A 57,409-nucleotide genomic window follows, 5' to 3' on the forward strand; every position below is an offset into this window, starting at 1 on the left:
CTGCCCGTGTCCAAGGCCAGGCTGGGGGTCCTGGAGCAGCCTGGGCCAGGGGAAGATGTCCCTGCCCATGGCAGGGCTGGCACCGGACGGGCTTTAAGGTGACTCCACCCTAAACCATTGCAGATCCCGGGGGTGGATTAAATATAAACAAGAAATATTGTCCCTCATTGATACCACCCAGCTGCCCAAAAAAGTGGCTGTACTGCAATCTAGGGCGTAGCAGTTTGGGGATTGCCAAATCTGTGTAGGAAATAGACTTGCAATAAAGATGCCCGAGAGGTTTCGCAATAAAGCATCCTGGTGTTAATTCCTGAAAAAGGAATTTCGCCACCAGAGATGAGGCCTGAATAGAGTTGGGCAGATTGAAAATCGGCTGCTTATCTAAAAGTCCACAATAATAAGAGTGAGTGGGTTAAGTGGTAACTGCCAATAACCAGGTCAGGCCCACCCCAACCGATGCTGCCATTTGTAAAGGAGAAAAGCCCCAGCAAACCTCCGGGGAATCGATGGGATGGGGACTGCTCTGCGGCCTCAGATACTCGGTGTCCGTAGGACAGAATTGTCAGGTCTGGCACAGAACAATGCCCCATGTGTTTGAAACAGAACCCTGTGAATTCAAACCCATCAGCTGCAGGGATCACTGAAAGAGGAAACACTGCCGGGGATTCCTGGCAAATGGATTTTCTGAGCCACCACGCCAACAAGGGTTCAGGTATCTCCTGGTGTTGGTGGATCCCTTTTTCTGGGGTCCAGAACTTCTCCTGCTGCACCAACAGGGCCGGGGAAGTCACCCAGGTACTCCCCAAGGAGATCATTGGCAGGTTCGGGGTGACATCTACAGGGATGTCATCTGATAGGGGACCACATTTGGTGTGTGAGGTGTGACAGCAACTGAGTGAGCAGATGGGGAGTGGGACTGGGGGGCACTGGGGGGAGATGGGACCATGGGATTGGGGACCTGGGGGTGAGAAATGTTATAAATGCATATTATGAAGTTGGCTTTTTGCAAATATTAAAGTGTATACTATGGGTATAATTGTACTGTATAATGTTGTATTAATAGAGTTTAGAAAGGTGATGCACGTATTTTTTGATTGTAACATAGTGTCAACAGTTAAAAGAGTAGGTTTTTTTTCTCTTTGTAATATCTAAACTGACCAAACCAGAAGATACAGAGAGAGAGAATCCTTCTGCATTCCTGAAACTGATAAGATCTGGACAGCGGTGAAACAAAAGCTACGAGAGAGAATTCATTGATCTTCTGGTATCAGAAAAACTACCAGGCACCAACAAGGACTTTATCTGATAAAATGCTACTTTGGTACAATGGGGCGAGTTTCAAAGGATGTTGGGGCCAAAAAAAATCCAAGGGAACATCTGGACTCAAAGGAATGTTTGAAAAAAATGCATATGTAAAAGGTTAATCCTTAAAAACAAGGATTATGAAGGAGTGAGTGTGCTTTTCTGGCACCCACGGCCGAGATACCTCTGCTTTTCTGTCTCATAAACTGTCTATTTTAATTATTTTTTATTAAACTTATAAATTTTTCTAAGAGAGTGAAACTCGTTTTTCACAGAAATAAGACACACAATGGAAAGTTTCACTTCTCCTGAGGATGCTGGTTAGGGCTTAAAGACTGACGAGCATAAAACATCAAAGGATTAAACAGTGTGGATACAGCAGGGCAAAGGTGGCTGGAACCTGTGGAGAAAGTGACAAAGGGAACTCCAGTGACGGTTTTTTCCTCAACTTTTGTAACACAGAAGGAGCAGCTCCTGCCAAAAGCAAAAGTTCAAGGTAAGATCATCTGGGATACTGGGGCACCCACTGAAAATGACCCCCAGAAATTACATTTTTATGACTCTCCAGAACAATAAACATTATATATTGAAAGAGGCAGTGCCATGCAAATTATTTACGGGAAAAGTGCTGGTTTTGTATTAGCTAAGAAGCCCCTTTTAATGAATATGTATAAATTGGATGGATAAATACCCTGCGGCAAAGTCCCCCTGAGCTGCAGGACCAGGAGAGATCTGCTGTGAGTCCCAGCGGACCAAGAATTCCGGCTTTGTGATCCCTCCAGTTCTGTCCGGGAGTTCACTTCGGTCCATTCCGGTATCAGGGTCTGGGGGGACACTGGGGACACTGAGGTGGGGACAGGGGACTGTGGGATTGGGATTGTGCTCGTGGGGGGACACTGTCACAGGACTGGGATTAGAGTCATGGGGTGCTCTAGGGGAGAGGTGGGACACGGGATGGTGGGAGTGGGATTGGGGTCCTGGGGGGTCTGGGAGGCCCTGGGAGGTAGGGTGTGGTTCTGGGATTTGGCTTGAGGTCCTGGGGCAACACTGAAGAAACTGGGGACTGGAAGTGGGGTTGGGGTCTGGAGATGGGCCGAGGGGGACACTGGGGGGCTCAGGGAGTGACTCCAGGATTTGGGTAAGGATTTTGGGGAAGCTGAGAGGATTTGTAATCATGGGAGTAGGATTGGGCTTCTGGGGGAGCCAGGAGGACATGGCACTGTGGGATTGACATTGGGGTCCATGGTGGAGTGAGAAAAGTTGGGAAGGCATAGTTGACCCCAGGATTTGGGATCAGGGAGCCCAGACATGTCCAGGGGTCTCCTGGCCAGGAGTGCCTCCCTTCCCCCTGGGCTGACCCCGCTCCATTCACCAATCCCTCATTGAGGAACCCTCCCTGTGTCCCCTCTGTGTCCTCCAGTTTCCCACTCTGCTCCTGCTGGCCTCTCTCCACCATGGCAGCCCTGGCTCACACCCTGGCACTGCTGGCAATGGTCATGGCCACCGTGGCCATTGAGGTGACACCCAGGCAATACCTCAGTGGCACGGGCTGCAGACGCGACATGACCCAGTTTTTGTCTGCCCTCAACCGCTCTGAGTTCCAGCAGAACCCTCTGTTCGCCCGGGTCTGGGTGAAGGCCACAGCTGAGTGGCAGGGCCGGGGGGCCCCTGAGTCCCCTCTGCCCCCAGAACAGGCCATTGCTGTCATCGCCTACACGATGAAGGACATGTACCAGGAGTTCAACGCCGCTGTGCACGTGGCCGGGCGCTCCCGCCAGGAATACCGGGAGAAGTTCCACTTCAAAACGCTGCATTTCCTGCTGAACCAGGCCGTGACCCTCCTGGGGGCCGATCAGAATGTGGAGTGTCAGTACTTTCTCCAGAAGGTGTGCGGGATCCAGTTTGAGGCAAAACGTGGTGACACCATCCGCTTCGGTGAACTCGCATCAATGTCGATAAACAAAACAACTGGGAACTGCTCCGGGAAGGAGACATTGTTCCGGGTGTACACATGCCAGGGCGTGAATATAAGCTTTTTCTCTGACAATTTGCTAAACTGGGGGGTGCTGATCCCACCCTTTGAGACCTTTGAGGTCACCCAAGTCACCGAGGCAGGGGACAAGGCAGTGATCCAGCTCCGCTCCACTACAACCTACAGCATCAACGACTGTGAGGACCTGGAAGGTGACACCACAGGTGACAGCCTGGGGGCAAGGGGAAACCCACTGTGGCCATGGGTACACCCATGACAGGGCACAGGGGACACAGGGACACTCACTGGGGATGGGAGGCAGGGGCACTCACTGAGAGTGTGGGGACAGAGACACCCAGTGCTGGGGACACCAAGGCTGGGGAGACCCATTGAGGGCATGGGCACTGGAGCATATGGAAGGGGACTCCCTCATCTGGAAGGGAACAGGGACAGGGACAGGGACAGGGACAGGAACCAGGGAGAGGGCTGCCCCTGTTCCAAATCTGTCCCTCCCCACCAAAGGCAGTGCTGTGGGGTTGGCCCTGTGTGCTGGACGTGGGTGGGCCAGGACCCCCCATGGAACTCCCTGAACCCCAGGGACCGCCTATCATCCCCTGTCACCCCCATGGCACCCCCATGGCAACCTCTGACTCCCCCTGACCCCCGTCACCTCTAAGCCAACCATGACCCCCCCCGACCTCCCTGGCCACTGTAACGCCCCATGCCCCCCCCAACACCCTGTCACCTGTCACCTCATGGCCCCCATCTATCCTGTCACCCCTAACGCCTCATTATGGCCATCTCCAACTCCCTCGCTCCCCTTGATGCCCCATCATGGTCCCCCTGACCCTCCTCTTTGTCCCCCAGGTGGAAGTATCTCCGTGGCCCCTTTTCACCTCGGAGGACTCCTGCTGGCCACCACAGCCCTGGCAGTTGCCACCGGGATCCTCTGAACCACAAGGCCATCAATGTCACTGCGGGTACTGTCATCACTGAGGCCACCACAGCCACTCTGGCTGCCATGGTCACTATAACCACCAAGGCCTCTGATACCACCATCATCACCAAGACTCCTTTAGCCACAAGGCTACCACAGCCACTGTGACCACTGTGCCCACCAAGGCCAGTGTACAAAGCCGTTCTATTAAAGATTGTTTAAAAACAATTCCATTAAAGAATTCTGTCACAGCCAGCAAAAAGAGTCAATCCTTAAGAAGGGCTCCAGGTCACTCCCCACACCTACACTCGTGGGAACGTCTCTTTCTCTCAGCCTGGCGCAGGATCCTTGGGGACCCTCCCCTTCCAAGGGAGGAACCTCACACACATTTCATTCCAAGCAGGAATATGGGAGAGGAATCATTTGGGGTTGGTGGTTTGGGCTGGTTTTAGCCCAATTCAGCACCAGTGCCATCCCCTGGCTGGGGGAGGTGCTGGAGCAGCTCTGGAGAAGGACCTGGGGGTGCTGGTGGGTGACCAGTGGAGCTGGCCGTGTGGCCTGGGGCCAGGAGGGCTCCAGGGGGCATCAGGAGGAGCTGGGCCAGGAGGTCAGGGAGTGATGGTGCCCCTCTGCCCTGCCCAGTGAGGCACATCAGGAGTGCCATGTCCAGCTCTGTCCAGTGTCCTGTCCAGCTCTGTCCTGTGCTGTGTCCAGCTCTGGCCAGTGCCATGTCCAGTTCTGGGCTGCTCTGGACCCAATCCGGTGCTCAGGGATGATGTTGCTTGAGCTGGGATCTTGGGTCAGGTGCCCACTCTGGGTCCTTCCAGCCTGTCCCACTCTGGGAAACGCAGATGTCGAAATTCAGACTAGGAATGTTTATTAATTCTTACCTATATTACAGTCTCATGTACCGTGAGCTGCAACTAGCATGCTAGGTAAACGAGCTAAAATGGAGGAGTTCTAACTCTGTCTAAGGCTATTTGAGAGATAATCACCCAATACCAAGGTAGCCCTTATTTATGTTTTTGACCCAGTGATGACTACTCGAGGTCAGTAATGTGGACCTTTTTGACCTAATTACTGAAAACTACCTAAACCCATGAAGAAGAAAGAAGAAGGTGAAGAAGAAGGATTCTGGCAATGCCCAAAGCCCTCCGTCTTGGCTCACACATATTACTATATACTAAAGTCTTAAATATAAGTTTTTTACCCTGTGAGATCACATAATGCCATTCAAACTACACACCCACAACCCCTGTGCTATCACTCAATATTAGGGGCTTGTCTCAAGGTCTCAAGTTAAGTGTGGTACTTTCTTGAGGATCAGCATCTTTTAACACAGAAAGCCCCAAATTTTCAGCCTCCAGGGTTCCAACAGGAGATAATAAGATCCCAGTTCAGTGGCTGCTCCCAGAAGCAGAGGGTCACCCCACACCAGAAGAAACAGGACCAAGCTGGACTTCTGTAGCAGGAGTGAGTTCCTTTCCCCAAGACGCAGCTACACCGCTCTCCTCCAAAGGTTCAGATCAAGTGAGTGTCAGTTTCCCCTGCCAGCCCCACCGTCTCCAGCACCAAGCCATCAGTGCTTCTTAGCAACACAATGGGAAAAAATTCTACCAGTAACAAGTAAAGAAAAGGAAACAAAAAAACCTCAGCCCCCAACACACTCCCACAGTCCTGTATACCTCCACAGGTTGTCTTCTCAGTGCCTCCGCAGGACCCTGACTCAAACCCTGACATCACTACCTGACCCTCTCCCCCCACCAACCACAGTGACCCCCAGCACCCCAATCCCACACTCACGGTTCTGTGACCTCCCCTCTGTGTTTCCCAGTGCCTCTATTATCCCAATCCCTCTCTCAGTACCTTGAACCCCTCTCAGTGACCCCCTGACCCCAGGACCCTCCAAGACCTGGGGTCCCCCAGTGTCCTCCTTGTCCCCCTCCCATAGCCCAGTCTCACTCCCAGTCCCATGAGATCCCCCGTGGACCCCAGGATCCCATTCCATGTGTCCCCTAGCGTCCCCCAGTACCCCGCTGCCACTCCCAGAGCCCTGTGACCCCCATCGCTGCCCCCGGACCATCCCAGGACCCCAATCCCAGTCTGGAGACACCCCCAGCGCCCTCCCAGACCCAAATCCCACAGTCCCCTGTCATCCCCCAAGTGTCCCCAGGGTCCCCCCAGCCCCTGATACTGAAATAGGCTGGAGTGAACTCCCGGAAAGAACTGGAGAGATCACAAAGCCAGAATTTTTTATCAGCTCGGACTCACCGCGGATCTCTCCTGGTCCTGTGAGTCAGGGGGGACTTTGCCCTAGGGAATTTATCCACCAGAATTATACATGTTAGTTTAAATGGGCTTAGCTAACACAAAACCATCACTTTTCCCGTAAATAATTTGCATTATTTACGGAAAAGTGTGTGTTTTGTATTAACTAAGAGGCCCACTTCAACGAATATTTATGATTCTGGTGGATAAATTCCCTGTGGCAAAGTCTCTCCTGACCTGCAGGACTGGTAGAGATCCATGGTGAATCTGAGCTGATTAGGAATTCCAGCTTTGTGATCTCTCCAGTTCTGTCACAGAGTTCACTCTGGCTCGTTCCAGTATCAGGGGCTGCGGGGACACTGGTGACACTTGGGGGGGACGACAGGGGACTGTGGGATTGGGGTCTGGGAGGGCACAGGGGCCACTGTTTAACGCTGCTCGCTGCTGCCCTCCAGTGGGCAATTCCCAAACCACAACTCCCAGAATCCCCAAATCCCAGAGTGGGACAGACTGGAAGGATCAAGAGTGGGCACCTGGCCCAAGATCACAGCTCAGGCAGCATCATCCCTGAGAACAGGATTGGGTCCAGAGCAGCCCAGAACTGGGCATGGCACTGGGCAGAACTGGACACGGCACTGGGCAGAACTGGAAATGGCACTGGACAGAGCTGGACACAGCACTCCTGATGTGCCTCACTGGGCAGGGCAGAGGGGCACCATCACTCCCTGATCTCCTGGCCCAGCTCCTCCTGATGCCCCCTGGATCCCTCCTGGCCCCAGGCCACACGGCCAGCTCCACTGGTCACCCACCAGCACCCCCAGGTCCTTCTCCAGAGCTGCTCCTGCAGGTCCCCCCAGCCAGGGATGGCACTGGGGACTGTCCCTCCCCAGGAGACAGGACCTGACCTTGCCCTCTGGAACTTCCCAATTTCCAGTCTTTAAGGTCCCCTTGAAGTGCAGGATGTGGCAGGATGCTCTGCCTGCAATGTGGCCAAGGGACAATTCTCCATTTGTGGCCACCGGGGCTGCATGGAGAGGGGTCTTGTGCTGATTTTGGTGCTGAATTGTCCTGAAACCAGCCCAAATCACCAAGCCCAAACTGACAACTGAGGGTGAAGCAGCAGAGCTGGGCCTGGCCATCTGTCACCTGAGCCTGGGAATGTCCAGTCCCCTGTCAGACAGAAATTCCTCTCTCATATTCCTGCTTGGAATGAAATGTGTGTGAGGTCTCTCCCTTGGGAAGGGGAGGCTCCCCAAGGATCCTGAGTGAGGTAAAGAGAAAGAGACGTTCCCATGAGTGTTGGTGTGGGGAGTGACCCCGAACTCTGCTTAAAAATTTTCACTTTTTGCTGGCTGTGACAGAGCTCTTTAATGGAATTGTTTTTAAACAATCTTTAATAGAATGGCTTTGCACAAAGGGTTTGGATTTCACAGTGGTCACAGAGGCTGTGGTGGCTCCAGTGACGTCATGGTGGTAGTAGCTGCCAACGTGGCCATAGTGGCTATGGTGGCATTGGTAGAATCGGTGGCCTCATTTCTCTGGGAGTCCTGGTGGTCTTGGTGATCATGGTGGCCACAGTGCCCTCAGTGACCTTGGTGGCCTCATGGCTCAGAGGATCCCGGTGGCCACTGCCATGACTGTGGTGGCCAGGAGGAATCCTCCAAGGTGGAAGGGGGCCATGGAGATGCTCCCACCTGGGGGACAAAGAGGGGCGTCAAGGGGACCATGGAGGACAAAGAGAGGGTTGGTGATGGCCATAATGGTGGGTTAGGGGTGGCAGGAGGGATGGGGACCATGAGGTGACAGGTGACAGGGTGTTGGGGGAGGCTTGGGTGGGTACAGGGGCCAGGGATGTCAGGGGGGTCATGGTGGACTTAGTGGTGATGGGTCAGGGAGTCCCGGCCCACTCACCTCCAGCACACAGAGCCCATCCCCACAGCACTGCCTTTGGTGGGGAGGGACAGGTTTGGGACAGGTTTGGAACAGGGGCGTCCCTGTCCCTGTCCCTGTCCCTGTCCCTGTCCCTGTCCCTGTCCCTGTCCCTGTCCCTGTCCCTGTCCCTGTCCTCCCATGGCAGGGGTGTCCCTGTCCCCTCCCAGATGTGAGGGACCCCATCCCTATGCCCTGTCATGGTTGCTCCAGTGCCCATGCCCTCAATGGGTCTCCCCAGCCTTGGTGTCCCCAGCACTGGGTGTCTCTGTCCCCACACTCTCAGTGAGTGCCCCTGTCCCTTATGCCCAGTGAGTGTCCCTGTGTCCCCTGTGCCCTGTCATGGGTGTACCCATGGCCACAGTGGGTTTCCCCTTGCCCCCAGGCTGTCCCCTGTGGTGTCACCTTGCAGCCATTCGCAATCGTTGATGCTGTGGGTCCCAGTGGAACGAAGGTAGATCACTGCCTTGTCCCGTGTCTTGGTGATTTGGGTAACCTCAAAGGTCTCGAAGGGTGGGATCAGTAACCCACAGTTTAGTGAATTGTCAGAGAAAAAGCCTATATCCACACCCTGACACGTGTACACATGGAGAAACGTCACCTTCCAGGAGCAGTTCCCAGATGTTTCGCTCAGCAACGTTGATAGAAATTCACCGAAATGGACGATGTCGCCATGTTTTGCCTCGAACTGGACCCCGCACACCTTCTGGTGTAACTCAGTACATTTCCATTTCTGAGCATCCCTCAACGTGGCCACAGCCTGAGTCAGCAGGAAATGCAGCGTTTTGAAGTGGAAGTTGTCCCGGTATTCCTGGGGGGAGTGCCTGGCCACGCGCATGGCAGCGTTGAACTCCTGGTACATGTCCTTCATCGTGTAGGCCATGATGGCGGTGGCCTGGGCTGGGGACAGAGGGGACTCAGGGGCCCCCCACCTCTGCCACTCAGCCATGGCCTTCACCCAGACCCGGGCAAACAGAGGGTTCTTCTGGAACTCGGAGTAGTTGAGGGCCGGCAACAACTCGGTCATGGCACGTTGACAGCCCATGTCCGAGGCAGTGGAGGAGTACCGGGGCATCACCTCGATGGCCATGGTGGCCATGACCATTGCCAGCAGTGCCAGGTTGCCAACCAGGGGGGCCATGGAGGAGAGAGGCCAGCAGGAGCAGTGTGAGACACTAAGGGACACTGAGCGGACATGGAGGAGACACTGAGGGGATGTAGGGAGGGTTCCTCAGTGACGGACAAGGGAGGGGAGTGCGGTCAGCCCAGGAGGAAGGGAGGCACTCCTGGCCAGAAGACCCCTGGACATGTCTGGGCTCCCTGATCCCAAATCCTGGGGTCAACTATGCCTTCCCAACTTTTCTCACTCCACCATGGACCCCAATGTCAATCCCACAGTGCCATGTCCTCCTGGCTCCCCCAGAAGCCCAATCCTACTCCCATGATTACAAATCCTCTCAGCTTCCCCAAAATCCTTACCCAAATCCTGGAGTCACTCCCTGAGCCCCCCAGTGTCCCCCTCGGCCCATCTCCAGACCCCAACCCCACTTCCAGTCCCCAGTTTCTTCAGTGTTGCCCCAGGACCTCAAGCCAAATCCCAGAACCACACCCTACCTCCCAGGGCCTCCCAGACCCCCCAGGACCCCAATCCCACTCCCACCATCCCGTGTCCCACCTCTCCCCTAGAGCACCCCATGACTCTAATCCCAGTCCTGTGACAGTGTCCCCCCACGAGCACAATCCCAATCCCACAGTCCCCTGTCCCCACCTCAGTGTCCCCAGTGTCCCCCCAGACCCTGATACCGGAATGGACCGAAGTGAACTCCCGGACAGAACTGGAGGGATCACAAAGCCGGAATTCTTGGTCCGCTGGGACTCACAGCAGATCTCTCCTGGTCCTGCAGCTCAGGGGGACTTTGCCGCAGGGTATTTATCCATCCAATTTATACATATTCATTAAAAGGGGCTTCTTAGCTAATACAAAACCAGCACTTTTCCCGTAAATAATTTGCATGGCACTGCCTCTTTCAATATATAATGTTTATTGTTCTGGAGAGTCATAAAAATGTAATTTCTGGGGGTCATTTTCAGTGGGTGCCCCAGTATCCCAGATGATCTTACCTTGAACTTTTGCTTTTGGCAGGAGCTGCTCCTTCTGTGTTACAAAAGTTGAGGAAAAAACCGTCACTGGAGTTCCCTTTGTCACTTTCTCCACAGGTTCCAGCCACCTTTGCCCTGCTGTATCCACACTGTTTAATCCTTTGATGTTTTATGCTCGTCAGTCTTTAAGCCCTAACCAGCATCCTCAGGAGAAGTGAAACTTTCCATTGTGTGTCTTATTTCTGTGAAAAACGAGTTTCACTCTCTTAGAAAAATTTATAAGTTTAATAAAAAATAATTAAAATAGACAGTTTATGAGACAGAAAAGCAGAGGTATCTCGGCCGTGGGTGCCAGAAAAGCACACTCACTCCTTCAAAATCCTTGTTTTTAAGGATTAACCTTTTACATATGCATTTTTTTCAAACATTCCTTTGAGTCCAGATGTTCCCTTGGATTTTTTGGCCCCAACATCCTTTGAAACTCGCCCCATTGTACCAAAGTAGCATTTTATCAGATAAAGTCCTTGTTGGTGCCTGGTAGTTTTTCTGATACCAGAAGATCAATGAATTCTCTCTCGTAGCTTTTGTTTCACCGCTGTCCAGATCTTATCAGTTTCAGGAATGCAGAAGGATTCTCTCTCTCTGTATCTTCTGGTTTGGTCAGTTTAGATATTACAAAGAGAAAAAAAACCTACTCTTTTAACTGTTGACACTATGTTACAATCAAAAAATACGTGCATCACCTTTCTAAACTCTATTAATACAACATTATACAGTACAATTATACCCATAGTATACACTTTAATATTTGCAAAAAGCCAACTTTATAATATGCATTTATAACATTTCTCACCCCCAGGTCCCCAATCCCATGGTCCCATCTCCCCCCAGTGCCCCCCAGTCCCACTCCCATCTGCTCACTCAGTTGCTGTCACACCTCACACACCAAATGTGGTCCCCTATCAGATGACATCCCTGTAGATGTCACCCCGAACCTGCCAATGATCTCCTTGGGGAGTGCCTGGGTGACTTCCCCGGCCCTGTTGGTGCAGCAGGAGAAGTTCTGGACCCTAAACAAGGGATCCACCAACACCAGGAGATACCTGAACCCTTGTTGGCGTGGTGGCTCAGAAAATCCATTTGCCAGGAATCCCCGGCAGTGTTTCCTCTTTCAGTGATCCCTGCAGCTGATGGGTTTGAATTCACAGGGTTCTGTTTCAAACACACTGGGCATTGTTCTGTGCCAGACCTGACAATTCTGTCCTACGGACACCGAGTATCTGAGGCCGCAGAGCAGTCCCCATCCCATCGATTCCCCAGAGGTTTGCTGGGGCTTTTCTCCTTTACAAATGGCAGCATCGGTTGGGGTGGGCCTGACCTGGTTATTGGCAGTTACAGCTCACCCACCCACTTACCCTCTCTACTGTGGACTTTTAGATAAGCTGCCAATTCTCAATCTGCCCAACTCCATCTATGCCTCCTCCCTGGCAGTGAAATTCCTTTTTCAGGAATTAACACCAGGTTGCTTTTTTGTGGAACCTCTTGTGCTGCTTTATTTCCCTTTTTTATTTTTTTATTTATTTCCCTCTTTTAATTTATTTTTATCTCATGCGGCAAGTCTATTTCCCACACAGATTTGGCAATCCCCAAGGTGGTGTGCCCTGGATTGTGGTATGGCCACTTCTTTGGGCTGCTGGGTGGCACCAAGGACGGGCAATATTTCTTTTTTATATTTAATCAGACATCTTTATGCTGTCAATAGACCTCTTTCCTTCCATATGGCTCCATGGGCATGAGCAATGCTCAAAGCAGATGGCGAGTCCCTCTGTTTTCTCTTTTTCCTGCTGCCAATTCCAGAGCTCTTTGTAACACTGCGAGCTCCTTCCTTTGATCTGCATCTTCTTGCAGTTATGGTGAGCAGAGCACATACCATAAGCTTTTGTCCCAAACTGGATTTCTTGGCCTCTTGGATAAGGAGAGCAGTCACTGCTCCGGCTCACAGGCACCCAGGCCAAGCCTGGCTGATGTTGAATTGTTTTGCACCCCACAGGTCTCCTGAAGTCTCCCCCATAAAGGAGGCCCCAGAATGAGCTTTGATTTGGACTCCTGAGGACGGACATGAGTTCTGTAACTGAAAGATGGCCCTAATGTCTGCATGTCCCATGGGATTTCCTGACTTTAACAAAGCCCTTGGGTCATTTTATGCACCAGTGATAGCACCGGGCTCTGGAAGTCTTTGGTCAATCTCTTCACCTCTAGCAGGTGCTTCCAAATAGGGAAAGAATCTCACTTCACCTTTTGACATGTTAAGAAGTTTAGCTAGAAGATTCTGTGGATTTCTCCTCATAATTGGCTTGGAGCGAGCCCAGAAGTGTGAATTGGACTCTGAGAATGTAACTTAAAGACTGTTGCTACACTCATTGGGCCAAGGACCAAGAAGCCCACCTGAGCTGTTAAGTACTAAAGAGAGAGAACAAAGGAACTCCATGCCTTTTCGAGGTGCTGTAGCAAGCAAGGAGTTTGTCTCTGTGCTGTGCTCGGCTTTGTTGTTTTGTTTTTTGTATTCTTTATTAAAACCTTTTTGATTTTTCAAGGCACTCTTGATCAAGCTGTCTCGCTCATTATTATAGCCACGTTTCTGCCAGGCTGGACCCTCAGAAGTGTGGGTCAGACCCATAGGAGTACTGGCTCAGAAGGTGGGGGAGACTGCCAAGCCTCCGCCCCATCCCTGCCCCAGGGCTCTGCAATGGTTTGGGATGGAGCCACCTTAAAGCCCGTCCGGTGCCAGCCCTGCCATGGGCAGGGACATCTTCCCCCGGCCCGGGCTGCTCCAGGACCCCCAGCCTGGCCTTGGACACGGGCAGGGAGCGGGCAGCCACAGCTCCTCTGGGCAACCCGTGCCAGGGCCTCACCACCCTCACAGGGAATAATTGGATTGGAAAGATGGGTGGTGATGTCTTTGAAAAACAACTCAGTGGGTTGGGGTCTTCAGGAGAAATGGTTGTCAATGTCTTCAAAATGGGTCTAGATTTCTCTACAGAAATGAAGCTTTTCACAGAACCCTCGTGGTTTGACCAGAAAGTTTGAACTCCTGAACTTTACGGTAATGGGAGAAATAGATCCCCACAAAGCCTATTGCATAACCCAGACAGCCTAAAATTCTGAACTTTGGGGGAATATGACCAGTTCGAGGGGGATATGGGATAGGTGGTTTGGGAAGGCTGCACCTTCCCAGCAGCCCCATTCAGCTGATGGGCAAAGGAAGTGGGAAAGGTGCGACTGAGAGTTTGGGATAAAAGGAGGCTGTGTCCTCCAAACCCTCGAGAGAGAAACCAGATGGGGGTCTGACTGTGGAAACTCTGTCCCTGTACTCAAATAAAGTTTCAAGGCTGTTTTGTGGACTCTTGGCTTTCCATAGCCTGGCTTTCCCCACATGCTGAAGGTGCTGGGTAGGGCTTACAGACTTATCAGCAAAAATGATAAAAGAATATAAAAATATTTACACAGGATGATTAACGTAACTTGAACCAGTGGAGAAACTCATAAAGGGAACTCCAGTGTGGTTTCTGACAAGTTCTGAAACACAGAATGAGCAGCCCCTGCCAAAAGCAGAAGTTTGAGTTGAGGCCATCTGAGATATGGGGGCACCCAGGGAAAATGACCCCCAGAAACTCTATTTTTATGACTCTCCAGGACAATAAAAATTATTTCCTGAATCAGGTAGACTCTCGCAAATTATTTATGGAAAAAGTGCTGGTTTTGTGTTAGCTACGAAGCCCAATTTAAAGAATATGTATAATTAGGTTGGATAGATTCCCCATGACCCTCCCTGACCACCAATCCCCCCCCTGCACCCCCGGCCACTGGTCACCCCTAGCCCTCCCCCCGCCCTTGGCCCCCATCTCTCCTGTCACGCCTAACCCCATGTTATGGCCCCCTGCGACCCCCTCGCTCCCCCCATGGCCCTGCTCACCCCCCGATCCCCACCCCCCATGGTCCTCCCTCCCACCTGAACCCTCCTTACGGCCCCCCTCTACCCCTGAAACCCCTGATCCCTTTCAACCCCCCCATCCCCATGGACCCCTCACCCCCCTCTTTTTCCCCCCACAGCCACTCGCAGTTGTATTTGCTGAAGGTCCCGGTGGAGCGGAGCCAGATCCATGTGCGCCACCGATCCCGGGTGACTTGGGTGACCTCCAAGGCCAGTGAGGCACAAAGCAGAAGTTCCCGGAAAGGTCATCAGGGATATTGGGGCACCCAGTGAAAACCACACCCAGAAACCCCTCTGGATGACCCTCCAGTACCAGAAAAGAACATCCAAAAAGAGACAGAGCCATGCAAATTATTTCCAGACAAACTGATGTATCTGTATTACCTAAGAAGCCCACTTCAATGAATATTTATAATTACAATGGATAAATTCCCTATGGCAAAATCCCCCCTGAGCTGCAGGACCAGGAGAGATATGCTGTGAGTCCAAGCTGATCAAGAATTCCAGCTTTGTGATCCCTCCAGTTGTGTCTGGGAGTTCATTCTGGCCCATTTCGGTATCTGGGGCTGGGGGGTCACTGGGGACACTTGGGGGGGTCCATGGGACTGGGATTGTGGAGTGTGGCCATAGGGGCCCCAATGTGACATTGTGGGGGCAGGGGTTGACCTCCAGATTTGGGTTAGGGTCTTTGGGTGACACTGAAATGGGTCACAGGACAGGGAGTGAATTCAGGTCTGGGATGGGGCCCTGGGGGACACTCGGCTGGGGGTGAGGGTTTGGCTTTAGGAATTTGGGTGAGGTTCATGAAAGACCTGTGGTCACAAGAGGTCTGCAGAGGTCTGGGAGCAGCACTGAGGTCCTGGGGACCACTGGGGGGACACAGGAAGTGTAAACACAGGACTGGGATTGGGAGTTGGGGTGGGTGGGGCACTGAGGATGGGGTGACATCCAGGGGAGGAAGGGACACGAAACTGCGAGTGGAGTTATGGGGCTGGTGGGCACAGGGACGACAGTGGGGGCGACACAGAAGTGGGGGCTGGAGCGGGGATTGTGAGAGTGGGATTGGGGTCATGGGGGGGCACTTCTGGGGGAATACAGATTGACCCCAGAATTTGAATCAATGTCCTGGGGGGCTGGGAGGACACCAATGTTTGAGGACATGAGACTACCATGGGAGTGGAATTGTTGTCCTGGAGCTCTGAGGGGAGTCCAGGAATGACCCCAGGATTTGGGATCATCATCCCAGGGTGTGTCCAGAGGTCTTCTAGAAAAATCTACCTCCCCCTTCCTGGGCTGATCCCAGATCCCCTCCACAGCCCCTCATGGAGGAACCCTTCCCATGCACACCCGTGTGCTCTCAGTGCCATGCCCAGCTCTGCCCAGTGCCATGTCCAGCTCTACGCTCCTCAGCACAGGAGGGCCATGGAGATGCTGCAGCAGGTCCAGCACGGGTTGTGAGGAGATGAAGGGACTGGAGCATCCCGTCTCCTGAGGCAAGGCTGCAAGAGCTGGGGCTGTGCAGCCTCAAGAGGAGACACAGCTGACAGGGAACCTCAGCCCTGTGTATAAGCTGCCGTAGGATTTTGCTTTTAACTTTTTCAAATCCTGTACTGCATTAGTGTGTAGCTCTACAACTCTCCCACCTGTCAGCTGCTGTTCTCCCGTTTTATTCAGACAAAACAATTCCTCTCTAGGCTGAAACTCAAGGATATCTCACTGTCTCAGGCCCTGAAAAGTGTAAACAAAAGTGTTTTGGGGTGTGAGCAAACAGGCAGACTATGACTTCATTACTTGAAGCTGTAATTGGAGGATTAACCACTGATATGTGAATAGACCAAACCGATAACTGCATGTCTGGGTTTAAAAGAGAGGTGTCTTCTAGGGAGGGGCAGGGTCTTCCTTGGAATGGAGAATTCAAACCGCCTTCATCCAAATTAATATGATTTAGAAAATTAAAAGGCTGTCAGGCAGAGATATGGGGATAGGAATAACAGTTCTTTACTAGTGTGTCTAACAAGGCAAACAAACAACAGCAACCACAGCATTAATTATAAACAGAATGAGGAACAGAGTAACAGCTTCCCTGAGCGCTACACTTTCCCCTTTGTTGCAGTTCCGGGCACGGCCAGCAGAGGCACTGGTGGCTCCCGGTGGGCGGGGCAGGTGCGATGATCCCCCTGCAGCTGCAGGGGGCGCTGTGGGGCGGGCTCGGGGAGCACGCAATGATGGCAGCTGGGCCGAGATGGGAAGAGCTGGATCAGAAACCCCAGAGCTGAGAATGCGGGAGGTCTCTGCAGGCAGGGGTTGCAGGCTACAGAGTAGCGAAATACTGGGAGCAGTGCTGAAGAAGCAGCAGGAAGGCAGGACAACAATGATCCTGCTTCCAGCATGGCAAGAGGCCACTCTTTAGTGAGGCAGGAGATCACAAGGTCTCAGTTCAGTGGCTGCTCCCAGGAGCAGGGGCTCACCCCACACCGAGCTGGACTTCTGCAGCAGGAGTGAGTTCCATTCCCCAAGCCGCGGCTATACCGCTCCTCTCCGAAGGCTCGGATCAAGTGAGCGAGTTTCCCCTCCCCTCCCAGTCTCACGCACACAGCCAACGGTGCTTCTAAGCAACAAAATGGGAAAAAATTCCACTGGTAACAAGGAAAGAAAAGGAAAGAAAAAGCCCTCAGCCCCCACGACACTCCCACAGTCCTCTATCCCTCCTCACTATGTCTTCTCCATCATAATTATAAATATTCATTAAAATGGGCCTCCTATCAAACACAGAAAAAGCACTTCTCCAGGAAATAATTGGCATGGCTCCACCTCTCTCCATAAATCCTCTTCTTGTCCTGGAGAGTTCCGAAGAAGGGATCTGACAGGTCATTTTCACTGAGTGCCCCAATACCTCAGATGACCTCACCTCAAACTTTCACTTTCGGCAGTCTCTGCTCCTTCTCTGTTACAGAACTTGTCCAAAACCCACACTGGAGTTCCCTTTATCTCTTTCTCACGGTTCAAGCCATGTTTATTGTCCTGTGTTAACACTTTTATGACTTTTTATCATTTTTGCTGATAAGTCTTTAAGCCCTACCGAGCATTTTCAGTTTGTGGGGAAAAGCCACTCTATGGAAAGCCAAGTGTCCACAAAAAGGCCTTGAAACTTTATTCGAATACAGGGACAGAGTTTCCACTGCCATACCACCATGGGGTTTCTCTCTCGACGTTTCAGAGGACGCAGCTTCCTTTTATCCCAAACTCTCAGCCATACGTTGCCCTCTTCCTTTCCCCATTGGCGGAGGCACAGGGAAGGTGCAGTATATTTGTATATTTATAGGATGCCTTGGAGTGGCTGCCTGGAGCAGAGGCCAGACACGATTACGAGAATAAAAGCGGGGATTTATTCAAAGCCTTCAATAGACACACCTGGGGATGGGAAAAGCCTCCGAGAGGCTCCACCCGAGATGGACAATGGTCTGGAGTTTTTCATACAGTTATAGGTTTGGTCTGTTTGCATATCAGGGGTTAATCCTCCAATTACAGCTTCAGGCAATGAAGTCATATTCCCCCAGTTCGCTAATGCCTGAACTCTCCTTTGTTTATACTTTTCGGGGCCTGGGACAGTGAGGTGTCCTTGAGCTTCATTCCTAGAGAGGAATTGTTTTGTCTGAACAAAATGGGAGAACGGCAGCTGATAGATGACGGAGTCAGGAAATTAGAAAATAATTTTATTATCATGGACAGTAATAAAAATGGGTGTGGTTTTCACTGAGTGCCCCAAGATCCCAGATGACCTAGCTGGGAACTTTTGCTCTGGGTTGGCGCTGCTCCTTCTGCGTTACAGAACTTGCCAAAACGGGAACTCGCTGTTGTTCCCTTTATCTCTTTCTCCACGACTTCCAGGTGCATTTCCTCTGCTGTGCCCACACTTTTACATCCTTTGATGTTTCTTCTGCTACTTCATCTTTAAGTTCTATTCAGCACCCTCAGGGGAGCTGAACTTTCTCTTCTCTCTTTTATTTCTCACCGCCCTCCCCAGAACCCAAATCCCACCGTCCCATGTGCCCCCCAGTGCCCCTCAGCCCCACTCCCCACTGCTCACTCAGTTGCTGTCACACCTCACATACCAAATGTGGTCCCCTATCAGATGACATCCCTGTAGATGTCACCCCGAACCTGCCAATGATCTCCTTGGGGAGTGCCTGGGTGGCTTCCCCGGCCCTGTTGGTGCAGCAGGAGAAGTTCTGGACCCCAGAAAAGGGATCCACCAACACCAGGAGATACCTGAACCCTTGTTGGCGTGGTGGCTCAGAAAATCCATTTGCCAGGAATCCCCGGCAGTGTTTCCTCTTTCAGTGATCCCTGCAGCTGATGGGTTTGAATTCACAGGGTTCTGTTTCAAACACACCGGGCATTGTTCTGTGCCAGACCTGACAATTCTGTCCTACAGACACCGAGTATCTGAGGCTGCAGAGCAGTCCCCATCCCATTGATTCCCCAGAGGTTTGCTGGGGCTTTTCTCCTTTACAAATGGCAGCATCGGTTGGGGTGGGCCTGACCTGGTTATTGGCAGCTACAGCTCACCCGCTCACTTTTATTACTGTGGGCTTTTAGATAAGCAGCCAGTTTTCAATCTGCCCAACTCTATCCAGGCCTCTCCTCGGGCGGTGAAATTCCTCTCTTGGGTATTGGATTGGTTTTCCCTGGCTGGCTGGAACCCACCAAAGCCCCTCAGCCACTCCTCCCCACAGCTGGAGAGAGGAGAGAAAATAGAACAGAGGGTTCATGGGTTGAGATCACTTGTCAAAAACCATCATGGGCAAAACAGACTGCAATTAGAAACGTGAACTTATTACACTGACAAAATCAAGGCAGGATCATGAGAAATAAAATAAACCCTTAACATATTTCCCCCCACCCCTCCCTCCTTCCCAGCTTCCCTCCTCCCCCAGCAGCACAGGGAGATGGGAATGGGGGTTGTGGTCAGTTCATCATCCGAGGTTTCTCCCACTGCTCCGGGACTGTTCCCCTGCTGCACCGTGGGATCCCTCCCACAGGACAGTTCTCCTGTAACTTCTCCAACGTGGCTCCATCTCACGGGAAACAGCTCTCTGCAGCTGCTGCAATTGGGTCCATCCCACGGGAAACAAAATTCCTCAAACTGCTGCATCCTGAGTCCATCCCACGGGCAGACAGTCCTCCCAAAACTGCTCTGGCCTGGGTCACTCTGCCACGGGGTCAGTCCCTCAAGGACAGGCTGCTCCGGCCTGGGACCAGGGCCCTTCTCTCCACGGCTCTCCCACGGGCTCACAGCCTCCTCTCAGGCATCCCCCTGCTCTGGCCTGGGCTGCTCCCTGGGCGGGGGCTGGATCTCTGTCTTGGTTTGAGACCACTCAAAGGAGAAGGCTCTGGAATGAGTCGTCTCCTCCAAAGGGTTCCAGCAGCCCCTTTCCACCCGCAGGAAATGAACACTGACAGATGGAAGTGAAAACAACCCGCAATAATAGTTTATTAATAAGCAGAAGCCCCACAGTGAAGGAAAAATGAAGGAAATAACTGCTGGGTGTCAAACTGTCAGACCTCGGCATCGGACGGGAACAAAGTCTGGTCTGAAAGGGAGGAGAACACCCGTTGGTGACAGACGGTGCATGATGGTGTCTGCTCCCTCTCCGGAGGGCAGGAGCTTCCAGGGGCAGTTCCAGCAGCAGACGAAGGGCCGGTGGCATCTGGAATCTGTTAGAGGGTAGAAATGAGCCTTGCCCTGACAGAATCCCAGAATCACAGCATGTGTAGGTAGGAAAAATAAAAATAAAAATAATAAAAAGTAAAAATGCATGTAAAAACAAAAAAAAAAATACAAATAAATGCAAATAAATACGAATAAATGCAAATAAAAACACAAATAAATGCAAATAAATACCAATAAATGCAAATAAATACAAATAAATACGAAATAATTTCAGGGAGTTGTGGAGAATGATCAGGTCACCTCTGAGCGTCCTTTTCTCCAGGATAAACGACCCCAGCGCCCTCAGACGTTCCTCACAGGGTTTGTGTTCCAATCCCTTCACCAGCTTTGTTGCCTCCTCTGGAAATCTTCAAGCGTCTCAACGTCCGTCCTAAACTGAGACCCCAGAGCTGGACACAGCACTCAGTGTCCATCCTAAACTGAGACCCCAGAGCTGGACACAGCACTCAGTGTCCATCCTAAACTGAGACACCAGAGCTGGACACAGCACTCAGTGTCCATCCTAAACTGAGATCCCAGAGCTGGACACAGCACTCAGTGTCCATCCTAAACTGAGACACCAGAGCTGGACACAGCACTCAGTGTCCATCCTAAACTGAGACACCAGAGCTGGACACAGCACTCAGTGTCCATCCTAAACTGAGACACCAGAGCTGGACACAGCACTCAGTGTCCATCCTAAACTGAGACACCAGAGCTGGACACAGCACTCAGTGTCCATCCTAAACTGAGACACCAGAGCTGGACACAGCACTCAGTGTCCATCCTAAACTGAGACACCAGAGCTGGACACAGCACTCAGTGTCCATCCTAAACTGAGACACCAGAGCTGGACACAGCACTCAGTGTCCATCCTAAACTGAGACACCAGAGCTGGACACAGCACTCAGTGTCCATCCTAAACTGAGATCCCAGAGCTGGACACAGCACTCAGTGTCCATCCTAAACTGAGATCCCAGAGCTGGACACAGCACTCAGTGTCCATCCTAAACTGAGACACCAGAGCTGGACACAGCACTCAGTGTCCATCCTAAACTGAGATCCCAGAGCTGGACACAGCACTCAGTGTCCATCCTAAACTGAGACACCAGAGCTGGACACAGCACTCAGTGTCCATCCTAAACTGAGACACCAGAGCTGGACACAGCACTCAGTGTCCATCCTAAACTGGGACACCAGAGCTGGACACAGCACTCAGTGTCCATCCTAAACTGAGACACCAGAGCTGGACACAGCACTCAGTGTCCATCCTAAACTGAGACACCAGAGCTGGACACAGCACTCAGTGTCCATCCTAAACTGAGATCCCAGAGCTGGACACAGCACTCAGTGTCCATCCTAAACTGAGATCCCAGAGCTGGACACAGCACTCAGTGTCCATCCTAAACTGAGACACCAGAGCTGGACACAGCACTCAGTGTCCATCCTAAACTGAGACACCAGAGCTGGACACGGCACTCAGTGTCCATCCTAAACTGAGACACCAGAGCTGGACACGGCACTCAGTGTCCACCCTAAACTGAGATCCCAGAGCTGGACACAGCACTCAGTGTCCATCCTAAACTGAGACACCAGAGCTGGACACAGCACTCAGTGTCCATCCTAAACTGAGACACCAGAGCTGGACACAGCACTCAGTGTCCATCCTAAACTGAGATCCCACAGAGCTGGACACAGCACTCAGTGTCCATCCTAAACTGAGACACCAGAGCTGGACACAGCACTCAGTGTCCATCCTAAACTGAGATCCCAGAGCTGGACACAGCACTCAGTGTCCATCCTAAACTGAGATCCCAGAGCTGGACACAGCACTCAGTGTCCATCCTAAACTGAGATCCCAGAGCTGGACACAGCACTCAGTGTCCATCCTAAGCTGAGGGCTCAGAACTGGACACAGCACTCAGGTGTGGCCTCAGCAGTGCCCAGTCCAGGGGCAGATTGACCTTGCTGCTCCTGCTGGCCACACCATTCCCGATCCAGGCCAGGAGCCATTCGCCCTCTTGGCCACCTGGGCACGCTGTTGGCTCATGTCCAGCGGCTGTCACCATTCCCCCAGGTCCCTTTCCTCCTGGGCACTGTCCAGCCACATCGTCCCCAGCCTGTAGCACTGCAGGGGTTTACTGTGGCCAAAGTGCAGGACTGGACACTTGGACTCATTAAACTTCATCTTACTGGACTCTGCCCACCCATCCAACCATTCCGGATCTCTCTGCAGAGCCCTCCTCCCTTCCAACAGACCGACACACACTCCCAGCTTAGCGTCGTCGGCAAATTTACTGATGAAACACTCAACACCCGTGTCATCAATGAAAACATTGACCAGTGCTGGCCCCAGCACAGAGCCCCGGGGGACACCGCTGGTGGCTGTCCCCAGCTGGATGCAGCACCCTTCCCCACCACTCTGGGCCGTGCAGCCAGCTCCTAACCCAGCAAAGAGTTCTGCTCTCCAAGCCGCGGGCTGCCGGCTTTTCCAGCAGCGTGCTGTGGGGGACGGTGTGAAAAGCCCTGCTGAAGTGCAAACAACATCCACAGCCTTTCATCCTCCAGGTGGGTCACCTGCTGACAAAAGGAGATCAGCTTGGTCAAACATGACCCCCCTCTCCTAAACCCGTGCTGCCTGGGCCCGAGTCCCCGGCCGTCCTGTAGGCGCTGCGGTGCGGCGCCCAGTACAACCTGCCCCGTTACCTTGCCACGTACCGAGGTCAGGCTGAGCGGTCTGTAATTACCGGGATCCTCCTTCCCAATGGGCGTCACGCGGGCCAGCTTCCCATCTTCCGGAACCTCGCCGGTGAGCCAGGACTGATTGCGAATGGTGGAGAGCGGCTTGGCAAGCTCATCTGCCAGCCCCCTCATCACCCTGGGGTGGATCCCACCAGGACCCACAGATTTATGAGCGTCCCAACATCTGGGACTGCCTCCTCTTGGATTACGGGGGGACAATTCTGTTCCCTGGCACCATCAACCAGTCCAGGAGGACAGTTGTCCTGAAGGCAAGTTGTCTTCCCGCTGAAAACCGAGGCGAAGGAGGCGTTAAGCACTTCTCCTCACCTGCAGATACTAAATTCCCCCCTTCGCCCGACAGAGAGCGACGCTTGGCCTTTCCTTTCGCCATTAATATATTTGTAGAAACTTTTTTTTGATCGTCCTTTACGGAAGTCGCCGTTCTGAGTTCAAACCGAGCTTTGGCCTCCCCGATGGTTTTTTTTTTTTCCCTACATGCTCTAGCAGCCGCCTTGAATACTTCCCGAGGGACCTGGCCGTCCTTCCAAAGATGACACATCCTCTTTTGATTCCTGAGTTCATCCAAAACCTCCTTGCCCGTCCAGGCTGGGCGTTTGCGTCGTCGACTGGTCTTTGGGCACACGGGGACAGTCTATATAAAACATTTATTTTATATATTTTATATTATTTTTTATTATTTTTTTAAACTGTATTCTAAAACCTTAAATCTGAAGTTTTCCACCCCGTGATATCACACGCCACCACTCAAACCACGCACCCGCCACCCCGGTGCCGTCGCTCAATTTTGGGAGTTTGTCTCCAGGCCTCAAGTCAAACGTGACGATTTTTTAAGGGTCGGCACCTTTTAACGCAGAAATTCCGAAATTTTCATCCTCCGGGGTTCCAGCAGCTCACCTCCCGAAGCTCCCCGGCTGCCTCGCCTGATGGACCCCCAAAAAATTGCCGCTTGCTCGCCTAAAAACAGAAAAAAATGTATAAAATGTAATAAAAATGTAAGAAAAATGTAAGAAAAATGTAAGAAAAATGTAAGAAAAATGTAAGAAAAATTACTTTAAAAGTATAAAAAAAATCTATCAAAAATTTGATCCTTGCTGGCCTGGCCTATCAAAAATTTATCAAAATTTTACTGCCGGCTCAAAAATTGTTGTTTATTTACCCGGAATATAAAAAATTAATCAAAAATTTGATCCTTGCTGGTCTGGCCTATCAAAAAATTATCAAAATTTTACTGCCGGCTCAAAAATTGTTGTTTATTTACCCGGAATATAAAAAATTAATCAGAAATTCGATCCTTGCTGGGCCTGGCCTATCAAAAGTTTATCAAAATTTTGCTTCTGGCTCTCTGATGTATAAAATTTGATCCAAAAAAATTAATAAATAAATAAATATTAATAAAGTAATAAATATATAGATAGATATCGTATATTTATTACAATAAATATAAACTATTTAAATAAATTATATGACGTATAAAGATTTATCGAAACGTTGCTGCTTGCTCGCCTGGTGTATAAAATGCATTTAAAAATCTTAATAAATAATAAAATCTTAATATATAAAACGCCAATCAGCGCCACCCACAACACCTTTACATTTGCATATAGCCAGTCATAATTAATTACTGCAATTACCGCGTTATGTCACATTTTTTAATCTTAAAGTTGTTTTTCGGTTTTCCTTGGAGTGGAAAAAAAATCCTTAGAGCTTTTTTTGTTCCTGTTTGGTATTAAAAAAAAAAGATTTTTGTTCACCTGTGGTGTTTTCTGCTTTTCTCGAGATTTATTTCCGCTAATAAAAGCAAAAAAAAGCAAATAAAAATTAATAAATACAAATAAATACGAATAAATACGAATAAAAATAAAAGTAAACAAAAACAAATAAAAATACAAATAAATACGAATAAATACGAATAAAAATAAAAGTAAACAAAAACAAATAAAAATACAAATAAATACGAATAAATACAAATAAATACGAAATAAAATAAAAACAAATAAAAGTAAATAAAAACAAATAAAAATACAAATAAATACGAATAAATACAAATAAATACAAATAAATGTGAAATAAAGTAAATAAAAACAAAAGCAAGTAAAAACAAAAAATAAATGCAAATAAGTGCAAATAAATGCAAACAAATACAAATAAATAAGAAATAAAATAAAGAAAACCAAAGAAAACCAAATAAAAATACAAATAAATACAAATGAATACAAATAAAAACCAATAAATACAAAATAAATACAAATAAAAGCAAATAAAAACCAATACAAAATACAAATAAATACAAATTTAAAAATACGAATAAATACAAATAAATGCAAATAAATACAAATAAAGCAAAATAAAAACGTTTTATTTGTTAGCGGTCAGCATTTCCTTTGCTGCAGCCGCGAAACCTCTTTACAACTCGACTTAATCTTTGTTTTTAGTTCTCCAGTGACAACGAAATAATTAAGTAATTAGGTAATTAGGCAATTAAGCAATTAAGCAATCCTTAATTATGAAATCTTTTCTTTTTCTGTATCAGAACTCCATTTCATTTTTATTTCCCCGGCGGGTTTTGCGTTCGGGATATTCCTGATAAAAGCAGAAAAGTTTCCCCTGTCGAGCTTTCCATCTCTTCCAGCAACCTTTGAGTTTTGTTCTTCAAACCTCGATCCCGCAGAGAGGTGAACACCTGGGACACACCTGGGGACACCTGGGACACACCTGGGACACACCTGGGACACACCTGAGGACACCTGGGGACAGCTGGGACACACCTGGGACACACCTGGGACACACCTGGGACACACCTGGGACACACCTGGGGACACCTGGGGACACACCTGGGACACACCTGGGGACACCTGGGACACACCTGGGACACACCTGGGACACACCTGGGACACACCTGGGACACACCTGGGGACACCTGGGACACACCTGGGGAAACACCTGGGGACAGCTGGGACACACCTGGGGACACCTGGGACACACCTGGGACACACCTGGGACACACCTGGGACACACCTGGGGACAGCTGGGGACACACCTGGGACACACCTGGGGACACACCTGGGACACACCTGGGGACACCTGGGGACACACCTGGGACACACCTGGGACAGCTGGGACACACCTGGGACACACCTGGGACACACCTGGGGACACCTGGGGACACACCTGGGACACACCTGGGACACACCTGGGGACACCTGGGGACACACCTGGGACACACCTGGGACACACCTGGGGACACCTGAGGACATCTAGAACACCATACTGGGAGGGGTCAGGGCCATACTGGGAGAGGTCAGGGCCATACTGGGAGGGGTCAGGCCATACTGGGAGGGGTCAGGGCCATACTGGGAGGTGTCACAGCCATACTGGGAGGGGTCAGGGCCATACTGGGAGGGGTCAGGGCCATACTGGGAGGGGTCAGGCCATACTGGGAGAGGTCAGGGCCATACTGGGAGGGGCAGGGCCATACTGGGAGGGGTCAGGGCCACATCTGGGAGGGGTCAGGGCCATACTGGGAGGGGTCACAGCCATACTGGGAGGGGTCAGGCCATACTGGGAGGGGTCAGGGCCACACTGGGAGGGGTCCAGGCCATACTGGGAGGGGTCAGGGCCATACTGGGAGGGGTCAGGCCATACTGGGAGGGGTCAGGGCCATACTGGGAGAGGTCAGGGCCATACTGGGAGAGGTCAGGGCCATACTGGGAGGGGTCAGGCCATACTGGGAGAGGTCAGGGCCATACTGGGAGGGGTCAGGGCCATACTGGGAGGGGTCACAGCCATACTGGGAGGGGTCAGGGCCACACTGGGAGGGGTCCAGGCCATACTGGGAGGGGTCAGGCCATACTGGGAGGGGTCAGGGCCACACTGGGAGGGGCAGGGCCATACTGGGAGGCGTCAGGGCCATACTGGGAGGGGTCAGGCCATACTGGGAGAGGTCAGGGTCATACTGGGAGAGGTCAGAGCCATACTGGGAGGGGTCAGGGCCATACTGGGAGGGGTCAGGGCCATACTGGGAGAGGTCAGGGTCATACTGGGAGAGGTCAGAGCCATACTGGGAGGGGTCAGGGCCACACTGGGAGGGGTCCAGGCCATACTGGGAGGGGTCAGGGCCATACTGGGAGGGGTCAGGCCATACTGGGAGGGGTCAGGGCCATACTGGGAGAGGTCAGGGCCATACTGGGAGAGGTCAGGGCCATACTGGGAGGGGTCACAGCCATACTGGGAGGGGTCAGGGCCACACTGGGAGGGGTCCAGGCCATACTGGGAGGGGTCAGGCCATACTGGGAGGGGTCAGGGCCACACTGGGAGGGGCAGGGCCATACTGGGAGGCGTCAGGGCCATACTGGGAGGGGTCAGGCCATACTGGGAGAGGTCAGGGTCATACTGGGAGAGGTCAGAGCCATACTGGGAGGGGTCAGGGCCATACTGGGAGGGGTCAGGGCCATACTGGGAGAGGTCAGGGTCATACTGGGAGAGGTCAGAGCCATACTGGGAGGGGTCAGGGCCACACTGGGAGGGGTCCAGGCCATACTGGGAGGGGTCAGGCCATACTGGGAGGGGTCAGGGCCACACTGGGAGGGGCAGGGCCATACTGGGAGGCGTCAGGGCCATACTGGGAGGGGTCAGGCCATACTGGGAGGGGTCAGGGCCATACTGGGAGGGGTCAGGGCCATACTGGGAGGGGTCCGGGCCATACTGGGAGGGGTCAGGCCATACTGGGAGGGGTCAGGGCCATACTGGGAGGGGTCAGGGCCACACTGGGAGGGGTCCGGGCCATACTGGGAGGCGTCAGGGCCATACTGGGAGGGGTCAGGGCCATACTGGGAGGGGTCCGGGCCATACTGGGAGGGGTCCAGGCCATACTGGGAGGGGTCGGGGCCATACTGGGAGAGGTCAGGCCATACTGGGAGCGGTTCCCGCGCTTTTAGTTTCGTTTTTAGCCGCGGGGTTTTTTTGTCCCTTTCGGTTCCCGGAGGCGGTGGCGACACCGAGGTCACGTTTTTGGGGGATTTTTTGGGGTTTTTTGTCACTTTTTGTGTCGCGTGGCGCGGCACGGGGACAGGTTTGGGGTCGGGGGACTGTGGGAGGGGACACCGCGGGTGACAAAACCGGTCCGGCCACCTCCGCGGGGACACCGGCGCCACCCAGGTCAGCCCCGCGGGGGGGTGGCGGCCGCAGGAAGGGCCGGGGCGGACGTGGCTTTGTCACCTGATGTCGCCAGCGGGGGGGACAACGAGCGGTGGCGCCCCCCGGGTGAGCCTCAGGTGAGCCCCGCGGATGGGGGGGGGGGGGGGCAGGTGAGGAGGTGGCCGAGGTGACAAGTGGCACTTGGAGGGGACATTGGGGACGCTGGGGGAACACTGGGAGGGAACTGGGGGGACATTGGGGACACTGGGGGGGACACTGCCAGCAGCTTGGGGACACTGCTGGCACCCGGGGGCAATGGCGGGGACACTGGGGACAACGGCAGGGACACTGCCAGTAGCTTGGGGACATTGGGGACAGTGCCAGCACCCTGGGGACACTGGGGGGACACCGGGGGGGACACTGCTGGCACCCTGGGGACAATGCCAGGGACACCAGGGACATTGGGGGGGATGCCAGGCCAGCACCCTGGGGACAATGGAGGACACTGGGGACACCGGGGGGACATTGGGGACACTGGGGGGACACTGGGGACAGTGCCAGGGACACCAGGGACACTAGGGGGACACTGGGGGAACACTGGGGACAGTGCCAGGGACACCAGGGACATTGGAGAGGATGCCAGGCCAGCACCCTGGGGACACTGGGGACACTGGAGGGGACACTGGGGGGGCAGTGGGGGACATTGCGGGGACACTGGGGACAATGGGGATGACAGTGCCAGCACCCTGGGGACACTGGGGACAATGGCGGGGACATTGGGGACAGTGGCAGGGACACTGCCAGCAATTTGGGTACAATGGAGGGACACCGGGCCAGCACCCTGGGGACATTGGGGACACTGGAGGGACACTGAAGGGACGCTGGGGACACTGGGGGGACACTGGGGACAATGGCAGGGACACTGACAGCACCCTGAGGACAATGGCAGGGACTTTGGGGACAATGGGGTGACAGTGCCAGCAGCTTGGGGACATTAGGGGGACACCAGGCCAGCACCCTGGGGACACTGGGAGGACACTGGGAGACACTGGGGGGACACTGAGGGGACACTGGGGACACCCCTGGCCTGTCCCTTGTCCCCTCAGTGCCGTGGGTGGTAGGGCTGGCACACGGGACACAGGTGACACAGGTGACACAGGCCAGGTGTGGTGGCACCTCTGGCCACGGGGACACCCACGGGGCCGAATTTGTGTCACCTGAGTCCCTAGGGTGGGCTCCCAGTGTCCTCCCAGTGTCCCCAATGTCCCCAGTGTCACCTGCCCAGGTGGGATTCCACCATCCCAGGTGAGGTGTCACTGCCCAGGTGAGGCTTTACCTGTCCAGGTGAGGCATTACCTGTGCCCAGGTGAGCTGTTACCTGCCCAGGTGAGGTTTTACCTGTCCAGGTGAGGTGTCACTGCCCAGGTGAGGCTTTACCTGTCCAGGTGAGGCATTACCTGTGCCCAGGTGAGCTGTTACCTGCCCAGGTCGGGTGTCCCTGCCCAGGTCAGGTGTCACTGTCCAGGTGAGGTGTCACTGCCCAGGTGAGGCCCGGAAATGCCGGGAACCTGTCGGGCCAGACCGGCCGGACAGAACTCACCTGGCCAAGGGGCGTGGTCAGGACTCACCTGGCCATGATTCACCTGGCCAGGCTCAGAGGCCGGAACTCACCTGGCCAAGGGGCGGGGCCTGGTCTCACCTGGCCGGTCTCAGCCTGGGCCAGGTCCCGGTTCCCCCTGATCCCCCCCGAGGCCAGGGACAGGTGAGTGGGGACACAGGTGGGCCCTGGAGGAGCCCTGGGGACACGGGGACAAACCTGGGGACAGGAGGACAGTGCTGGGGACAGGCCTGGGGACAATCCCGGGTACACAGGTGATGGCCTGGCCTGGGGACACGGGGACAGTCCCTGGGACAGAGGGACAATGCTGGGGACAGGAGGACAAGGCTGGGGACAGGCCTGGGGACAGGGGGACAATCCCTGGTGACAATCCCAGGGACAGGGGGACAGTGCTGGGGACAGGGGGACAAGGCTGAGGACAGGCCTAGGGACACGGGGACAATCCCTGGGGGCAACCCCTGTTGACAATCCCGGGGATAGAGGGGCAGTGCTGGGGACAGGGGGATGAGCCTGGGGACAGGCCTGGGGACAAACCTGGGGACAAGGCCAAGGACAGGGTGACAATCCTGGGGACAATCCTGGGGACACGGGGGATGGCCCAGCCGGGGGACAGTGCTGGGGACAGGAGGACAAGGCTGGGGACAGGCCTGGGGACAGGGGGACAATCCCTGGGGGCAATCCCTGGTGACAATCCCAGGGACAGGGGGATAGGCTTGGAGACAGTCCAGGGACGGGGACAGTGCTGGGGACAGGGGGACAAGGCTGGGGACAGGCCTGGGGACAGGGGGACAATCCCTGGGGACAACCCCTGTTGACAATCCCGGGGACAGGGGGACAGTCCTGGGGACAGGGGGACAATCCTGGGGACAATCCCGAGGACAGGGGGGATGGCCCGGCCTGGGGACAGTGGGACAAGGCTGGGGACAAGGGGACAATCCCTGGGGGCAATCCCTGGTGACAATCCCAGGGACAAGGGGACAGTCCTGGGGACAGGGGGACAAATCTGAGGACAGGGGGACAGGCTTAGGGACAGTCCAGGGACAGGGAGACAGTCCTGGGGACAGGGAGATGAGCCTGGGGACAGGCCTGGGGACAGAGGGACAAGGCCAAGGACAGGGTGACAATCCTGGGGACAATCCCGGGGACACGGGGGATGGCCCGGCCTGGGGACAGCGGGACAAGGCTGGGGACAGGAGGACAATCCCTGGGGGCAATCCCTGGTGACAATCTCAGGGACAAGGGGACAGTCCTGGGGACAGGGGGACAGTCCTGGGGACAGTCCAGGGACGGGGACAGTGCTGGGGACAGGGGGACAAACCTGGGGACAATTCCCGGGGACAGGGGACACAGGGGTGGCCCTGCCCGGGGACAGTAGTGGGGACAATCCCTGGTGACAATCCCGGACCTTGGGGACGCGGGGGTGGCCCTGCCTGGGGACATTCCCACGGTGACAGCCGGCCTGTGGGGGAGGGGACAGCTCCGGCCGCAGGAGTTTCCCACGGTGGCCGCCGGGACGGTGGGGGAGGGGCGCGGGGACATTCCCACGGTGGCCGGGACAGTGGGGGAGGGGGCCCAGGAATTTCCCACGGTGGCACCGGGGGACATGGAGGGTCCTGCTCCATGGGAGGACATTCTCAGTGACATGGTGACATTCTTGGTGACACTTTCGGTGACACGGTGACATTCTTGGTGACAGAGTGACACTCTCGGGGACATTCTCGGTGACACGGTGACACTCTCAGTGACACGGTGACATTGTCGGGACAGCGTGAGACTCTCGATGTCACAGTGACATTCTTGGTGACAGGGTGACGCTCTTGGTGACATTCTCAGTGACATTCTCGGTGACACAGTGACACTCTCGGTGACACGGTGACACTCTCAGGGTGACAGGGTGACACTCTCAATGTCCCCGTCCCCACTGACCCCTCTCTCTCTCCCACAGGCCACACCCACCGTGCCCCACCCTCCGAACCAGCCCCGGTGACCTCGGTGACCCCGCGGTGACCCCACAGTGACCCCACTGACCCCGCGGTGACCCCACTGACCTCGGTGACCCCGCAGTGACGCCGCAGTGACCCCACAGTGACCACAGTGACCCCACAATGACCCCGCCGTCACGCCAGTGGCCCCGCTGATCCCGCTGACCCCCCACTCACCCCGCAGTGACCCCAGTGACCCCAGTGACCCCAGTAACCCTGCTGACCCCAGTGACCCTGCAGTGACCCCAGTGACCTCTGTGACCCCACTGACCCCAGTGACCTCACTGACTCTGTGACCCCGCTGACCCTGCAGTGACCCCGCAGACCCTGTGACCCCACTGACCCCACAGTGACCCCACTGACCCCAGTAACCCTGACCCCAGTGACCCTGCAGTGACCCCACTGACCTCACTGACCCCACTGACCCTGTGACCCCGCTGACCCTGTGACCCCGCTGACCCCGCAGTGACCCCTGTGACCCCGCTGACCCCTCCATGCCGTGGCCGCCGCCATCCTCCCTCCCCACCTCGCCCTTCCCCAACCGCGCCGTGGCCGCGGCGGCCGCGGTGGCCTCGACCCTGCTGACCCCGGGCTCCTGGACGCTTGACCGCCTGCTGGCCTTGCTGCTGCCCACCACGGCACAGCGGGCGCGGTGGCGCCGGCGCCGGGCCAGACCTTGGGTGGCGGTGACCACGCGCGTCCTGGCGACGCCGGCGCTGCTGCTGGCGCTGGTTTTGGCGCTGCCCGCGACGCTTTTGGGGTTTTTGGTGTGGCTGCCGGTGCAGGCCAAGCGCCGGCCGGTGGTTTGTCACCGCGACCCCGCGGCGGTGACGCCGGGGCCGTGGGACGCGCGGCGGGCGCGCGGGTTCACGGTGGTGACGGCCAACGTGTGCCTGCTGCCCAGCGGCATGGCGCGGTTCAGCAACCTGGGCCGGACGCGGCGCCGCGCCGAGGTCATCGGCGGGATGGCGGCCGGGGAAGGTTCCGGGTGGAGGGAGGGGCTGTTGGAGGGGCGGCGAGGGGAGGGGAGGGACTACGGGGGGGTAGGCGGGGCCACAGGGGAGGGATGGGGGGGTGGAGGGACGGTGGGCGGGACGGCGGCGCTGGTGGGTGACGGCGTGACGTGGTTGGAGATGGGGATGGCCAACCCAACGCTGATGGTCAACCCAACACCGATGGCCAACTCAACGCCGATGGTCAACACAATGCCAATGGTCAACTCAGCGCTGATGGTCAACACAACACCAATGGTCAACTCAACACCAGTGACTGACCCAACACTGATGACCAATCCAATGATGACCAACCCAACGCTGATGGTCAACTCAACACCAGTGACCACCTCGACACTGATGACCAATCCAATGATGGCCAACCCAGCGCCAGTGACCAACCCAACTCCAGTGACCAACCCCTGGCCAACCGCAGACTCGGTGCCGGCGCTGGAGTCGCCGATGACCAACCCAACACCAGTGACCAACCCAGTGATGGCCAGCCCGACACTGATGACCGGCCCAACGTTGATGGCCAACCCCTGGCCAACCGCTGACTCATTGTTAACGCCGGAATCGCCGATGACCAACCCAACACAAGTGACCGACCCAATGTTGATGGCCAACCCTTGGCCAACCACTGACTCGTTGCCAACACCAGAGTCGCCACTGACCGGCCAAACACCAGTGACCAACCTAACACCAGTGACCAGCCCAATGATGACCAACCCAATGCTGATGACCAACCCAATGATGACCAACCCAACGCTGGCCAACCCAATGCTGATGACCAACCCAATGACGACCAACCCAGTGATGACCAACCCAACGCTGACCAACCCAATGCTGATGACCAACCCAATGACGACCAACCCAATGATGACCAACCCAACACCACTGACCAACCCAATGATGACCAACCCAACACCGATGACCAACCAAACCATGACCAGCCCAACACCACTGACCAGCCCAATTATGACCAACCCGATGATGACCAACCTAATGATGACCAACCCAACGATGACCAACCCAACACCGATGACCAACTCATCACCAATGACCAACCCAACCACACCCAACCCAACCCCGCCCCCCACCCCCCTACCTCCGGAACGCCCCATCCCCCTGCCCGACCCCATGCCCCCGGTGCTGACCACCCACCTCCCGCCGGACGCCGACCTGCTGTGCCTGCAGGAGGTGTTCGACGGCGCCGCGGCCGCCGCGCTGCTCCGGCGCCTGGGCCGGCGCTTCCCGCACGTGCTGTGGGGCGTGGGCCCGGGGGGGCTGCGGGGCGGGCGGCTGAAGGTCATGGGCAGCGGCCTGATGGTGGCCAGCCGGTGGCCGGTGCCGGCCGCGCGCTTCCACGCCTTCCCCGTGGCCGCCCGCGAGGACGCGCTGGCCAACAAGGGGCTGCTGGCGGCGCAGGTGAGGGGACACCTGGGGACGGGGTGGGGGATAAAGAGGGGGGGGGTGTAAAGGGGGTGTCGTGGTGGGTCCAGTGTCCCCAGCATTCCCAGTGACCCCAGTGTCCTCCCACTGTCCCCATCATTCTCTTTGTCCCCATTTTCCCCAATGTCCCCATTATCACCATGTCCCCGGTGTCCCCCCACTGTCCCCATTGTCCCCAGTGTCTCCAGTATCCCCAGTGTCCTCACGATTACTGTGTCCCCAGTATCCTCATTGTCCCCAGTGTCCCCAGTATGTCCAGTGTCCCCAGTGTCCCATCATCCCCAGTGTCCCCACTATCACCACTGTCCCCAGTGCCCCCAGCATTCCCAGTGTCCCCACTGTTCCCGTTATTCCCAGTGTCTCCCACTATCACCAGTGTCCCCTCTGTCCCCAGTGACTCCAGTGTCCCCAGCATCCCAATGTGTCCCCAGCATTCCCAGTGTCCCCCATGTCCCCAGTGCCTCCAGTGTCCCCAGTGTCCTCAGTGTCCCCAGTACCCCCAGTGCCCCCCCAGTGGTCCCATCATTCCCATTGTCCCCAGTGTCCCCCCACTGTCCCCAGTGCCCCCACTGTCCCCGGTGTCCCCAATGACCCCAGTGTCCCCAGTATCCCCGCTCTTCCCAGTGGCCCCAATGTCCCCTCTGAGGTGACCCATGGCTGGTGTCCCCATTGTCCCTGGTGTCCCCAGCATTCCCACTGTCCCCAGTGTCCCCTTCTGAGGGGACAGGTGTCCGGTGTCCCCACGGTCCCCGGTGTCCCCTCTGAGGTGACCCGTGGCCAGTGTCCCCAGTGTCCCCAACGTCCCCCCTGAGGTGACAGGTGCCCGCTGTCCCCTCCAGGTGCTGTTGGGGACACGGCAGGGCCGGCGCGTCGTGGGTTACCTGGGCTGCACCCACCTGCAGGCGCCGGCCGGTGAGTGGGGACACGGGGACGGCGCGGGGGACACGGGGGGTGGCACTGGGGGGGTCGGCCTTGTCCTGGTGTCCTTGTCCCCCTGTGTCCGTGTGTCTGTGTCCCTGTGTCCTCATGTGTCCCCATGTCCCGTGTCCCCATCCCTGTGTCTGTACGTGTCCCCATGTCCCTGTCCCTGTGTCTGTCCATGTCCCTGTCTGTCCCTGTCCCCGTGTCCATGTGTCTGTGTCACCGTGTCCCTCTGTCCCCACGTATCCCTGTGTCCCCATGTCCCTTGTCTGTGTCCCTGTGTCTGTGTCACAGTGTCCCTCTGTCCCCACGTATCCCTGTGTCCCCATGTCTCCCTGTGTCCCCATGTCCCTTGCCTGTGTCCCTGTGTCTGTGTCACTGTGTCCCTCTGTCCCCTTGTGTCCCTGTGTCCCCATGTGTCCCCGTGTCCCTTGTCTGTGTCCCTGTGTCTGTGTCACAGTGTCCCTCTGTCCCCATGTGTCCCTCTGTCCCCACGTGTCCCTGTGTCCCCATGTCCCTTGTCTGTGTCCCTGTGTCTGTGTCACTGTGTCCCTCTGTCCCCATGTGTCCCTGTGTCCCCGTGTCCCTGCATCCCCATGTCCCGTGTCCCCATCCCTGTGTCTGTATGCGTCCCTGTGTGTCCCTGTCCCCATGTCCTTGTGTTCATGTCCCCGTGTCCGTGTCCCCATGTCCCTGTGTCTGCCCATGTCTCTTGTGTCCCCCTGTCCCCATGTCCTGTGTCCCCATCCCTCTGTCTGTCTGTGTCCCTGAGTCTGTCCATGTCCTTGTGTCCCCCTGTCCCCGTGTCCTTGTGTCCGTGTCCCCCTGTGTCCGTGTGTCCATGTCACCGTGTCCCTGTGTACCCAGGTGTCACTGTGTCCCCATGTCCCTTGTCCCCATCCCTGTGTCTGTACGTATCCCCATGTCCATGTCCCTGTGTCACTGTCCCCATGTCCCAGGCGATGTCACCATCCATGACGCGCAGCTGTCCCTGTCCCTGTGTCACTGTCCCTGTCCCTGTCCCTGTCCCCATGTCCCTGTGTCACTGTCCCCATGTCCCAGGCGATGTCACCATCCGTGACGCACAGCTGTCCCTTTCCCTGTCCCCATGTCCCTGTGTCACTGTCCCCATGTCCCTGTGTCACTGTTCCTGTGTCACTGTCCCCATGTCCCAGGCGATGTCACCATCCAGAACGCACAGCTGTCCCTGTCCTTGTCCCTGTCCCTGTCCCCATGTCCCTGTGTCACTGTCCCTGTGTCACTGTCCCCATGTCCCAGGCGATGTCACCATCCGTGACGCGCAGCTGTCCCTGTCCCTGCGGTGGCTCCGGGACTTCCGGCGGGACCAGCAGCGCCCTGGGGACCTGGTGGCCTTTGATGTCCTCTGCGGGGACCTCAACTTCGACAACTGCTCCCTGGGTGGGGACACCGGGACACCGGGGACACTGGGGACACTGGGGACATTGGGGACGCCAGGGACATTGGGGACACCAGGGACACTGGGGACAAGTGGGGACACAAGGGATGCAGAAGGGACATGAGGGACACAGGGACAGAGGAGGCACACAGGGGGTGACATGGCGGGACACAGAGAGGGGACACGGGGAGGGGACAGAGGTGACATAGAGGGACACAGGGGAGGGACAGGGACGCGGGGAAGGGACCGAGGGGACAAGGGGGGACGCAGGAGGACATGGAGAGTGACACCGTGGGGGACATTGGGGCACTGGGGGGAGTCACTGGGGGTCACAGGAGGGACACAGGGGGACACCGGGTGACACGGGGGGACACTGGGTGACACGGGGTTACTGGGGGGGACACAGGGGGGTGACAGGCGCGCTGTCCCCACAGGTGACGCCCAGAACCAGCGTCACCCCCTGTTCCAGGAGTTCTGGGACCCCGCCCAGCGCCAGCCCGGCCGGGACCAGCCCTGGGCCATCGGTGGGGACACCTCTGTCACCTCCTGGGGACACCCCCCGACACTGTCACCTCCCTGGGGACACCTCTGTCACCTCCCTGGGGACACCCCCCGACACTGTCACCTCCCTGGGGACACCTCTGTCACCTCCTGGGGACATCCCCCGACACTGTCACCTCCCTGGGGACACCTCTGTCACCTCCTGGGGACACCCCCCGACACTGTCACCTCCCTGGGGACACTGCTGTCACCTCCCTGTCCCCAGGGTCCTGCTGATGTCCCCTGTTGTCCCTGCCGTCCCCTGTTGTCCCCCGCTGATGTCCCCTGCTGATGTCGCCTCCCTGTCCCGAGGGTGGCGCTGATGTCCCCGATGTCCCCTGTTGTCCCCGCTGTCCCCAGGGACGCTGCTCGATTACCTCAAGATCTACGAGGAGCCCGTGAGCAGCCCCGAGAGGATGGAGAGGTGACACTGGGGACACTGGGGGGACATTGGGGGGACATTGGGGACATTGGGGACATAAGGGGGGGGCCCTGGGGACATGGGGGGGCATGGGGGAGGGGAGGGTCCTGCATGCCAGTGTCCCCGTGTCCTCGTGTCCCTCTGTCCCTGTTGTCCCCTTGTCCTTGTGTCCCTGTGTCCCCATGTCCCCATGTCAGTCTGTCACTGTCCCCTGTGTCCTGGTGTTCCACTGTCCCTGTATCCCTGTGTCCCTGTCCCCATGTCCTTGTGTCACTCTGTCCCCATGTCACTGTGTCCCTGTCCCCATGTCACTGTGTCACTGTCCCTCTGTCACTTTGTCCCCGTGTCCCTCTGTCACTCTGTCCCCGTGTCCCCGTGTCCCCGTGTCCCTCTGTCCCCGTGTCCCTCTGTCACTTTGTCCCCGTGTCCCTCTGTCACTCTGTCCCCGTGTCCCCATGTCCCCGTGTCACTCTGTCACTGTCCCTCTGTCCCCGTGTCCCTCTGTCACTTTGTCCCCGTGTCCCTCTGTCACTCTGTCCCCGTGTCCCCATGTCCCCGTGTCCCTCTGTCCCCGTGTCCCTCTGTCACTCTGTCCCCATGTCCCCTTGTCCCCGTGTCCCTCTGTCCCCGTGTCCCTCTGTCACTCTGTCCCCGTGTCCCCATGTCCCCGTGTCCCTCTGTCCCCGTGTCCCTCTGTCACTCTGTCCCCGTGTCCCCGTGTCCCCGTGTCCCTCTGTCCCCGTGTCCCCATGTCCCCGTGTCCCTCTGTCCCCGTGTCCCTCTGTCACTCTGTCCCCATGTCCCCGTGTCCCCGTGTCCCTCTGTCCCCGTGTCCCCATGTCCCCGTGTCCCTCTGTCCCCGTGTCCCTCTGTCACTCTGTCCCCATGTCCCCGTGTCCCCGTGTCCCTCTGTCACTCTGTCCCCGTGTCCCCATGTCCCCGTGTCCCTCTGTCCCCGTGTCCCCGTGTCCCTCTGTCCCCGTGTCCCTCTGTCACTCTGTCCCCATGTCCCCGTGTCCCCGTGTCCCTCTGTCCCCGTGTCCCTCTGTCACTCTGTCCCCATGTCCCCATGTCCCCGTGCCCCTCTGTCCCCGTGTCCCTCTGTCACTCTGTCCCCGTGTCCCCGTGTCCCTCTGTCCCTCTGTCCCCGTGTCCCTGTGTCCCTCTGTCCCCGTGTCCCTCTGTCGCCGTGTCCCCGTGTCCCTCTGTCACTCTGTCCCCATGTCCCCGTGTCCCTCTGTCCCCGTGTCTCTGTGTCACTCTGTCCCCGTGTCCCTCTGTCACTCTGTCCCCATGTCCCCGTGTCCCTCTGTCCCCGTGTCTCTGTGTCACTCTGTCCCCGTGTCCCTCTGTCACTCTGTCCCCGTGTCCCCGTGTCCCCGTGTCACTCTGTCACTGTCCCTCTGTCACTCTGTCACTGTCCCTCTGTCCCCGTGTCCCTGTGTCCCTCTGTCCCCGTGTCCCTGTGTCCCTCTGTCCCCGTGTCAGTCACCCTTGTCACCGTCCCTGTCCCCGTGTCCCCAGGACGCTGTCTGACCCCCGGGGCCGGGCTCAGTTCCTGGCGGGTCCGCTCCCGCCCTGTGACCCCTCGGTGACCCCTGTGACCCCTCCGGCCACTCCGGCCACCCAGCCGTGGCAGGGCCGGCGCGTGGACAGGGTGCTGCTGCGGAGAGACCCCGAGATGGCCACCGTGAGTGACCGCTGGGTGACCCTGAGTGACCGCTGAGTGACTGCTGGGTGACCCTGAGTGACCGCTGAGTGACCACTCAGTGACCGCTGGGTAACCCTGAGTGACCCCTGGGTGACTGTTGAGTGACTGCTGGGTGACCGCTGAGTGACCCTGAGTGACCCCTGGGTGACCCTGAGTGACTGTTGAGTGACCGCTGAGTGACCCCTGAGTGACCGCTAAGTGACTGCTGAGTGACCACTGGGTGACCCCTGAGTGACCGCTGAGTGACCACTGAGTGACTGCTGGGCGACCGCTGGGTGACCCCCCACTGACCCCTGGGACCCCGAACTGCCCATGAGTGACCCTGAGTGACCCCTCAGTGACCCCTCCCACTGACCCCTCAGTGACCCCTCAGTGACCCCCCAGTGACCATTGAGTGACCCCTCAGTGACCCCTGATGTCCCCATGACCCCGGTGACCACCCCTTAACCCCACGCTGACCCCTCTGTCCCCACAGGAGGTGACCGGCTACTCGGTCATCACCCAACTGGCCACCCTGAGTGACCACCTGCCCGTGGCCCTGCGGCTGCGCCTGGGGCCCGCTGACCTCTGACCTCTGACCCCGGCGTGGACACGGGGCTGGACACAGCTCGGACATGAGCACGGCCACACTCCGGACATGGGGCTGGACACAGCACTGGTCACTGCACTGACCCTGGTGTGACCACGGCTCCGGCCACGGCTCTGGACGCTGCTCTGACCCCAGGATGACCACAGCACTGGTCGTAGCTCCAGCCACGGCTCCGGCCACGGCTCTGACCCTGGGGTGACCCCAGCTCCGGCCACGGCTCTGGACACTGCTCTGACCCCAGAATGACCACAGCACTGGTCATAGCTCCGGCCACGGCTCCGGACACTGCACTGACCCCAGGATGACCACAGCACTGGTCATAGCTCCAGCCATGGCTCCGGACACTGCACTGGTCACTGCACTGACCCCCGGATGACCACAGCACTGGTCATAGCTCCGGCCACGGCTCCGGCCACTGCACTGGTCACTGCACTGACCCCGGCTCCGGCCACAGCTCTGACCTCAGTGTGACCACGGCACTGGACACAGCTCTGGTCACTGCTCTGGTCACTGCACTGACCCCGTCATGGGCATGGCTCCGGCCACAGCTCTGGCCACAGCACTGGACACTGCAGCGGTCACTGCACTGAGCACAGAGTGACCACAGCTCCGGTCAGTGCTCCGGCCACAGTGTGGGTGTCCCAGGGGTGACCAGGGACATGGTCAGTGCTGCCAGTGGTCAGTTATTGGTGCCCGATTGATCCGGGTATTGATCCGATATTGATCCGATATTGATCTGGCATTGGTCAGGCATTGGTGCAGAGTATTGACCCAGGTATTGATCCGATATTGATCCGGTATTGATCAGGCATTGGTCAGGCATTGGTGCAGTATTGACCCAGGTGTTGATTTGTTATTGATCTGGCATTGATCAGGCATTGGTGCAGTATTGACCCAGGTATTGATTTGTTATTGATCTGGCATTGATCAGGCATTGGTGCAGTATTGACCCAGGTATTGATTTGTTATTGATCTGGCATTGATCAGGCATTGGTGCAGTATTGACCCAGGTATTGATTTGTTATTGATCTGGCATTGATCAGGCATTGGTGCAGTATTGACCCAGGTATTGATTTGTTATTGATCTGGCATTGGTCAGGCACTGGTGCAGTATTGACCCAGGTGTTGATTTGTTATTGATCTGGCATTGGTCAGGCATTGGTGCAGTATTGACCCAGGTATTGATTTGTTATTGATCTGGCATTGGTCAGGCACTGGTGCAGTATTGACCCAGGTGTTGATTTGTTATTGATCTGGCATTGGTCAGGCACTGGTGCAGTATTGACCCAGGTATTGATTTGTTATTGATCTGGCATTGGTCAGGCATTGGTGCAGTATTGACCCAGGTGTTGATTTGTTATTGATCTGGCATTGGTCAGGCATTGGTGCAGTATTGACCCAGGTGTTGATTTGTTATTGATCTGGCATTGGTCAGGCATTGGTGCAGTATTGACCCAGGTATTGATTTGTTATTGATCTGGCATTGGTCAGGCACTGGTGCAGTATTGACCCAGGTGTTGATTTGTTATTGATCTGGCATTGGTCAGGCACTGGTGCAGTATTGACCCAGGTGTTGATTTGTTATTGATCTGGCATTGGTCAGGCATTGGTGCAGTATTGACCCAGGTGTTGATTTGTTATTGATCTGGCATTGGTCAGGCACTGGTGCAGTATTGACCCAGGTGTTGATTTGTTATTGATCTGGCATTGGTCAGGCACTGGTGCAGTATTGACCCAGGTGTTGATTTGTTATTGATCTGGCATTGGTCAGGCATTGGTGCAGTATTGACCCAGGTGTTGATTTGTTATTGATCTGGCATTGGTCAGGCACTGGTGCAGTATTGACCCAGGTATTGATTTGTTATTGATCTGGCATTGGTCAGGCACTGGTGCAGTATTGACCCAGGTATTGATTTGTTATTGATCTGGCATTGATCAGGCATTGGTGCAGTATTGACCCAGGTGTTGATTTGTTATTGATCTGGCATTGGTCAGGCACTGGTGCAGTATTGACCAGGTATTGATTTGTTATTGATCTGGCATTGATCAGGCATTGGTGCAGTATTGACCCAGGTGTTGATTTGTTATTGATCTGGCATTGGTCAGGCATTGGTGCAGTATTGACCCAGGTGTTGATTTGTTATTGATCTGGCATTGATCAGGCATTGGTGCAGTATTGACCCAGGTGTTGATTTGTTATTGATCTGGCATTGATCAGGCACTGGTGCAGTATTGACCCAGGTGTTGATTTGTTATTGATCTGGCATTGATCAGGCACTGGTGCAGTATTGACCCAGGTGTTGATTTGTTATTGATCTGGCATTGATCAGGCACTGGTGCAGTATTGACCCAGGTGTTGATTTGTTATTGATCTGGCATTGATCAGGCACTGGTGCAGTATTGACCCAGGTATTGATTTGTTATTGATCTGGCATTGGTCAGGCACTGGTGCAGTATTGACCCAGGTGTTGATTTGTTATTGATCTGGCATTGATCAGGCATTGGTGCAGTATTGACCCAGGTATTGATTTGTTATTGATCTGGCATTGATCAGGCACTGGTGCAGTATTGACCCAGGTGTTGATTTGTTATTGATCTGGCATTGATCAGGCACTGGTGCAGTATTGACCCAGGTGTTGATTTGTTATTGATCTGGCATTGGTCAGGCATTGGTGCAGTATTGACCCAGGTATTGATCCGGTATTGATCTGGCATTGATCAGGTATTGGGGCAGTATTGGGGAGTATTGATCTGAAATTGATCCAGGTATTGATCTGACATTGGTATCAGGGCAGGATTGGTGCAGTATTGGTCCCGTATCGATGCAGGTATTGATCTGACATTGATCCAGAACTGGGGCAGGATTGATCCAGGTATTGATCCAGGTATTGGTGCAGGATTGATCCAGTATTGATCTGACATTGATCAGGTATTGATCTGACATTGATCAGGGATTGGGACAGGATTGGGGCAGTATTGAACTGGTATTGATCTGACATTGATCAGGTATTGATCTGGCATTGATCCGGCATCAGGGCAGGATCGGTGCAGTATTGATCAGGTATTCATGAAGGTATTGATCTGACATTGAACCAGGTATTGGTCTGACATTGATCGGCTATTGGTGCGGTATTGATCCGGTATTGATCTGACATTGATCGGGTATCAGGGCAGGATTGGTGCAGTATTGATCTGATATTGATCCAGGTATTGGTCTGACATTGATCCAGGTATTGATCTGATATTGATCCAGGTATTGATCTGATATTGATCTGGTATCAGAGCACGATTGGTGCAGTATTGATCTGGTATTGATCTGACATTGATCCGGTATCAGGACAGGATGGATCCAGCATTGATTGGGCATTAATCCAGCACTGACCTGTATTGATCCGTATTGATCTGTATTGATCTCTGTCAATCAGTATTGATCTGTATCTATCTGTATTGATGGGTATTGATCTGTATCGATCCGTATCGATCCGTATTGATCTGAATCCATCTGTATTGATCCATATTGATCCCATATTGATCCTGTATCGATCCCATTTTGATCTTGTATTGATCCTGTATCAATCCCATATTGATCCCATATTGATCCAGCATTGATCTGATATTGATCCGATATTGATGCCATATCGATCCCATATCAATCCTGTATTGATCCCATATCAATCCCATATTGCTCCTTTATCGATCCCATATCGATCCTGTATTGATCTGGTATTGATCCCACATTGTTCCCATATCGATCCCGTATCGATCCTGTATCAGTCCCGTATTGATCCTGTATCGATTCAGCATTGATCCCATTTTGATCCCATACCGATCCCGTATCAATCCCATATTGATCCTGTATTGATCCCGTATGGATCTGGTATTGATCCGACATTGATCCCATATCCGTCCCGTATCGATCCTGTATTGATCTGGTATTGATCCTGTATTGATCCCACATTAATCCCATATTGGTCCCGTATCGATCCTGCATCAATCCCATATTGGTCTTGTATGGATCCTGTATCAATCCCGTATTGATCCCATATCGATCCCGTATTGATCCTGTATCGATTCGGCATTGATCCCGTTTTGATCCCATATCGATCCCGTATCAATCCCATATTGATCCTGTATCGATCCCATATCGATCCCGTATCGATCCCGTACCGATCCCGCCTCTCCCCGGCAGGGCCGGCACAGCCCCTCCCCCCCCATTCCCAGACTTTGGGGTCGGGGGTCTGGGGCTCCTCCCCCCGGATCTGTGGGGCAGAGCCCTGGGGGTCCCCAAAACACCAGGCAGGACTTGGGGGGCACAGGAGCTTTATTGGGGGGGGGGGAATTTTGGGATTTGGGAGGATTTGGGGGGAGGTTTTGGGGGAGGGGCTGAGCTGGAGGGAGGAGGGGCTGCCCTATAGATTGTGCGCATTGGGGGGAGGGGCTGCCCCATAGCGGGGTTGGGGGGGCTGCCCCATAGCGGGAGTTGGGGGGATGCCCCACAGCTGGAGTTGTGGGGCTGCCCCATAGCTGGGGTCAGGGGCTGCCCCATAGCTGGAGTTGGGGGGCTGCCCCATAGCGGGGTTGGGGGCTGCCCCATAGCCGGAGTTGTGGGGCTGCCCCATAGCGGGGTTGGGGGGGCTGCCCCATAGCCGGAGTTGTGGGGCTGCCCCATAGCTGGAGTTGTGGGGCTGCCCCATAGCTGGAGTTGTGGGGCTGCCCCACAGCTGGAGTTGTGGGGCTGCCCCACAGCTGGAGTTGTGGGGCTGCCCCATAGCTGGGGTTGGGGGCTGCCCCATAGCTGGAGTTGTGGGGCTGCCCCACAGCTGGAGTTGTGGGGCTGCCCCATAGCTGGGGTCAGGGGCTGCCCCATAGCTGGAGTTGTGGGGCTGCCCCATAGCTGGGGTCAGGGGCTGCCCCATAGCTGGAGTTGTGGGGCTGCCCCATAGCTGGAGTTGTGGGGCTGCCCCATAGCGGGGTTGGGGGCTGCCCCATAGCTGGGGTCAGGGGCTGCCCCATAGCTGGAGTTGTGGGGCTGCCCCATAGCCGGAGTTGTGGGGCTGCCCCATAGCTGGAGTTGTGGGGCTGCCCCATAGCTGGAGTTGTGGGGCTGCCCCACAGCGGGAGTTGTGGGGCTGCCCCATAGCTGGGGTCAGGGGCTGCCCCATAGCTGGAGTTGTGGGGCTGCCCCATAGCTGGAGTTGTGGGGCTGCCCCATAGCTGGGGTCAGGGGCTGCCCCATAGCCGGAGTTGTGGGGCTGCCCCATAGCTGGAGTTGTGGGGCTGCCCCATAGCTGGAGTTGTGGGGCTGCCCCATAGCGGGGTTGGGGGCTGCCCCATAGCTGGAGTTGTGGGGCTGCCCCATAACTGGAGTTGGGGGCTGCCCCATAGCTGGAGTTGGGGGCTGCCCCATAGCTGGAGTTGTGGGGCTGCCCCATAGCCGGAGTTGGGGGGCTGCCCCATAGCTGGAGTTGTGGGGCTGCCCCATAGCGGGGTTGGGGGCTGCCCCATAGCTGGAGTTGTGGGGCTGCCCCATAGCTGGGGTCAGGGGCTGCCCCATAGCTGGAGTTGGGGGCTGCCCCATAGCTGGAGTTGTGGGGCTGCCCCATAGCGGGGTTGGGGGCTGCCCCATAGCTGGAGTTGGGGGCTGCCCCATAGCTGGAGTTGTGGGGCTGCCCCATAGCCGGAGTTGTGGGGCTGCCCCATAGCTGGAGTTGGGGGGCTGCCCCATAGCTGGGGTTGGGGGCTGCCCCATAGCTGGGGTCAGGGGCTGCCCCATAGCTGGAGTTGTGGGGCTGCCCCATAGCCGGAGTTGAGGGCTGCCCCATAGCTGGAGTTGGGGGGCTGCCCCATAGCTGGGGTTGGGGGCTGCCCCATAGCTGGGGTCAGGGGCTGCCCCATAGCTGGAGTTGTGGGGCTGCCCCATAGCCGGAGTTGAGGGCTGCCCCATAGCCGGAGTTGTGGGGCTGCCCCATAGCTGGGGTTGGGGGCTGCCCCATAGCTGGGGTCAGGGGCTGCCCCATAGCTGGAGTTGTGGGGCTGCCCCATAGCCGGAGTTGTGGGGCTGCCCCATAGCGGGGTCAGGGCTGCCCCATGGACTGTGCGTATCTAGGCGGGGCTGCCCCATAGCGGGATTTGGGGCGCCCCATAGCGGGGTTGGGGACTGCCCCATAGCTGTGCCTATCTACAGGGGGCTGCCCCATAGCGGGGGTGCATCGCTGGAGTTGTGGGGCTGCCCCATAGCGGAGTTGGGGGCTGCCCTATAGCAGAGTTATGGGGGACTCCTTAGAGGGTTTGGGCTGCCCCATAGCAGGATTTGGGGCGCCCTATAGCAGAGTTATGGGGTGCCCTATAGGGTGCATCGCTGGAGTTGTGGGGCTGCCCCATAGCGGGGTTGTGGGGGCACCCCATAGCCGAGTTATGGGCTGCCCCATAGCGGGATTTGGGGCCGCCCCACAGCGGGATTTGGGGGCGCTCTATAGCGGGATTTGGGGCCGCCCCACAGCGGGATTTGGGACACCCCACAGCAGGATTTGGGGCCGCCCCACAGCGGGATTTGGGACACCCCACAGCGGGATTTGGGGCCGCCCCACAGCGGGATTTGGGGCCGCCCCATAGCGGGATTTGAGACACCCCACAGCAGGATTTGGGGCCGCCCCACAGCGGGATTTGGGGCCGCCCCATAGCGGGATTTGGGGTTGCCCTATGGGGTGCATTGGTGGAGTTGTGGGGCCGCCCCATAGCGGGACTTGGAGCTGCCCCATAGCGGAATTTGGGACACCCCATAGCAGAGTTATGGGGTGCCCCATAGGAGAGTTATGGGGTGCCCCATGGCGGGATTTGGAGCCGCCCCATAGCGGGATTGGGGTTGCCCTATGGGGTGCATTTCTGGAGTTATGGGGTGCCTTATATCAGAGTTATGGGATGCCCCATAGGAGAGTTATGGGGTGCCCCATAGCAGGATTTGGGGCCGCCCCACAGCGGGATTTGGGCCACCCCACAGCAGGAGTTGGGGCCGCCCTATGGCGGGATTTGGGGCCGCCCCACAGCGGGATTTGGGGCCGCCCTATAGCGGGATTTGGGGCCGCCCCACAGCGGGATTTGGGGCTGCCCCACAGCGGGATTTGGGGCCGCCCCACAGCGGGATTTGGGGCCGCCCCACAGCGGGACTTGGGGCCGCCCCACAGCGGATTTGGGGCCGCCCCACAGCGGGACTTGGGGCCGCCCCACAGCGGGATTTGGGGCCGCCCCACAGCGGGACTTGGGGCCGCCCCATAGCCGATTTGGGGTCACACGCCCTCCTGCGCCCGCCGGAACTCGAAGACGCTGCCGCGCTCCAGGAACGTTTGTGGGGCCGCGGCTTTCGGGGCGTTTTCGGGGTTTTCGGGGTTTTTGGGGTTTTCGGGGTTTTCGGGGTTTTCGGGGTTTTGGGGGTTTTGGGGGTTTTGGGGGTTTTGGGGGTTTTGGGGGTTTTGGGGCGCCCACAGGTCCGGGGGGGGTTTTGGGGTTTTGGGCGTTGGGGGCCGCCCACAGGTCCTGGGGGTCCGGGGGGTCGCGGGGGTCGCCCCCGATCCCGTCCTCGGGGGGCCCGAAGCCGCCCCCGCCCGGGGTCAGCAGGCGGAAAACGTCCTGTGGGGAGACAGCGGGGTCGGCTTCGGGGCCTCGGGCTTGGGGTCACGTTTGGGGTTTGGGGGGGTTTGGGGATTTTGGGGGTTTGGGGTCACGTTTGGGGTTTGGGGGTTTTGGGGATTTTTGGGGGTTTGGGGTCAGCTTTGGGGTTTGGGGGGTTTTGGGGCTTTTTGGGGTTTGGGGTCAGCTTTGGGGTTTGGGGGGTTTTGGGGATTTTTGGGGTTTGGGGTCAGGTTTGGGGTTTGGGGTCAGGTTTGGGGTTTGGGGGGTTTTGGGGATTTTTGGGGTTTGGGGTCAGGTTTGGGGTTTGGGGGTTTTGGGGATTTTTGGGGTTTGGGGTCAGGTTTGGGGTTTGGGGGTTTTGGGGATTTTTGGGGTTTGGGGTCAGGTTTGGGGTTTGGGGTCAAGTTGGGGGTTTGGAGTCAGGTTTGGGGTTCGGGGGTTTGGAGTCAGGTTTGGGGTTTGGGGGTTTTGGGGTCAGGTTTGGGGTTTGAGGGATTTTTGGGGTTTTGGGGTCAAATTTGGGGTTTGGGGTCATATTTGGGGTCAGAGGTTTGGGGTCAGGTTTGGGGTTTGGGTCTTTGGGGTTTTGGGGTCAGATTTGGGGTTTTGGGGGTTTTTGAGGTTTGGGGTCAGGTTTGGGGTCAGGTTTGGGGTTTGGGGTTTTTGGGGTTTGGAGTTTTGGGGTCAGGTTTGGGGTTTGGGGGATTTTTGGGGGTTTGGGGTCAAATTTGAGGTTTGGGGTTTGGGGGGTTTTTGGGATTTTTGGGGTTTGGAGTCAGGTTTGGGGTTTGGGGATTTTGGGGTCAGGTTTGGGGTTTTGGGGTCATATTTGGGGTCAGGTTTGGGGTCCGGTTTGGGGTTTTTTGGGGTTTGGGGTCAGGTTTGGGGTCAGATTTGGGGTTTGGGTTTTTTGGGGTTTGGGGTCAGATTTGGGGTTTGGGGTTTGGGATTTTTTGGGGTTTGGGGTCAGATTTGGGGTTTTTGGGGTTTGGGGTCAGATTTGGGGTTTGGGGTCAGGTTTGGGGTCAGATTTGGGATTTGGGGTTTGGGGGTTTTTGGGGTTTTGGGGTTTTTGGGGTTTGGGGTCAGATTTGGGGTTTGGGGTCAGGTTTGGGGTCAGATTTGGGGTTTTTGGGGTTTGGGGTTTTTTGGGGTTTGGGGTCAGATTTGGGGTTTTGGGGTTTTTGGGGTTTGGGGTCAGGGGCTGTGGGGTCCGGGTTGGGTTGGGGTGGGTTTTGGGGTATGGGGGGATTTGGGGGTTGCGGGTGTTTTGGGGGACGTCAGGGCTGTTCTGGGGGCGACTTTGGGGTGATTTTGGGGCGATTTTTGGGATTTTTGAGATTTTTTGGGCGGTTGGTTTAGGGTTGGTTTTAGGGGATGCCAGGGTGGGGTTTTGGGGTGAATTTTGGGGTTTTTTTGGGGCGATTTTGGGGGTTTTTGGGGGCAACTTTTTTGGGACGGGTTTGGGGTGCTTTTGGGGGTGAATTTTGGGGTTTTTGGGACAATTTTCGGGGCGATTTTGGGGATTTTTGGGACGATTTTCTGGGAATTTTTGGGGCATGGGTTTTAGGGTGGGGTTTTTGGGGCGAATTTCGGGATTTTGGGACGATTTTTGGGGCGATTTTGGGGATTTTTGGGACGATTTTCTGGGAATTTTTTGGGGTGGGTTTTAGGGTGGGTTTTTGGGGTGAATTTTGGGGTTTTTGGCTCACCCCCGGCTCCACGGCCACGCAGCTCTTGCCCCCCAGGTTGATGGTTCTCCCGTCCCGGCGAAGCAGCAAATTCAGCCCCGGAGCCCCCGGGAGCCCCCCTGGGAGGAGATTTTGGGGTGAATTTGGGGGATTCGGGGATTTTTGGGGGGATTTTGGGAAGATTCGGGGGATTTGGGGGTAAATTTGGGGATTTTGGGGTGATTTCGGGGATTTTTAGGGATTTTTTAGGGTTTTTTAGCGATTTTTTAGGGATTTGGGGGATTTTTGGAGTGATTTTGGGGATTTTGGGGGGATTTGGGGAGTTTGGGGATTTTGGGGTAAATTTGGGGATTTTGGGGTGATTTCGGGGATTTTTAGGGATTTTTTAGGGTTTTTTAGCGATTTTTTAGGGATTTGGGGGATTTTTGGAGTGATTTTGGGGATTTTGGGGGGATTTGGGGAGTTTGGGGATTTTGGGGTAAATTTGGGGATTTGGGGGTGATTTCGGGGATTTTTAGGGATTTTTTTAGGGATTTTTGGGGAGATTTTGGGGGAGATTTTGGGGATTTTGGGGAGATTTTGGGGATTTGGGGATTTTTGGGGTGAATTTGGGGATTTTGAGGTGATTTCAGGGATTTTTTGGGGACTTTTTAGGGATTTGGGGGTATTCGGGTTTTTTGGGGGGGGGATTTGGGGGGATTTGAGGAGGAATTTGGGGGATTTGGGGATTTTCGGGGCGTTTTTGGGATTGGGGGAAGGATTTTTGGGATTTTGGGGGAGATTTGGGGGGATTTTGGGGGCGGATCTGGGGGGATTTGGGGGATTTTCTGAGGGATTTTGGGGATTTGAGGATTTTGGGGACTTTGGGGGGATTTTGGGGGCGGATTTTTGGGATTGGGGGAAGGATTTTTGGGGGGGATTTGAGGGTGGTTTTGGGGGGTGATTTTGGAGGAGATTTGGGGGAATTTTGGGGGCGGATTTGGGGGATTTTCTGAGGGATTTTGGGGATTTGGGGGATTTTGGAGAGAATTTGGGGGGAATTTGGGGGGATTTGGGGAGATTTTTGAGATTTGGGGGGGATTTGGGGAGGATTTTGGGGGGGATTTTTTGGATTTTGGGGATTTGGGGGTTTTGGGGGCGGATTTTGGGGCGGATTTGGGGGATTTCGGGGGGAATTTTTGGGCGGATTTGTGGGCAAATTTTGGGGTATTTTTTTGGCGGATTTTGGGGATTTCGGGGGGGATTTTTGGGCGGATTTTTTGGGCCGGTTTCAGGTATTTTTTGGCGGATTTTGGGGCGGATTTTGGGGGATTTCGGGGGGGATTTTTTGGCGGATTTTGGGGGATTTCGGGGGGGATTTTTTGGCGGATTTTTTGGGCAGGTTTGGAGTATTTTTTGGCGGATTTTGGGGCGGATTTGGGGGATTTCGGGGGGGGTTTTCGGGCGGATTTTTGGGCAGGTTTCGGGTATTTTTTGGCGGATTTTGGGATTTCGGGGGAGATTTTTTGGCGGATTTTTGGGCAGGTTTCAGGTATTTTTTGGCGGATTTTGGGGATTTCGGGGGGGATTTTTTTGGCGGATTTTTGGGCAGGTTTCGGGTATTTTTTGGCGGATTTTGGGGCGGATTTTGGGATTTCGGGGGGATTTTTTGGGTGGATTTTTGGGCAGGTTTCAGGTATTTTTTGGCGGATTTTGGGGATTTCGGGGGGGATTTTTTGGCGGATTTTTTGGGCAGGTTTCGGGTATTTTTTGGCGGATTTTGGGGGATTTCGGGGGGAATTTTTTGTCGGATTTTTTGGGCAGGTTTGGAGTATTTTTTGGCGGATTTTGGGGCGGATTTTGGGGATTTCGGGGGGGATTTTCGGGCGGATTTTTGGGCAGGTTTGGGGTATTTTTTGGCGGATTTTGGGGGATATCGGGGGGGATTTTTTGGGCAGATTTTTGGGCAGATTTGGGGTATTTTTTTGGCGGATTTTGGGATTTCGGGGGGAATTTGTTGTCGGATTTTTTGGGCAGGTTTGGAGTATTTTTTGGCGGATTTTGGGGCGGATTTTGGGGATTTCGGGGGGGATTTTTCGGGCGGATTTTTGGGCAGGTTTCAGGTATTTTTTGGCGGATTTTGGGGATTTCGGGGGGGATTTTTTTGGCGGATTTTTGGGCAGGTTTCGGTTATTTTTTGGCGGATTTTGGGGATTTCGGGGGGGATTTTGGGGCGGATTTTTGGGCAGGTTTCGGGTATTTTTTGGCGGATTTTGGGGCGGATTTTGGGATTTCGGGGGGGATTTTGGGGCGGATTTTGGGATTTCGGGGGGGATTTTTTTGGCGGATTTTTGGGCAGGTTTGGGGTATTTTTTGGCGGATTTTGGGATTTCGGGGGGGATTTTGGGGCGGATTTTGGGATTTCGGGGGGGATTTTCGGGCGGATTTTTGGGCAGGTTTGGGGTATTTTTTGGCGGATTTTGGGGCGGATTTTGGGATTTCGGGGGACCCCTCACCCGCCATGCCGTAGGGCCGCGTGGCCCGGCGCTCGCTCAGCACCGAGAGCTCGGAGGGCGCCCGGAACTGCAGCTCCCGGATCACCCCGTCCCCCCCCCGGTGCCGCCCCGCGCCCCCCGAGCCCGCCCGGAGCTCGAAACGCCGCAGCACCACCGGGTACCTGCAGAGGAGGGGGAAAAAACGGGGTTAGGGACCCGAAAACACCCGAAATAACCCAAAAAAAACAGAAAAAAAATCCAAAATCCCCACCCAAAACCACCCCAAAAAACCTAAAACCAGCGGGTACCTGCAGAGGAGGGGGAAAAACGGGGTTAGGGACCCAAAAACATTCGAAATAACCCCAAAAAACAGAAAAAAATTCCAAAATCCCCACCCAAAACCACCCCAAAAAACCTAAAACCACCGGGTACCTGCAGGGGAGGGAGAAAAACGGGGTTAGGGGCCCGAAAACACCCGAAAGAACCAAAAAAAAAACCAGAAAAAACACCTCAAAACCACCCCAAAAAACCTAGAACCAGCGGGTACCTGCAGGGGAGGGGGAAAATGGGGTCAGGATCAAAAAAAATCCCCCAAAAAAACCGAAAAAACCGAAAAAAAAACCCCAAAAAAACCGAAAAAAAGCCTCAAAAAAACCCGGAAAAAAACCCCAACCCCAGAAGCAGCGGTTACCTGAAAAGGGGAAAAAACGGGGTCGGGATCCAATGAAAAACCCAAAATCGCCCCAAAAAAACAACCCCAGCATCACCGGGTACGTGGAGAGGGGAAAAAAAAACCAAAACAAACCGGGGTTAGGAACCCAAAAAACATAAAAAAAAAAAATCCCAAAAACACCCAAAAAACACCCAAAAACCCCAGATGCAGCGGGTACCTGCAGGGGAGGGGAAAAATGAGGGTAAGGACCCCAGAAAATCCCAAAATCGCCCCAAAAAATCCCCAAATCGCCCCAAAAATTCCCAAATCGCCCCAAAAAATCCCCAAATCGCCCCAAAAATCCCCAAATCGCCCCAAAATTTCCCCAAATCGCCCCAAAAACACGACCGAGGCATCCCCGGGTACGTGGAGAGGGGAAAGAATGGGGTTAGGAACCCAAAAAAACCTCCCTGAGACCCCAAAAAAAAACCAAAAAACCCCCAAAAAACCCAAATCCCAGAACCACCGATACCTGGAGGGGAAAAAAATGGGGGTTAGGATCAAAAAAAAATCCCGAAAATAGCAAAAAAAAACCCCAAAAAATCCCACCCGAAACCCCCCAAAAACCCTAAAACCACCGGGCACCTGGAGAGGGGGAAAAAATTGGGGGTTAAAATCAAAAAAAATCCGAAAAAAACCCGAAAAAACCCCAAAACAACCCAAAAATACCCCAAAAAACACCCAGAAAATCACCCCCAAAAAACCCAGAACCGGCGGGTACCTGCAGGGGAGGGGGAAAAACGGGGTTAGGACCCCAGAAAAATCTCAAAAATCCGCAAAAAGAACCCAAAAAAAAAAAAATCCCAGAACCACCGGGCACCTGGAGAGGGGAAAAAACGGGGTTAGGAGCTCAAAAAAACAAAATAATAATAAAAAACCAGCTCGAAAAACCAAAAATAACCCAAAAAATACCCCCCAAAAAACCCCAAAAACGCCCCCAAAAGCCCCCAGCAGCACCGGGTACCTGGAGGGGAGGAGGGGGCAGGGGGAAATGGGGTCAGGAACCCAAAAACCCCGGAAAAAAACCGAAAAAAAAACACCAAAAAAAACCCAAAAAACACACCAAAAAAAACCCCCAAAAAAACCCGACAAAAAACACCAAAGAAAACCCCGCAAAAAACACCCAAAAAACCCCCAAAACAAAAAAAAAGACACCCCAAAAAAACCCACCCAAAAAAGCCCCGGAAAAAAACCCCGAAAAAAACCCCGAAAAACATCAAAAAAAAAACACCCCAAAAAACCAAAAAAACCCAAAATAACATCCAAAAAAAAAAACCCAAAAAACCCCCAAAAACACCCGGAAACCCCGGAAAAAAAAACCCCAAAAAACCCACAGAAAAACCTCAACAAAAAACACCAAAAAAAAAAACAACCCAAAAAAACCCCAAAAAAATCAAAAAAACCCCCCAAAATACCCCAAAAAACACCCCCCCAAAAAACCCCCCAAAACCCCCAAAAACACTCAAAAATACCAAAAAAACACCCCAAAAAAACCCCAAAAAACCTCAAAAAAATCCCAGAAAACACCAAAAAAAAAAACCCCAAAAACACCCCAAAATAACATCCAAAAAAACCCCCAAAAAACCTCAAAAACCACCCAAAAAACCTCAAAAACACCCAAAAAACCCTCAAAAAACCCTCAAAAAAACCAAAAAAACCCCATAAACACCAAAGAAAAAAACCCCGAAAACCAAAAAAACCCACCCAAAATTACATTAAAAAAAAAACCCCAAAACACCCAAAAAACCCCCAAAAAAAACCCAAAAAAACCACCCCAAAATCCCCCAAAATAAAATCCAACCCCCCAAAAAAAAAAACCCCCCAAAACCTAAAACCAGCGGGTACCTGGAGAGAGGGGAAAACATGGGGGTCAGGACCCCAAAAATGCCAAAACTCCCCAAAAATCCCACCGGGAGCCCCAAAATCGCTCCGAGACCCCCAAAATCACCCCGGGAACCCCAAAATCCCATCGGGACCCCCAAAACCGCCCCAGGAACCCCAAAATCCCATCGGGACCCCCCAAAACTCCTCCAAAAACCCCAAAACCCCATCGGGACCCCCAAAAACTCCCTGAGATCGCCCCAAAAATCCCACCGGGATCCCCAAAAATCGCTCCGAGACCCCCCAAGATCACCCCGGGAACCCCAAAACCCCATCGGGACCCCCCAAGATCACCCCGGGAACCCCCCAGGACCCCCCAAAATCTTTTGGGGACCCCCCGGACCCACCGGGTCTCGAGGATCTCGGGGTCGGTGATGCGGGTGTTGGACTTGGGACCCCCCCAAAAACCCCCCAAGACCCCCAAAATCCCACCGGGATCCCCAAAAATCCCCACTGGGAGCCCCAAAAATCGCTCCGAGACCCCCCCAAATCCCCCAAATCCTCCCAGAACCCCCCAAAATCCCTCTGGAAACCCCCCAAGTCCTCCTGGGACCCCCCCCCCAAAATCCCTCCAAAAATCCCCACCGGGAGCCCCAAAAATCGCTCGGAGACCCCCCAAAATCACCCCGGGAACCCCCCAGGACCCCCCAAATCCTCTGGGGACCCCCCGGACCCACCGGGTCTCGAGGATCTCGGGGTCGGTGATGCGGGTGTTGGTCATGTGCGTGTGGACTCCGCTGCGCCCCCTCCAGGCGGGCCCGGCCCCTGCGCCGCCCGCCACGGTCTCGTAATAGCCGCCCCGGGCGGAGCCGAACGTCACGTTGTTCATGCAGCCCTGGGGGGCAAAAAACACCCCGAAAGTTGTCCCGGGTACGCCCCAAAAATTGCTTGAATAGCCCCGGAAATATCCCAAAAAATCAGCAGATGAAGGAGCAAAATATCCCAAATAAAAACCCCAAATATCCCAAATAAAAACTACAAATATACCAAATAAATGTCCCAAATATCCCAAATGAAAACCCCAAATATCCCAAATGAAAACCGCAAATATCCCCAAAAAATCACCAAATGAATAAGCAAAATATCCCAAATAAATACCCCAAATATCCCAAATAAATACCGCAAATATCCCAAATAAAACCCACAAATATCCCAAATAAAAACCCCCAATAAAACCCCCAAATGAATAAGCAAAATATCCCAAATAAAAACTCCAAATATCCCAAATAAAAACTACAAATATACCAAATAAAACCCCCAAATACACCAAATAAAGACCCCAAATATCCCAGATAAAAAACCCAAATAAATACCCCAAATATCCCAAATAAATACTGCAAATATCCCAAATAAAACCCACAAATATCCCAAATAAATACCCCAAATATCCCAAACAAAAACTCCAAATCCCGTTGTTCGTGCAGCCCTGGGGGGGCAGAAACTACCCGAAAGTTGTCCCGGGTACGCCCCAAAAATTGCTTGAATACCCCCGGAAATATCCCAAAAAATCAGCAGATGAAGGAGCAAAATATCCCAAGTGGAAACCCCAAATATCCCGAATAAATATCCCAAATATCCCAAATAAAAACCCCAAATATCCCAAATGGAAACCCCAAATATCCCAAATGGAAACCCCAAATATCCCGAATAAATACCCCGAATATCCCAAATAAATGTCCCAGAAAAAAACCCAAAAATAACCCAAATATCCCAAATAAATACCGCAAATATCTGAAATAAATACCCCCAAAACCCCCATATCTCAAATAAATAAACCAAAAACCCCAATAACTATCCCCCCAAAATACCCAAAATACACCAAAAAATAATCCAAATGTCCCAAATAAATAATTCAAAAAAAACCCAAATAAATACCCCAAAACGTGACCCCAAAAACCCCCAAAAAACCCCCCAAATAACCCAAATATCCCAAATATAAATACCGCAAATATCCCAAATAAATATCCCAAATATCCCAAATAAAAACCCCAAATATCCCAAATAAATACCCCGAATAAATACCCCCAATATCCCAAATAAATACCGCAAATATCCCAAATAAATACCGCAAATATCCCAAATAAAACCCACAAATATCCCAAATAAATATCCCAAATATCCCAAATAAAAACCCCAAATATCCCAAATAAATGTCCCAAAAAAACCCCCCAAAATAACCCGAATATCCCAAATAAATGTCGCAAATATCCCAAATAAATACTGCAAATAAATATCCCACATATCCCAAATAAACACCGCAAATATCCCAAATAAACACCGCAAATATCCCAAAATATCCCAAATAAAACCCCCCCCAAAAACCCAAAATAAATTAACCAAAAAACCCCCATAAATACCCCAAAAATCCCAAATAAATCTCCCAAATGCACCAAAAAATAATCCAAATGTCCCAAATAAATAATTTTTAAAAAAAACCAAAAACCAAAAAACCCCAAATATTCCAAAATATCCCAAAACATCCAAAATAAATATCCCAAGATATCCCAAATAAATACCCCCAAACCCCCAAAATATCTCAAATAAATAATCCATTAAAAAACCCAAAAAATACCCCAAATATCCCAAATAAATATCCCAAATATCTCGAATAAATACCACAAATATCCCAAATAAATTCCCCAAAATATCCCAAATAAATATCCCAAATATCTCGAATAAATACCACAAATATCCCAAATAAATTCCCCAAAATATCCCAGATAAATCCCGCAAAATATCCCAAATAAATACCCCAAAGATCCCAAATCAATGTCCCAAACCCCCCCAAAATATCCCAAATAAACGATCCAAAAAACCCCAATAAACACCCCAAGTGTCCCAAAATATCCCGGACAAACATCCCGGATAAACGTCCGAACGTCCCGCCGTTCGCGCAGCCCCGGGGGGCAGAGACACCCCAAAGGTCACCTGTCCTCACCTGTCCCTGGCCCACCTGTCTCTGTGTCACCTGTCCTTGTATCTCACCTGTCTCACCTGTCCCTGTCCTCACCAGTCCCAGTCTCACCTGTCCTGTCTTACCTGTGCCTCACCTGTCCTTGTATCTCACCTGGCTCACCAGTCTCACCTGTGCCAGTCTCACCTGTCCCCAATCTCACCTGTCCTGTCACACCTGTCCCACCTGTCCTGTGTCACCTGTCCTGTGTCACCTGTCCTGTGTCACCTATCACATCTGTCCTGTCTCACCTGTCCTGTCCCACCTGTCCTACCTGTCCTGTCCCACCTGTCCTGTGTCACCTGTCGCACCTGTCCCGTC

At 54.4% G+C, this 57,409-nt stretch overlaps 4 protein-coding genes across 4 annotated transcripts; 2 read left to right on the plus strand and 2 right to left on the minus strand.

The window, feature by feature from the left end:
• The first annotated feature begins 2,026 nt into the window (after window positions 1-2,026).
• On the plus strand, window positions 2,027-4,249 carry LOC136302778 (NAD(P)(+)--arginine ADP-ribosyltransferase 2-like). Its single transcript, XM_066206354.1, has 3 exons — window positions 2,027-2,116; window positions 2,723-3,486; window positions 4,142-4,249. The coding sequence occupies exons 2-3, from the start codon at window positions 2,757-2,759 to the stop codon at window positions 4,225-4,227; spliced, it is 816 nt and encodes a 271-aa protein (XP_066062451.1). The 5' UTR covers window positions 2,027-2,116; window positions 2,723-2,756; the 3' UTR covers window positions 4,228-4,249.
• A 3,647-nt stretch (window positions 4,250-7,896) lies between these two features.
• Window positions 7,897-9,549, minus strand: LOC136302420 (NAD(P)(+)--arginine ADP-ribosyltransferase 2-like). Its single transcript, XM_066205938.1, has 2 exons — window positions 8,814-9,549; window positions 7,897-8,173 (listed from the first exon to the last, which is right to left on the minus strand). Exons 1-2 carry the CDS (start codon window positions 9,547-9,549, stop codon window positions 8,088-8,090), a joined length of 822 nt encoding a protein of 273 aa, XP_066062035.1. The 3' UTR covers window positions 7,897-8,087.
• Window positions 9,550-26,606: 17,057 nt separating this feature from the next.
• LOC136300649 (uncharacterized) lies at window positions 26,607-31,331 on the minus strand. Its single transcript, XM_066203173.1, has 6 exons — window positions 31,227-31,331; window positions 29,808-29,924; window positions 27,615-27,864; window positions 27,304-27,531; window positions 26,867-27,115; window positions 26,607-26,824 (listed from the first exon to the last, which is right to left on the minus strand). The coding sequence occupies exons 1-6, from the start codon at window positions 31,329-31,331 to the stop codon at window positions 26,607-26,609; spliced, it is 1,167 nt and encodes a 388-aa protein (XP_066059270.1).
• LOC136300025 (sphingomyelin phosphodiesterase 5-like) lies at window positions 27,871-40,761 on the plus strand. Its single transcript, XM_066202154.1, has 10 exons — window positions 27,871-28,245; window positions 31,672-32,883; window positions 33,085-33,193; window positions 33,791-34,128; window positions 34,992-35,064; window positions 36,352-36,492; window positions 36,925-37,014; window positions 37,391-37,454; window positions 38,976-39,141; window positions 39,638-40,761. The coding sequence occupies exons 2-10, from the start codon at window positions 32,203-32,205 to the stop codon at window positions 39,731-39,733; spliced, it is 1,758 nt and encodes a 585-aa protein (XP_066058251.1). The 5' UTR covers window positions 27,871-28,245; window positions 31,672-32,202; the 3' UTR covers window positions 39,734-40,761.
• The last annotated feature ends 16,648 nt before the right edge of the window (window positions 40,762-57,409 follow it).

This window comes from Chamaea fasciata, unplaced genomic scaffold (genome assembly GCF_029207755.1).
Source record: "Chamaea fasciata isolate MVZ Bird 193981 ecotype frontalis unplaced genomic scaffold, bChaFas1.0.hap1 SCAF_1, whole genome shotgun sequence".
Taxonomy (NCBI): domain Eukaryota; kingdom Metazoa; phylum Chordata; class Aves; order Passeriformes; family Sylviidae; genus Chamaea; species Chamaea fasciata.

What these genes read in the sequence shown, in the direction of transcription:
- LOC136302778 (XM_066206354.1), top strand. Translation starts at nt 2,757, where the DNA reads ATGGCAGCCCTGGCTCACACCCTGGCACTGCTGGCAATGGTCATGGCC. An exon ending in CGACTGTGAGGACCTGGAAG is followed by an intron (nt 3,487 to 4,141) that starts GTGACACCACAG and finishes TTTGTCCCCCAG; the next exon opens with GTGGAAGTATCTCCGTGGCC.
- LOC136302420 (XM_066205938.1), bottom strand. Translation starts at nt 9,549, where the DNA reads ATGGCCCCCCTGGTTGGCAACCTGGCACTGCTGGCAATGGTCATGGCC. An exon ending in CGATTGCGAATGGCTGCAAG is followed by an intron (nt 8,174 to 8,813) that starts GTGACACCACAG and finishes TTTGTCCCCCAG; the next exon opens with GTGGGAGCATCTCCATGGCC.
- LOC136300649 (XM_066203173.1), bottom strand. Translation starts at nt 31,331, where the DNA reads ATGTCCCCCGGTGCCACCGTGGGAAATTCCTGGGCCCCCTCCCCCACT. An exon ending in CCCAGGCTGAGACCGGCCAG is followed by an intron (nt 27,865 to 29,807) that starts GTGAGACCAGGC and finishes GACCTCTCCCAG; the next exon opens with TATGGCCCCGACCCCTCCCA. An exon ending in TATGGCCCTGACGCCTCCCA is followed by an intron (nt 26,825 to 26,866) that starts GTATGGCCCTGC and finishes GACCCCTCCCAG; the next exon opens with TATGGCCTGACCCCTCCCAG.
- LOC136300025 (XM_066202154.1), top strand. Translation starts at nt 32,203, where the DNA reads ATGCCGTGGCCGCCGCCATCCTCCCTCCCCACCTCGCCCTTCCCCAAC. An exon ending in CCACCTGCAGGCGCCGGCCG is followed by an intron (nt 35,065 to 36,351) that starts GTGAGTGGGGAC and finishes CCCATGTCCCAG; the next exon opens with GCGATGTCACCATCCGTGAC. An exon ending in AGCCCCGAGAGGATGGAGAG is followed by an intron (nt 37,455 to 38,975) that starts GTGACACTGGGG and finishes CCGTGTCCCCAG; the next exon opens with GACGCTGTCTGACCCCCGGG.